This window comes from Schistocerca piceifrons, chromosome 11 (assembly GCF_021461385.2).
Source record: "Schistocerca piceifrons isolate TAMUIC-IGC-003096 chromosome 11, iqSchPice1.1, whole genome shotgun sequence".
NCBI lineage: Eukaryota > Metazoa > Arthropoda > Insecta > Orthoptera > Acrididae > Schistocerca > Schistocerca piceifrons.
This window is the reverse complement of record NC_060148.1, coordinates 49,565,981-49,638,069: the sequence shown is the minus strand read 5'-3', so window position 1 is coordinate 49,638,069 and position 72,089 is coordinate 49,565,981. Positions and strand designations below refer to the sequence as shown.

General features: G+C 37.2%; 1 protein-coding gene across 1 annotated transcript; it reads left to right on the top strand.

The window, feature by feature from the left end:
- Positions 1-71,036: 71,036 nt before the first annotated feature.
- On the top strand, positions 71,037-71,534 carry LOC124719662 (piggyBac transposable element-derived protein 4-like). The gene has a single exon (XM_047244874.1). The coding sequence runs from the start codon at positions 71,037-71,039 to the stop codon at positions 71,532-71,534; it is 498 nt and encodes a 165-aa protein (XP_047100830.1).
- Positions 71,535-72,089: the final 555 nt, after the last annotated feature.

Here is a 72,089-nt window from a genome sequence, read left to right as displayed (position 1 = left end):
CTGTTAGGGTCATTGCAAATTTTAGCAATATACATCTCAGTAAATCAGCTTACCAAGTCTATTTTCATTCTCTGCTTTCGTATGACGACATATTCTGGGGTAACTCATCATTTAGTAAAAGAGTGTTCATTGCACAAAAGCCTGTAATCAGAATAATTGCTGGAGCTCATCCAAGATCATCCTGCAGACTCTTACTTATAGAGCTAGAGATCTTCACTGTAGCCTCACAATATATATATTTATTTATGAAATTTGTTATTAACAATCCGAACGAACTTAAATGTAATAGCGGTGTACATGGCTACAACACTAGGAGAAAGGATGATCTTCACTACTCAAGGTTAAAGCTAGCTTTGGCTCAGAAGGGGGTAAATTATGCTGCCACAAAAGTCTTTGGTCACTTACCTAATAGCATCAAAAGTCTGACAGAGAGCCATATAGCATTTAAAAGAAGATTAAAAGAATTTCTTAATGGCAACTCCTACTCATTAGATGAATTTTTGGATATAGTAAGTGGGTAATTTCCCCAACCACCACAAAAAAATTATTAAAAATATTAAGTGTCATTAAGGTGGCCCAGTGTAATGTTAAGCTCTCTCTATACAGCTTAAGCGTTTTCGTAGATTTACTTGTTGAAGAATGCTGGTTCTGCTTTCTTGCAGCGCCGATGTCTTCTGCTAGCACCGGTCGCTTCTGCGAAGATTTCACTGCTAGGAAGGGGAAATTTTCACTCTCTCGCTCTCTCTCTTCTTATTTAAAAAATACGCTACTCTTGGAACATCATTCAATGCACCAGAACATAGTTATTTCCACTTTGTACAAAAAAACAACTAAACTTTATGACGTAAGCCCACATATTACCGCGCGCCCAGAATCAGTTAATTACATATTTTTATACACAGTTAATACATAAGCTTTTATCGTGGCTGACTATCCACGTCCAGTCCACGTACTCTCAACAGCAGTTTGACGTCTAATAAACAGTCACTATTTCGAGTCTCTTCATTTGTTTTTTAACAATACAATGCTACATTACTCTTTGCAGCCTGCCACGGAGCTTCCAGGCCATATTTGCTTATTCTTGGCAGTGCGCACTGAACACTTGCCGGCGCCGACGAATTATCTCCCTTCCAGTTTCACCTGCACAAACAATAAATGGGTGCAGTATCCCACGCTCATCCTTACGCCCTGCCTTAAAATAACATGTGTTCGAAATAGCTGGAACACAAGTGTCTCCAAACTTTCGTAAAATTCTGGGGGCACTGCATATCCCTCTCTTAGCTCGAACACTCGTTATTTTGCACACAACATATAATTTAATAATTTTTTTAACACTTATCTTGTTACTTTGTACTACATAAAAACATTGGGTACAAAAACTCTCTTCCATCTCTGGTATTTCATTAAGCTGTTGGTAATATCTTTCATAGACATAGTAGTATGATAAACTAATAGAACAAAAGGTATTAGCTATTTCCAATAGATTTATCTACTCTTGCTTCCAGGATTGAACCAAAATAAATCCCTCCCCTTATCCAGTTTCAAAGTTCAGGCGTTATTCTGAGTGTAGTCTTTACTTTCTTTTAAGAAGCTGTTGCATTGATAACCACCGGTTTTCTGGGTCTGAAAAAAATTAGTTGTACTGGGGGTTTTCTCTTTTTCCTATCTCCTCGCACAGGACTCGTCTTTTCTATTTAAAAAATTTTAGAATTCAAATGTACCAGGAGAAACTTTCGACTACAATCTCAGGTCACTATACCACCCTTTCCCTTTGGGTTCCAATCTGCCTAAGGGTTGATACTATGAAATCATCTTCTTCCTCATCCTTGGATAGGTGCGCCCCTTCCATTTATACTAAATTATGGTACAGGTAAATCCCCTTTTTGGTGCCCCTGCCCACATGGTATAGGTCAGCCTCCTCTGGGTCTGCCTACCTGCCTCTCTTTCTCTCATTTCATCTATATCGTATGCGCCCTCTCTATATTCTCTAACAATGATTCATAGTCTTGCCTCTTTCGTACTCCTCTGCACACTATTTTATTTAAAATTTCCTGGTAAAATTTCTATCGACCTCTCCTTTCCTCCTCCTGAGTCCTTCAGCCTACCTGCTTAAATTCTTCACTTGTTCATCGCCTACAGCTCACTTACATAGCCTTAATAACTAAATATGTTTCGTCCATGGTTGTAACTTTATTTCGTTTCTTCAGGCTATTCGGTCTGCACAATCCTATTATTCATCAGAAACTTATTTGACTCGATACCTTGGGCTTAATATCTATTTCTTTTTATCTCCATTCATATTACTTTGTACTACTGTTGCTATGAACACAGGTGGATATACACTTCGTCCCCCCTTATTCCTTTAGCTTGTTTGCTCGATACCTCTGGCTTAATATCTATTTCTTTTTATCACCATTCATATTACTTTGTACTACTATAGCTATGAACACAGGTGGATATACACTTCATCCCCCCTTGTTCCTTTAGCTTAAGCTTACTGTACCATTTCACTTGGGCTGTGCAACCGTCATTACTTAGCACATGTGCTCGAGCCTTTCCTGAGCACTACTTCCCCCCTTATCTGTGACGGTTGCTACTTCTTCCTGTGTATTACCTGTCTGCGTCTTTGTATTTAATTGTTTGAGTGTGGAACCGTGATCATGCATCCTGATTCTTCGGCCCACTAAGGTTCTTAGTTGAAGATTTATAGAAATCACTGGAAAGAGAAGGACTTCAGCAATAGAAGTATATGAGTGTGGACTCTTAAGAGAAGTAAGAAAGGAAATAAAAGAATTGGTTGCTAAGATCGAAGAAAGAAAGAAGACAGCCCCAAGTCAGGAAACCCTTCAGACCCCCCTTCCCTAGGATACCCAATTTGCCGGTGCTTAAGTGAGAAGCCGGAGGAGGTATGATGTTCGGCGTCTCCTGCAGAACGGATATTCTCACTGTCACCTTTGAAGTCCCCAAAGAAAACATTTTAGCAACTCCTATGGAACAGCAAATGATGAAGAACCAGTCAAACTTGTTTGCGAGGGTTGTATGAAGGGCGTGGTGTGTAGGTCGTGTCTGTGCCTATGCTACCCACCCCTTTCAAAATTAGACATAAACCCTCCCCAATCACATCACAATTTATAAAAAATATAAAACATTCTATAAAAATAGAAATTATATACACTATAATCAAATAGTTATTCAGTTAGTCACTTCACTCTATATTTCATACACATGTTCAGTTTATGTTATCTAAGTATCATTCTTCCTAAACAGTACCATCATATTATATCTCCTGTTAGAATATTACCCTGTTAGTGTTATCTCATGCTTAGAGGTTACTGTTTATTGTGACTCCTTAAATTAGTCATAATTGTGTAGTCATAATTGGGCTCTTTTAATACTAATATGATAGGATGGCTTAAGGGCTATAAATAGAATACAGGATAGTCGAATATCTGAAGGGAGTTCAGTATAGGAAAACTAATGTGGAAGTAACACCGAACCCAACTCGCGAACTGGCGGACGTCACTCTGCCCGTTGACACAGAACGCCAACGTCCCTGGGGGTTTTGTACATATCGTTTTATATCCTTAACATTATACATTCCCTTTTCCTATCCCATCACAGGCTCTACTAAATATAGGGTTTTTTGGTGTACTGTTGATTGAATACGATAAGGTCCTACATATTCCAGAAAAAATTTGTGCTAAACTTTGAACGTGTTTTTTACTAATACTAAGTCATCTACGTGGTATTCTGGGTCAGTTGCGGTTGCATTGTATTTATCTGCCCTTTGTTGGGCGCTCGTATGTAAGTTTCTACCAACTCTTTCCTGAGTTGCTTGATCAGTAGCTTTTTGCTCTGGCCACGTAAAACACTTAATTAGAGGTTTTCCTATAAATGGCTTGCCAATGGTTTCTACGGGCGTCATTCCTGTAGACAAATGCGGTAGTTCATTTAGAATAAGCTTAAAGTCTTTAATTCTTTCCGCCCATGAGGTATGAGTGTCGTAGCAATAAGTGCGGCATAAGCTACCAATCTCTTTCATTACTCTTTCACAAGGGTTCGATGATGGATTATAGTTGGCTGTTAAAATGTGTCGTATATTTTCCCAGGCTAAAAATTCCTTACCTTCAGGCTGGTAAACTGAGGTCCATTATCAGAAAGAAAACGCCTCGGATTACTTGTAGTTATAAAATATTCTTGCAAACACTTGATCAAGGTTTGTGCTTTAGCCTTCTTAATAGGATACCGTCTTACATATTTCGACCAATATTCTATAAGTACTAATATATAAGCCATACCTCCCTTCCCCTTGGGTATAGGTCCAAAAAAATCGGCAGCTGTGAGGTCATGTAATGCTTTAGGAATAATCGGATACATCTTATACTTTACATGGGTATTATTTCCTTAGCTTTCTGACAGATGCCACATGTGTTAATAGTTGCAGTTACCTTACATCCTAATCGCTTAAAATAATTAAACTTATTCATATGAACTATACACTTTTTCACGCCGAAGTGGCCATATCCACTATGAATGTACTGTGTTAATTTAGACTCTGCTATTTGTTATTTGTGGCATACACAGCCGCCAGTAGCTTGACTCTTTGCTGTTTCTCCAGAACAAGTGATTTGTTACCTTCCACTGTTCCCTTTTGTTTACTGGTAATGACTCTCTTATACACATAGCATAGGTCTCTGTAAAATAAGGGTCATGTTTAATATTTTCCGTTATTATTTGGGGTAACTCGTATACTTCCCTTGTTGGATATTCTGTTGTTATAAAATTGATTGCGAAAACTACCCCAGGTCCTTCTATATGTTGTAGATCTTTCATGTTTTGAAGGATTCGCGACAAAGTATCAGGTACTATATTCTCTGATCCTTTTATATATTGTATTTTAATATATTCTTGTGAAAACAACATCCACCTCATTAGCCTACTGTGTAATAATTTACTACTCTTTAGGAATCACAAAGCCTGGTGTTCGGTAAAAATGTAAATTTCCGAACCCCATATCAAAGTTTGAAACTTTTGTATACTCCACACTATCGCTAGAAATTCTTTCTCGGTAGCAGTATAATTTCGTTCATGCTTATTTAAGCTTCGACTAATAAACGCTATAGATCTATGATAATAGGTTTCTATCCTCCATTCCCCTAGGAATAATTCTGCTGCAATACCGTAATCTTAGGCATCAGTTGCTATCTTAAAAGGTTCATTCATTACAGGATGTTGTAAGATAGGCACATTTACTAAAGCTTGTTTCAGTTTGTCAAAGGCTTCTTGGGTCCCTTGGTCCCAATTCCATGATACGCCTTTACGTAATAATCTTAGTAGTCTAGGGTGGTTCATTTCTTGGCTTTGCACATAGCGTCGATAATAACTTGCCATTCGCAGAAACCCTTTTAGTTGTTTAACGTTTTGAGGAGGTGGACAGTTTTTAATAGCCTCGATTCTCTCGGGGTCTGATTTAATGCCTTTTACTCCCTCGATGTGTCCTAAAAACTTTAATTCCTGCCTTGTAAAGTGATATTTGGTTAACTTTAAGGTGATACCCTTTTCCTTGAATCGCTCTAAAGTTTTTTTCAATGTCATACAATGTTCTTCCCAAGTAGGTGAAATAATCAAGATGTCATCCACATAAATAACTAGTTCTTTCAATAACTCTCGTCCAATAGCTTTATCAAGTGCTCTTATAAATACCAATACTGATATATTTAGTCCAAAAGGTAATACATTAAAATGGTAAGATATTCCGTTGTACAAAAAAGCAGTATACTTTTTTGAATCGGGATGTAACCGGATTTGCCAATACCCAGCCGTCAGATCAACAGAGCTAAAATACTGGGCATCCTTAAATTTAGTTAATAATTCATCTATATTAACTGGGCGATCTCTTTTGGTTTCAATATGACGGTTGAGAGCGTGTGCATCTAGCACCAATCTCACTTCACCTGTAGCTTTTCTCACTGCTACTAAAGGATTATTATAGACACTCATACTCCTTTCTATTATATCTTGATCAATCGTTTTATTAATCTCCTCCCTAACCGCTTCTTTAAGACTTACAGGTATAGGGTATAGTTAGCAAAAACACGGAGTCTCGTCCTTAATCTTAAATTTGCAAACATAATCGCTAACGGTACCTGGATTCTCTGAAAATAATGAATGCTATTTCGACAAAATTCTCACTAAATCCGTTTGCTGTTCAATACTTAACACTTCAGATTCACTTACCTATTTGTTAAAGTCGTCTTATGGACATGCAGTATTAGTTAACTCTATCTCTGGAGACTACTGAGCTGACGCAGTTAATTGTAATCTTTGGTGTTCAGATGTTCGTTTATACATATCGCTGTCCGTCACAAACTTAATGCAATGTTTATTCTCGGGTTCCCCCGCATAAATACACTTCTCGTCGAAATTTAGTATAACATTAAAATCGGTTAACCAGTCTAAACCAAACAATATGTCTCTATTTATGTCTTCCACTACTAGCAAAGATTGTCGAAATGTCATATTACTTATATGGCAGTGTGCCAAGGTTTCGTATTTAACAACCTTACCCTTCTTTCCAGTTATATCAACTATGTATACCCCAGTTACTGGTAAAACAGGTAAATTACTTTTAGTTTTTAATGTATTAAAGTATTCCTTAGAAATAAGTGATACTTCACTACCAAAATCGATGAATATGTCTACTTTGTGGTTTTCTATCTCTCCTGTTATAATAGGTTGTGGTGGCGTAGTTATATTGTTCGTTTCCTCCAGCAGTAGCCACTCCTTGGTAGGTACTTTATGCATAAAGGAAACCTGTACCCTCTTATTTAGGCCTCTCAATGTATTTCGACGACCTGGTCCCTGGCCCTGGGTCCAGATCTCTCCACGTTTTCCTCATGGGTAGCAATCATGGGACGATTTCCAAACGATGGAACTCCGTTACCCCCTGTTCCACAGCTGTTGCTGGGCACAAATTCCTGCGTAGTTACCGGACCGAGGTTGGACGTTAATGGTCCTCGTGACCAACCCCCTCTATTTACATTCCTGCTAGGACGGTGGACTCGGGCAAGATAGGATTCATAATGCTTTGACTGATTATTATGATTCGTATTATTCCTCCTAAAATTCGGATTTTCTTGCACATGCAAGTTCTCGTTCCTGTCTTTATTGATTGCATCGAGTGCATCTACAAAGGATAACAGGTCCTCCACTGTTTTCCACCCACTGCATAGAATATCTTTTCTAGCATAAGTAGGTAGGCGTTTTATTAAAATTCTAACTAATCCCTCTTCTTCCATTGGTCGATCTAAATATTTCGCCCTTGTCAAATGCCAGTCAAAATACTTGCGCATTGTACGCCAGGCAACACTATAGTATTTAGGACCCCACAAATCTGAGATCAACTTCTCTTGTGCACTTGAAGACCAATATTTTTCCTTAAACTTTCTCTGAAAATCTTCCCAGGATGTGAAGTTTTCAATATTTATTGTGCCCCATTCTGAAGTTTCACCCTCCAAATAACCTACCGCAAACTCTATTTTCTTAGAATCTTCCGAACTTTTAGGTATGTCTTGGTTAAACCGTTTTAAGAAATGGGTGGGGTGTACCTCCCCATCTGGTTTGAATTTAGGAAACTGTCTCGACAAGCCTGAATTTGATCCCAATTGCAAATCAGTTATCATGTCCTTATTTAATATAATATTTTGGGAAACTGTGCCTTTCTCTAGTTTCTCCTGCATAAGCTTGAATTCTTTCCTCAAAGTTTCTAAGTCTTTCGTGGTGTTATCTAAATCGGAAGTTACTATAGGCAAAGAGATATCAACACTTAGTTTCTCTTCAAACTTTCGTCCTATTAATTCTTGTACTTAGAAGAATAAGCCATTCAAATGTATAAGCTCTCCAGTCATTAACTTTTCTTTGAAGTTCTGTTCTACAGTTTCCACCCATGATTTGACCCCTGAAATTTGCGCCTGCATGAGGGGGAGCAACTTATCTTGTTTCTGGACATTGGTTTTTAGCGTAGTTAATTCTCGTTCGACCACATCAAATGTAACATTACATACATTTTTCAAAGAGTCGTATTTTTCTTTAAATTGTGTTGCCAAATTACTACATTTACAGTCTACATCACTTTCTAATTTTTGAACTAACCCTTTTAGATAAGGTTCATTTCTTTGTTCTAAATCCTTAAATAAAATATTTGTCTGTTCACTCAAGGAATTGGACAATTCTTTTTTCAATTCTTTTTCCATTCTTGCATCTGATTACTCAGAATATTAACTGGAGCCTCTAGTTTTGTGTTTTGCAAATCTAACCTAGAGCTTAATTCTGCCTTCAGTTCGTCCTGTTTTGTGTTCTGTGATTCAAACTGTGCTTTGATAAACCTCATTAATTCGCCTAAATCTGGCCCTGTTTTTCAATTCCCATAGCCCCAACAGACTCTACGGATCGACGTTCTTTTTCCATTGTGTTTTGTTTTGCCTTTAATCTAGTTATCATTAAAAGTACACTCGCTTATTTCCACAACCCCCCACACTTCACAAACAATCAAAGGACAGTAGTAGTCACGCGGCGTCGGTGGAAGGCGGCGTCGGCACCGGTGTACGGCGGCGTCAGCGTCGATGGACGGCGGCGTCGGCGTAGGTGGACAACGGCGTCGGCTTTTGTGGACGGCTGCGTCGGCGTTGGTGTGATGCGCCGTCGCCGTTGGTGTACGGCGGCGTCGGCGTTGGTAGATGGCGGTGTCGGCGTAGGTAGACGGCGGCGTCGGCTTTTGTGGACGGCGCCGTCGCCATGAGGTGATGAGACGTCGGCGTTGGTATATGGCGGCGTCGGCGTTGGTGTGCAGCGGCGTCAGCGTTTGTAGACGGTGACGTCGACGATTTGAGAATAACTGCAGCGCTGTGCGATTTTCTTGATTCCCTTAATCATTTCACCATTTATGAATACTATATTTCTGGATAAGTATCGTGGAATCGCTCTCCAGCCTCGCTGTTATCGGTTGCTATGGCAATTCCCAACTGTTTTTCATTTTTTCTTATAGCTTCTTCTTTAATATTTCTCCTTCTTTCTCAGGTCCTTTCTTTACGGTCGCCACGTTCTTGCGGTGACCTGGTGTAATGTTAAGCTCTCTCTATACAGCTTAAGCGTTTTCGTGGACTTACTTGTTAAAGAATGCTGGTTCTGATTTCTTGCAGCATTGATGTCTTCTGCTAGCACTGGACGCTTCTCCAAAGATTTCCCTGCTAGGAAGGGGAAATTTTCACTCTCTCGCTCTCTCTCTTCTTATTTAAAAAAATACACTACTCTTGGAATATCATTCAATGCACCAGATCATATTTATTTCCACTTTGTACAAAAAACAACTAAACTTTATGATGTAAGCCCACACATTACCGGGCACCAAGAATCAGTTAATTACACATTTTTGAACACAATTAATTGTGGCTGACTATCCATGTCCAGTCCACGTACTCTCAACAGCAATTCTACGTCTAATAAACAGTCACTATTTCGAGTCTCTCCAATTGTTTTTTAACAATATAATGCTACATTACTCTTCGCAGCCAGCCTTGGAGCTTCTGGGCCATATTTTCTTATTCTTGGCAGGTCGCACTGAACACTTGCCGGGGCCGACGAATTATCTCCCTTCCAGTTTCACCTGCACAAACTAAATGGGTGCAGTATCCCACGCTCATCCTTACGCCCTCCTTTAAAATAACACTTGTTCGAAATGGCTGGAACACAAGTGTCTCCAGACTTTGGTAAAATTCTGGGGGCACTACATCATGTAATATCTTGTGTAATGTAATATCTTGTATAGACACCTTTTATTAACCTGACACGTTCCACATCGTTACAAAGTGTCGTATTAATGATCTATGGAACAAGTACTAATCTAATCTAATCCAAGAGAGGCGAGAAAGAATTGGAAGTACGAAAAACATAATTTAGCAAAGGAAGAGAAAGGAACAGGAGTAAAAAAATTGCAAAAAAATAATCTATATGTATTGTAGTGCAGTAAGTTATTTCGATATAGAAGAATTAGTTAAACAGTTAAAAATTAATCATTTTGGTTGTGTATTAATGACCAATGACTTATCAAATCGTCCTAGAGAATTCAAATGTGGAATAGTTAATTTAGACACATCTGATCATGTTGGTACTCAACTGACTTGTTATTACAAGAATAAAATATAAAATTTGTTTTGATACATTTGGTGGTAATACAGCAAAACAATTACTTAATTATTTCGAAATAGAGATCTACACAATACTGAAAGAATACAAAATTTTAACGAAATAATATGTGGTCATTTCTATATATTTCTGATAAAACTATTAACTGATAATTATAAGTTTAATGATATTTTCACTATAAGTTTAATGATATTTTCACTTTAATAAGTGGATGTTTTTGGAAGTTAGTTACATCCTAAAGACATTCGGGAATTTTAAAGGAATCAAACATTTTCAAACAGATATAGACCCAAAAATTAAGGAACAATTACCATCAGAATGAGAAAAAATTACAACTATCATTAGAGTTGTTACAAACCAAATTTAGAGATATTCGGTCATAAGTAGACACTAAAAGAGATAATGATTAAACAATTTCACGAAGATTTACATACCATTTTCAAAGTAACTAGAGGTTATATTGCTGTAACAGATGTTGTGAACAAACAATATTTACAGAATGAGTTATCGAATCTTGCTGCAAAACCAGAATAGACGAGTATTCTAACATATCTGAGTAATTATGTCAGAAAAACGGATTTTTGTGTGAAGATGAATCAACTCAATAAAACTAATCTATCAAATTACTTTACAAAGAAGGAAGTAAAAAGCTTTTTCTGATTATTTCTCAAAACCAGATTTAACACTATACTTAAATGAGTTAAATAATCTTAAAGATAAAGTATATGATAACCAAATAATTGAATTTATATGTATGCTGAAGGTGAGCAAAGAATGCACAATTTCGAATACGATTTTACACTTAAGTGAATTATTGTCGTTGGTAAGAATATTGACAAAGATCTGAAATTTGATGTTTTTGATATTACTCTAAGTGTATATGATAGGCAATATGAAATAAATAATTGTAATAAATCAATAGTTATAACTGTTTCTGCAGATGTTTGTTGAAATAATTTAAATCTTATTAAATTTTTATTCTATATATATGAACAATTACATCTACTGTTTGAAGTGTAAAAAGTTTACTAAAACATAAGATCATCACAGAATCATAGGATTGGAGATGTTGGTACACTGTGTAAAAGTAAAAACAGTAAATACCTTAAAAATTTTTAGATGAAGTGGTGAATGAAATGTTCACTCATGAAGAAATTATTTGTGAATTACATAAACTGAAGAGAAAAAATTTTAAAAGAAGAAATGTATTTGTCACGGTATTTGTGGTTTATTGCAAGCTGATTTAGACGAAATGAATTCAGGTAATTTGAAAGATATTTCAAAAATAAATAAAGGATATAAATATTTGCTAACTGCTATTGATCTACTTTCTGAATATGCTTGGGCTATTCCAGTTAAAGATAAAAAAGATAAGAATGTAACTGAACCTTTTGAAAAAATGTGTAGATGGAGATCACCAAAAAATTTACAAACGGATAATGGGAATGAATTCAATAATGAAGAATTTAAAGAAGTTATGAAGAAAATAATATTAATCATTCTTCAACTTTTACTGAATTAAATGCAAATGTTGTTGAAAGGTTCAACAGAACTCTGAAAGAGAAGATGTGAAAAATATTTGCTCTTAATAGTAAATATACACTCCTGGAAATGGAAAAAAGAACACATTGACACCGGTGTGTCAAACCCACCATACTTGCTCCGGACACTGCGAGAGGGCTGTACAAGCAATGATCACACGCACGGCACAGCGGACACACCAGGAACCGCGGTGTTGGCCGTCGAATGGCGCTAGCTGCGCAGCATTTGTGCACCGCCGCCGTCAGTGTCAGCCAGTTTGCCGTGGCATACGGAGCTCCGTCGCAGTCTTTAACACTGGTAGCATGCCGCGACAGCGTGGACGTGAACCATATATGCAGTTGACGGACTTTGAGCGAGGGCGTATAGTGGGCATGCGGGAGGCCGGGTGGACGTACCGCAGAATTGCTCAACACGTGGGGCGTGAGGTCTCCACAGTACATCGATGTTGTCGCCAGTGGTCGGCGGAAGGTGCACGTGCCCGTCGACCTGGGACCGGACCGCAGTGACGCACGGATGCACGCCAAGACCGTAGGATTCTACGCAGTGCCGTAGGGGACCGCACCGCCAATTCCCAGCAAATTAGGGACACTGTTGCTCCTGGGGTATCGGCGAGGACCATTCGCAACCGTCTCCATGAAGCTGGGCTACGGTCCCGCACACCGTTAGGCCGTATTCCGCTCACGCACCAACATCGTGCAGCCCGCCTCCAGTGGTGTCGCGACAGGCGTGAATGGAGGGACGAATGGAGACGTGTCGTCTTCAGCGATGAGAGTCGCTTCTGCCTTGGCGCCAATGATGGTCGTATGCGTGTTTGGCGCCGTGCAGGTGAGCGCCACAATCAGGACTGCATACGACCGAGGCACACAGGGTCAACACCCGGCATCATGGTGTGGGGAGCGATCTCCTACACTGGCCATACCCCACTGGTGATCGTCGAGGGGACACTGAATAGTGCACAGTACATCCAAACCGTCATCGAACCCATCGTTCTACCATTCCTAGACCGGCAAGGGAACTTGCTGTTCCAACAGGACAATGCATGTCCGCATGTATCCCGTGCCACCCAACGTGCTCTAGAAGGTGTAAGTCAACTACCCTGGCCAGCAAGATCTCCGGATCTGTCCCCCATTGAGCATGTTTGGGACTGGATGAAGCGTCGTCTCACGCGGTCTGCACGTCCAGCACGAACGCTGGTCCAACTGAGGCGCCAGGTGGAATTGGCATGGCAAGCCGTTCCACAGGACTACATGCAGCATCTCTACGATCGTCTCCATGGGAGAATAGCAGCCTGCATTGCTGCGAAAGGTGGATATACACTGTACTAGTGCCGACATTCTGCATGCTCTGTTGCCTGTGTCTATGTGCCTGTGGTTCTGTCAGTGTGATCATGTGATGTATCTGACCCCAGGAATGTGTCAATAAAGTTTCCCCTTCCTGGGACAATGAATTCACGGTGTTCTTATTTCAATTTCCAGGAGTGTAAATGTATAGACATGGTCTCCAGATTAGTTCATGAATATAGTAACACAAAACATTTGACAATAAAAATGTAGCCTGTAGAAATTAATGAAAGAAATGTTGTAGCTAATGAAAAGTCGAAATTTGAAAAAGGAAGATGAAGTTGTAATCAATAAACTTACAGCTATTTGGTCAACAGAATTTTTTAAAATTGAAGCTGTTATTCATTCTAAATCAATCACATAGAATTTAGAGAATTAAATGGTGAAGAAACAAAAGAAAATTTTTATGAACAAGTCTTGATGAAAACAAAATATCCAGATCCATATGTTTTTTTAAAAAAATTGAAAAAGAAGGGAAGTATATGTTAAATGTTAGGTTCTGGTAATTCACACAACAGATGGGTAAGAAAAATAATAATACCTTATAAAAATTTTACACATAAATGGAGCTCCTTACTTAACATAGTAACATATATAAAATTTATCTTGTTCATTGTGGAAGAATTAGAGTTTCTAACAGACAAATTGTTTATTTCTCCTACTTCAAAATTAATGACTCAAGAATATCTTTTTGAGGTAGCTTAAAAATAACCATTTTTAGTTTTAAACTTGTCAATAAAGAATATCATATTCATATTGAATTGTTCAAGCTTTGTATTTTCATTTTATAATTCTTCTTTTTCTTCTTCTTTGACTTTTAATAGATTTTAAAAATCTGTAACTAGTTATTCTTCATCTTTACCTTTATCCTTATCTTTATCTTCTTGCCATATAGTCATCTGTAGATTTGTATTCATCATGTTTTCTAACTGAAGGTAAAGCTTCAATAGCTACCTATTTTTAAACTTCTTAGCCTCTTCTTTCTTAGAATATAAAATGAAAATGTAAACTAGATTAATTTGAAAACTTGATAGCCTTTTACCTCCAGCATATAACTGCAGTTAAAAATATCTCTATATTTTATTTCATCATAAACATCAACATATAGTCTCTTTATAATCCATTATTTCAGCATTATCTTTACCTTTAAACAAGGGTTCATTATATTTATCAACCATAACACACACTTGCTTCTTGTTGCATGAAAGCTTATTGTTCTGATTTAATTCCAATATATTCATTTCAGTGTTATATGTTCTTACAATAGCTGCCATTTATTAAAAATAGCTATTATTAAATTAAAAATTATAAATATAAATGGTTACTTGCACTTTCATTCCTTCTAACCGGATGTTATCCTAACGAAGATATATCTTTATTTATCAATCAATTAACTGACGAATATGTGAATTATTTGTATTATCTAAAAGGTAATGAAATCTCTATTGTTTATGAATACTATAAAAAGTAATGTAGTGTGTAAAGTTTATTTTTGAATTACACTTTCTATTAATTTAATTACATCTACTTTTGTTTGTTTCTTCGGAAAATACTATAAACTCAGTGGCACGTAATCATTTCTTTAATGCAGCAAAAGAAAAAATTTTGAAAACAGTTAAAGAAAATTTCAAACTATTTAATGGTTTGAAAATAAATTTTAATTTATCTTGTGAGAAGAGATTGCAGACATGATAAAGTTCAGCAATTTGGACAACAAAAACAGACCTATACTATCATTATGAAGAAGGATATGATTAAAAAATTAGACCATGGAAAACGAGATTTTTAACCAAATTATCTAATATACAAGGAACAGGATGAAGATAGACATTAAATAAAATTATTGGACTTGGATTAGGAGTTTACAGATATGTCACACTGAGAGGTTCTTCTAACATCGAATTACCAGAAAAAATAAAAAATATACAAGTTTGTATTATTTAAAAAAAATGATCAAAAATGTTTTCTGTGGTCTATAAAATCTGCATTATATCCTGTAAATAAATTCCACAATAGGTTGTAAAGTAGAAAAGTGTTGGTCTTGATCTTGATCAGACACTACAAAATTTTGAATTTCCTGTGGTGTTTGACAACATTCCAAAAACTGAGAGTGGAATTAATGTATCTATTAACGTTTATTCATTTGATGGAAAAGATAAAGTGTTTCCATTAAACATTTAAAAAAGTAAAAAAGAAAAACATGTAAATTTATTATATTTTGAAAATAATAGAACGTTGGAAACTCATATTATTGTTGGGTTAAAATTTATCTCAACTCGTTTCAGCCCAAATCTCAAAACATAAGATCAAAATATATTTGTGATATGTGCTTACTCCACTTCAGTAGGAAAGAAAAGTTAGGTAGACTCACAAAAAACTACTTAGTTAAAAAACCATTAAATGTACAATTACCACAGAAAAGATCATATGTACTTTTTGGAAATTATCAGAATACACAGAAAGTTCCAGCTGTTATCGATGCCAATTATGAGAGTATATTAAAGAAGATGGACACCTATCAACCAAATCTATTATACAAACTGAATACTTCTATGAAGACACAAAATCAATGATTTATCGCTTTGATACAAGTTAACTATCCACCAGATAATATATGCAATATCCCCCAACTAAACAAGAGAGTTTTAGGAAGATGAATGCAATTGAAAAATAATAGAAGAATTTTGTCAACTGAAAGCAAAACTGTATGCATATGAAGTTGGTAATAAAGAGAAGCAAAAAACCTAAAGGAGTTAAGAAATATGTTGCTAAAATGAAATAAACTTAGAAGACTATAAAAAGTGTTTATTCAACAATAGAGAATAATGCAGAATGAGGAATTTGATTGGAACCAAAAATATGAAACCTACATGGTTGAGGTAAACAAAAACGCATTGTGTCCTTATGATGATAAAAGACATGTTCTGGAAAATAGGATAGATACATTACCATATTGACAATATTCAATATTATCATTTTCTGTAAAGTTTCCATATTCATAATCATTATCTTCTTTAATAAGTAATTCACTTAATTCAGGTTTATTACGTCTCATTTCTGCTAACTGTTCAACAATATAAACTCAAGTAGAATTATCGTTGCTGTCGCATGGGGTATCCATCCAGTCTAAGGCACCTTGGCGCAGTTCGCATGGCTCCTCTCGTCAGAGGCTCAAGTCCTCCCTTGGGCATGGGTGTGTGTGTTGTTCTTAGCGTAAGTTAGTTTAAGTTAGATGTCCCTATTTATAAAACTGCGCTCGTGTCCCAATATACATCTATTCACAGGCGTTAATAGCCAGTAACAAGTGTCATGAGCTCTCTTGTGAATGACCTTACAACAAAACGTCGCTGTAATCAATGGGAAGCATAAGTGTTTATACAAGCTCCTTTTTGAGGTCTTAGGAGGAGGAGAGAACACATGTAGATAGTGATGTCCTCTTGCACACTGCACCTTATATTTTTGTCTGTTATTGTTCCTAGAATTTTTGATGAGGGAGAGATGTTGATATTTATGACATTTGGGGTTAAAGATGTAAGAGATTTCCGATATCTCGGATAATGAGCCCAGAAGACAGACAGGACCACTTGGTTTTCAGAGGGGTTAAAGTTTCACCTCATATTATGTGTCCATTTTGAAACTGCACACATGTCGATATTTAAATTCTCCAAAACTGTTTCCTAGTTTACTAGTTTTGCGCTTAGATATAACTCGAGGTAACCACCACACATGTGGTATTTACAGCACAACAGAAGTGATGATACATCATTGTCATGCAATGAAAAGAATACAGGACCTAACGTCGAACTGGAGGGAATACTTGTTGTTACCTGTCTCCATTTTTGTTCCATTATGCTGCTGGCCATGATACTTTGGGTGTGCGAGAAATCACAGAACTGTACTGGGCCAGAAAATTAAGCATAGAGTTTGGCAAGTAAATTGTCGTTGACAATATCGTGAAAGGCTTTGCTCAAGTCTAATAAGCGCATGAGAGTCTTCTCTTGTCTATCTTTGGCAAGTTTCATGTCATCTGTTCTTTATTAAGTGAGTTGGCATGCTGCGATATTTATGGAAACATGATTATTATTCGACTAGAAGGTTGCCTGTAATTATCTAGAGAGTTAACTGGTCACGGACTATATGGTGTGAAGTCTTCAGCAGTGTTAGAAGGATTCAAATTGGTCAGTAATGAGAAGGTGCTGTGACAATGTACTTTTTAGATAATGGCTTTACTAGTCCATGTTACCAAGCCTCAGGGAAAACACATGTGGTTAAGGAGTGATTGAAAATACATACTAGGCAGTAGTGGATAGTCATTTGGCGCGATACCAATGTGCCCAGTGGATGCTCATCTGATGCATTTGATGGCTTTTTTGACAGTATTGCAAAGAACATGATTTAGACAAATTTTTGTATTGCTACTGTCATTTATCCTCATAAAGTAATCAGTAAGTAACATTTTCGTTTGTGATCAGGAAATCGTCACTCTCCTTTTCTTCAACGTAATTTTCGACTTCGGCATTAGTGACCAGGAGACAAGTACTATCTTCGCCAAAGCACTTAAAGCCAGTTGAGGTACTGCTGAGGTCCACATTGTCCTCAACGGTACAATTACTGGGACTTTCAATGCAGATATTTGAGGTTTCTCTAAAACTGAGATATACTTTTATTAACTGCCCACAATACTCTCATAGCGTACAGATTAGCTGAATTTCATGACAGTGCACTATAGAGATCTTTGCACTCAAATTTGATGCTTATTTGCAGTAGTGATTATAACATCTACATTTATGTGATTTCTCTGCTATTCAAAATAAAGTGCCTGGCAGAGGGTTCAGTGAACCACCTTCAAGCTGTCTCTCTACTGTTCCATTCTCGAACAGCGCACAGGCAAAACAAGCACTTACATTTTTCTGTGCGAGCCCTGATGTTTCTTATTTTATCGTAATGATCATTTCGCCCTATGTAGGTGGGTGCCAACAGAATGCTTTCGCAATCAGAGGAGAAAACTGGTGACTGAAATTTCATGAGAAGATCTCATCGCAAAGAAAAACGCCTTCGTTTTAATAATTGACACTATCATGTCTGTGGCTCTATCTTCCCTACTTCACAATCATACAAAACGAGCTGCCCTTCTTTGTACTTTTTCGATGTCATCCGTTAGTCCTGTCTGATGCGTATCCGACACCGCACAGCAATACTCCAGAATAGGCAATACAAGCATGAGGTAAGCAGTCTCTTTAGTAGACCTGTTGCACCTTCTAAGTGTTCTCCCAATGAATCGCAGTCTTTGGTTTGCTCTACCCACAACGTTTCCTACGTGATCATTCCAGATTATTTGTAATTAAAATCCCTAAGTATTTAGTTGAATTTACAGTCTTCAGATTTGTGTGACTTATCACGTAAACGAAATTTAGCGGATTTCTTTTAGTACTCATGTGAGTAACATCACACTTTTCTTTATTCAGGGTCAACTGCTACTTTTCACACCATACAGATATCTTATCTAAATCGTTTTGCAATATGTATTGGTTATATGATGACTTTACAATATGGTAAATGACAGCATCATCTGCAAACAATCTAAGACGGCTACTCAGATTATTTCCTATGTCGTTAATCTAGATCAGGAACAATACAGGGCCTATAACACTTCCTTGGGGATTGCTGGATACTTTTCTTTTACTTGATGACTTTGCATCTATTACTACAATTTGTGACCTATCTGACAGGAAATCATGCATCCAGTAGCACAACTGTGGCGATATTCCATAGGCACCAAGTTCAGTTAGAAGACGCTTGTGAGGAACGGTGTCGAAAGCCTTCTGGAAAACTAAAAATATGGATTAAATTTGACATCCCCCGTCGATAGCACTCATTACTTTATGAGTATAAAGAGCAAGTTGTGTTTCACAAGTACGATATTTTTTGAATCTGTGCTGACTACGTGTCAATAAATCGTTTTATTCGAGGTACTCCATAATGTTCAAATACAATATATGTTCCGAAACACTACTGCAAATCGACGTTATTGATATGGGCCTGCAAATCAATGGATTACTCCTACTTCCCTTTTTGGGTATTGGTGTGATTTGAGCAATTTTCCAGTCTTTAGGTACGGATCTTTCTGAGAACGGACAGTTGTACATAATAGCTAAATATGGAGCCATTGTATCAGCATACTCTCAGAGGAACCTGACTGATATATAATCTGGACCGGAAGCCTTGCCTTTGTTAAGTGATTTAAGCTGCTTTGCGACACTGAGGATATCTATTTCCATGTTTCTTATATTGGCAGTTGCTCTTGATTGGAATTCAGGAATATTTACTTCATCTTCTTTGGTGAAGGAGTTTCCTAAAAGCATGTTTAATAACTCTGCTTTAGTCACACTGTCATCAGTTACCTCACCATTGTTATCGTGCAGTGAAGGTATTGATTGCGTCTTGCGACTAGTGTGCTTTATGTATGACCAGAATCTCTTTGGGTTTTCTGCCAGATTTCGAGACAGAGTTTGTTATGGAAATTACTGAAAGCATCTCGCATTGAAGTACACACTATACTTCGAACTTCTACAAAACTTTGCCAGTCTTGGGGATATTGCATTCTTTTAAATTTGGCATGCTTTTTATGCTGCTTCAGCAACAGTGGTCTGGCCTGTATTTTATATCATGGGGACCACTACGATCACTTATTAATTTATGTGGTATATATCTCTCAACTGCTGTCAATGCTATCTCTTTGAAATCATTCCACAACTTTCCTATGCTTACATGATCAGATTGGAAGGAGTGCAGAGTGTCTCTTAAAACTATGATAAGAGAATTTTTATCAGCTTTTTAAAATATATATACTTCGTGTCCAAAATTCTATGCTGTGAATCATATGCCAAATTCTTTTTACCATACATTACCACATACATAAGTGTATCTTTCGGAATTTATCATTAAAATTTGTACACAGCTTCACTGTAATTTTCTGTGTAGCTAACACATTCATTCTTCTAGACATATATATGACATACACAGGCTAATGTTCAATAAAGTTCAATGGACCTACATTAATATCACGATACAGTTGCGTGGTTCTCTTAAAATTTAAGAAATCATCATATGCTTATAGATAATTATTTGCTGGATCTAGATTCCACATTTCTTGAGTATAAACTTCGTTTCTTCCATTTTTAATATAGGTATTCTGTAATTTAACATGATCGAATAAGGGATAGTCAATTAGCTGATTATTTTTCCTATTGTCTGGAAAACAACGAAGATGAAATAAGGCATATCAAAGTCTGCAGAGTTATAGAAATCTGTAATATCTAACTAAAAATTTCTCTTTTCATCTAAGCCAGCAATCTCTATAGTTTGTGGTTCAAACAAAGAAATGGGAATTTTTGCCATTTTAAGTCTATTTTGTTCTAATTCAAGCGAATATTCTGGTTCAAATTTAATTGCAGGAACACGAATTTCCATCGATTATACAACAATTTTTCCTCATTTTGGAAGTGTTGTCACATCTTCAACTCCTGCTTGGGTATGATCTCCCCAACAAAGAACAGAATCTCCAGCTCTCAATGCCCATGTAAAAATTACTGTTAAATCTCCTTCCCACATTGTTTCTTTATAATCTTTAAAAAATCCGCCACATTATTCTAATCGATAAAGCACTTCATTTTCCTTACTTTTTATCTTTCCATTATTAAGAATATGTCCTTCCATGGTTAGCTCATTGCTTAGAGTCTAAGTCAATCGAATAAGAGCTGGTGAAGAAATAAATGGAAATTCCACTCTAAGCAAAATATTGTTTCCTTTTTTATGGTAATAACATCAAACAGTTTTGATACATAATTATCGATTAATTTTTATTGGATTTTCCATCATAAGTTAGATAATCTGTATCATCGGTTTCAATATTAAGAATATGTCCTTCCATGGTTAGCTCATTGCCTAGAGTCTAAGTCAATCGAATAAGAGCTGATGAAGAAATAAATGGAAATTCCACTCTAAGCAAAACATTGTTTCCTTTTTTATGGTAATAACATCAAACAGTTTTGATACATAATTATCGATTAATTTTTATTGGATTTTCCATCATAAGTTAGATAATCTGTACCATCTATACCCAATGTATAATTGGGCATGCTTAGGATGAACCCAACCATCTCCAATATTTATGTTAGTCTCTGCGTTCTTGTTGGGGAGATTCAAATCATTTCTAGTCTTCTTATTCACAGGGAACGAGTAAAATTGATAACTCTCAGCTTTGTTCATGATTTATTTAAGAATAAAAAACATTAAGAAATTTCTAAAACAACTGTTACACTAGCACCGTTTAAGTCCATCAAATTATCATTTTCATTGGTTATAGTAATTTCTAAATCTTGAATTGGATCAAAAATTGGAATATTTATGGGGTAATGCACTTCGTGAATAATTGGCCCAGCAAATTCTGCATTAGGCTTGAATGAAGCAATAACATTAGTTTCTCTATGAAAATGCTTTATAAACATCCCATCAGCCAAATTAAAATTTATGTTTATTAATTCAAATGGAATAATTTTAGGAACATCTTTAGCAACAGACTTTTCATTAGCCTCAACAATTTGGCCACTACATCCAAGCACACTTCCAATACTATCTTTTACATCCGTATATAACTCAATAGTAAATCTGTTTAAAATTTCATATGCTTTAATGTGAATATTAGACTTTTTCGAATGAATAAATTTTTCCAAGTTTTTTAAGTTATACTGACCAACAGGAATTTCTATCATTTCTCCATTGCAGTAAAGTTTATTATTTCTCAATGTAGTATTTGGAGCTAGAAAAGCTGAATAAAAACCAACTAATACAACAATATTAAAGCCGTCTCATATGGGTACAGTCAATCTTTTTTTGACAGCGTATGACTTACCACTCAACTGAAATAATCTACTCATGTATTATTGAAAAATTATTTAATTAAGCGAAAACTGATTGGGAGCCAAAAGTAAGAATTCCTGAAAAGAAATAAAAAAATAAACACAGTGACCTTTTACCAAATTCAATTTGATGTGCAATAACTAGCCCTAGTGGATGTGGAAAAACAACATTAATATTGACAATTGTATTTTAACCCCTTGGTTGGCTGAACTGGATTACAATCAGTCACTTTACATTTATTCTAAAAGTTTAGACCAGCCAAATTACTTGGAATTTATAAAAGGATTTGAAAAAATTAAAGAGAAGGTCGTCACCCTTATTGCAAATAGTGAAGAATTTATTCCATTAGAACAACGTCAAGATAATTCTGTTTTAGTTTTTGATGAATTCATTCCACAAAATCAAGATATAGTTAGAGAATATTTCAGTAGAGAAAGACATAAAGGAGTAGATTGCTTTTGTTTGGCTCAAACTTACTCAAAGAGATCCAAACAGTTAGTAACACATAATCGAATTGTTTAAAATATCCTTAGACAAGATTGTACAAATTTAAATCACATTTACCATGAGTTTGTTGGACGTAATTTGAAGTTTGATGAATTTAAAAAATATGTAGTAAATGTTAGAATGGACAGGTTGGTTTTATTATGACAGATATGATAAGAAAACTGAATGATGGGAAGCTTAGAAATCAAATAAAGCATATATTAAATTTTTATTCTACATAAATGGACAGCTTAAAAATTATATTTCATATCTATTAGACCACAGAAATAATGTTTTACCACAACACATAGATGCATTTAAAAAAGGTGTTGATTATCTACCAGATTATGAAAATTTAGAAAAAGTTAATGAACATAGCACTAATTGCCCTTGGTCTCATGAAGAAACTACAGATGGTTCAGATTCATGCAGTTGCTACTATTTCAAAAAGTGTATAATAAGAATGTGTTAAATGGTGAAAAGACATACAAAGGAACCGATGGTTTAATGAATCTTTTAACTGAAAAGAATATTAGTATGGCTGATATGGATGAGAAATTCTGTTCAGTTCATATATCAAATTATATTGATATATTGCATAACTCAGGAGCTATATATTCTGAAAATAACACAAATAGAGTCATAACAAGTGGTGGAATCAAATATAAAGGTTTGATAAGAGAAATTGTTAATGACTATTTTCCTACTTAAGAAAATAGATTCTTCAGAAATAAATTCACCTGAGAAAAAGGTGAAGCCTTAATAAAAAAATATACAGAGAAACGTATTGAATATGTTTGGATGTATGATGTCCATCAATTATTTGATAGATCAACTGTGATACATGGGGAAGAATTAGCTGAAATAAAAGTTTTCACAGTGAAAAAGTTGGAATAATGCAAATGCTGACAAATAAATTTAGTGATTTTGTCGTCAAAAATCCAAAAGGAATTCCATATTTGAATGGAATTTTTAATAATCTTCCTCATTCTTTTTGGAAGGACGAGAAACATGGTGAACGGTTAGTCAGTGGGTTTTAAATAATATACCGAAGCCTGAGATGCATCTACCCAGCTATGAATACTGCAGGCCGTTCACTAAACTTGAGGAAAGACTAGTGCATGGTGAACCGGGAATTAATCCACTAGATGAAGCTTGTAAAAAACAATATATTGCTTATCATGATAATAAAAATTTAGAAAAAGGACATTAAGGGGATAAAGAACTTCAGTTAGTTGCAAAAGAAAGAATGCATGCAAGTGATGCTTCTTTAGGCGAAAAAGTTGCAGCAACGGCAGTTCGAGGTATAATGTGTGGAAGGAGAAAATTAGGAATGGGCGCAGATGGTGCTGGCCTAGGAGTGATGACAGTGGTTGGGGAGTTTAATCTTTATTAAATTTTTAATCTTTATTAAATTTTTAATCCAGATAAAATGAATAATTTTTCAATTGATTATACTTTGCTTCTGAGTGTCAAAACTAAGCAAAAATCAATTGAACTCAAGTACAATAATGAACAATTAATTGGGATTGAACCATTTATAACCGATGCACAAAAAAGAAGGAAAGATAAAAAAAGTTGGTGGAAATGTTCTTGTTACATTAACTATTCCCATTGTGAAAAGAATTGTCGAATATCTAACAAAAAAGAAACACAAAGGTGGATTTCTTCCTTTACTACCTTACCTTGCAACAATTGGCTCACTTGCTGGTGGATCTGTAGCAATCGCAAATGCTGTAATAAACAAGAAGAAAGCCAATAAGGAGCTACAACAAAAAAGACATAATTTGGAAATGGAAAAGAAAGCTGGAGCTGGGCTCATAAAAGCAAAAAAAATTACGAGAAAGTTATTAAAAAATTGAGCACTACTTTATCTAATTTCTAAATAGAAGAATTAGTTAAATAATTAAAAATTAAACACATTAGAGATATTTATATGAGTGATAAATTGCTAAATTAAGTGAACAATTTAGAATGAGGAATAGTTAATTTAGATACTTCTGATCATGTTGGCACGCATTGGATTTGCTACTATAAAAATAATGATAAAAATTCATTTTTGGCTCATATGGAGGAAATATTCCCAAACAGCTCATTAACTATTTGGGAAAAAATTATCTGTACTACAAAATCGAGGGAAGTCAAAATTTCGATGAAATAATTTGCATTCATTTGTGTTTGTTTGTTATAGAATTGTTTTGCAAAAATTATAAGTTTAGTGATATTTTAGATTAACTAAATGTATATTTTTGGGATCAAATTCGTTTTTTTCAGTCATCATAAGGTTTAATCAAACAGTTTCATAAAGAACTGGCTTCAGCACCATTTTTAAAGTAGCTAAAGGATATATTGATTTTAAAGGCAGAACTAGTGTAGATATAAAACGTCTGGTAACTGGTTATGTTGCAGTTACCACACAATACTTAGAAAAAGAATATGTTACAAAACCTGAATACACAAGCATTTTAAGACATTTCAATAACTATGTCACTGCTGCACAGCTTAATGAAAAAATTTATCAGTTTCATCAAGATAACTATAACTCTATAAAAAATTTCTTTACAAAAAAGGAAGTGGAGATAGCTTTTAAAGATTATTTTTCATAGGCAGATTTAACACCATACCTAAATCAAATAAGTGATCTTCAGAAAAGAATGTATAACAACAATAAACTGAAATTTTATTTTAATACTGGTACAGTAATATTGAAATACATATTTGGGTATGATGTAAAAATCAAGAGAACTATTTTATTTGGAGCCAATGTAAATCGTAACCTGTCACCTACTGATTTTAAAATAGAGATAAAAAGATTCAATGCTGATGAACTGTAAATTTTATATCCAACACAATTCACTGAAACGTCCCCTTAGAAAAATTATACAGGACTGTGCTTAACCTGACACACAATATTTTTAGCGTAACGCAATCTGACTTTCAGAATTCCCTACAAAAGAATGGCCCCGACTAACATTGACCTATGCCTTTCAAAAATCACTTACCTCACAAAAATCTTCGTTACTGGATCTACTGCAATACAGCGAGCGCCACTACTGCCAGCTAAATAAAAGATTCAAACTACGGAAGGCACTAACTACTCATAGGCATAGTTAGCAAATGAAAGATTTTAATAGAGAACAAACAATGTATTTACCTTAATAATGTTGAAAACTCATAATATAAGTAGCAGTTCATGACATCCAGTTTTAAAAATTTCAAAACTGCGCCACCTCCAACTGCGCAATGCTACGCGCTGTTCACATCCAGCTGCCGCTGCCCAACACTACAATGACGAGTATTACAACAATGCAAAGCAGCCACAGACTGCACACAGCACAGTTAGTGATTTTCATACAGAGGTGGCGTTACCAATAAAAAAACCTAAACAGCCTACTTACATAGCCCCCATGCTCCCCACAAAAAATTTTACAAATTGTTTTGGACAGTGGCCAATAATGCTTTGATAAATTTTTTTTTATAATTACAATAACAAAGAAATCAAATGCACACACTTATTGATGCAATGTTGGTCAAAAGCTAAAATTTTCTCACAGTCCATAAAGATAGTCCTGATCATTCGTCATAATAGTAATTACAGTTTTTTTTTCAGTCTCATTAGTAAAAGAAATTGCACACAGAAGTAGTGGATTTCCATGCAGTCTTGAAGAAGTAGTGCTGTCCTTCTGACGGATAGACAGTGCTGACTCTTGACATGCAGACAGGTAATGGACCACAACAGAGCAAACCCACAGCGGAGTCAGTCGAAGTTTTGAAGAGTATTGGTGGGTAGGTCATCACAGAGCAGACCCACTGTAGTCCTGGTAGAGATTAGGGTATTGGTGGGCCACCAGAGGTGCAGACCCACTGCAGTCCTTGTACAAATAATGGTACTGATGGATCATCAAACATGTAGACCCACTGTAGTCCTTGTAGAGATAATGGTACTGGTGGGTCATCAAAGACGCAGACCCACTGTAGTCCTTGTAGAGATGATGGTATTGGTGTGTCATCAAAGATGCAGACCCACTGTAGTCCTTGTAGAGATGGCCAGCAGCCATCTGTTGTGACTATGCAGGTGCACAATCACCATTGAAGAGTCTTGCGGATAATATAGCAAGTCCATAAACCACCACTTGTGCACTTACAAAGTTTTTGGAATTGTCCTTAGAACCAGCAATGCTGTTATCCAGTCCCTTGCTGAATTATTAACACACGTGCAAACACTATCAGTCCCTACTTCTCACATATTGTCCATATACTATGACCAACAGAAATGTGTGCAGTGAAATGAATGCTTACAAGTTACTTAGTTTGATAAACTGGTGTCAATTACAATTTTATAACATGAGAATACAATTACAAAGGTACAAAATACATCATTAAAAACATAATAATACAGATAACATTTGTAGTAATATGGGCTTTACAAAAGAATCGAAATAACATATACATCAGTGTTACAGGAATTATGACGTAAGTACATACATAAAAGATCAGAATAATTATTGAAACATCGACTTCACACATGAGCATTAAAACAAAACAGAATAAATAATGTCTAAGCATCTTTACAAAGTAAATAACGTATTATCAATGCAAATTATATTTGAGGATAACAGTATTCATCATCATAGTTCATATAGCTGAGTATTAGAAACATTCTACAACATAAGTCTTATCAGATAAACATATAAATACAGGAAAAACATAAATACCGAAGGGTACACAAACATATAGCGGAATAATACAAGGAAAGGACAGGGTTTGTTTTACTGCAGTATTTTGCAAACAAAACTTTCTTTACTTCTCGGAGATCTCCCTTCGTTCTTCATTATTTCCAAAAGTCCTATCTATACCTGATTTCTGTACTTTTCTCGTATAGCCTCTCAGTGCATTTCTTCAAATTCATCGCAATTCATTCTCTTATAGGCTACCCCCTCTTAAGCTAACTTATATCTACTGAGCTCAGATGCTAAACTAAGGGACGAGGCAATGCAGCAGTACAAAACAATTAACACAAACAGCAATGACAAAATATTCAAAGTGGCCAAGCAAGCAGCAATATTACAGCTAATATTACGCAATGAGCAGCAAACAAGAAAAATCAATCAGTTGTAAAACTGGCTTAACAGAGTAATGTAAAGTGAAATTTAGTAGCACTATGCATGGCAAACAGCAGAAGCAAAGGTAATAAATTAAATCTAAACATGACGAAGCTCAAGCAGAAAAATATTACTGTAAAGACAACAATGCAGACAAGGAAAATGTCTATTCACATCTTAATGTCTATGTAATTAAAGTGGTGCACCACAACAACTTATTGTAAAAAAAATATTAACATGTACTTGAAAAGAATATTATGTATGCAGTTACTGTTACTAGTCCCTTCTTATTGTTCTTTCCTTTCCAAGTGCTCCTTTTTTTGAAGAATGTGGATCACAAAATTATTATTTAATAGATCTGTTGACAGAAAGTGTTCACATTAGCAAATGCATTTAATTTTATTTTATGAAACCAATGCTGCAAGACAGCTGGAAACCAGATATCAAATGAAATAAGCAACTATGTACAAAGTAAAGCATAAAATAATCATTCAGTAGTCATGAGGCATTTCATAAGTTAGTAGAAATTCTCTCAATTCTCATAGATAGACACTTGTCCTAATCAGGTGTGCAGATGTAAGAATGTTTCCAAATTATGAGCGTGTCGTATTTGCGATGCTTTCTACAAAGGAATGTCAATAGCGAGGTTATTGGCCTCCCTTTTTTTTTCTCCACCTGTACCTCTGAAAGGCACACACTAATGGCTTTTTTTTTTTCAGGCGACTGTCGCCCAGCTGGTTGCCCACAATGCATTACGTGCAGGTGGTCTCTTAACTTTCTTACCAAAATATTTACGACACCAGTTTCCGCTACAGTGACAGTCTCATATAAAAATATTTCACAGGTCAAGAATTTGCGTTACAAATCTGTAGAAACAACATCCTATAAATATAACAGCGTCCAAAAAATTTTCGCCAGCATTGTGATACATTCACGCATATACACACATTTCATAACTCTTAAAGTACGATTCTTGGTTTCCAACAACCTTTTTCACAAACCAGATTCCCTAACCACTACTCATTATTCCTTACCTTATGCGTTGACACTTCTTCAATATTTCGTCATTACAGATATGTAGCATAATCAAATAACTCATATAGCAACAGCTTATTGATCATAAACATACCGCAACAGCATAAAACACATAATCATCGTAATAATTACATCATAACACCTCAGTCAACTCTCAAAATCGTCGTAGCTTCCTCCAATAATTTCAAAACCTAAAAAAAATTCTCTGCTCATGTCAGTAGTGTCATTTACCTCAAACGTACTTTAAAAATCATGCTCCCTTACCAAATACATCATTCAAAGCTCTCATAGTATCACAATGGTTCCGGAAAAATATGAGCATTTCACAAAGTACAGACAAAATACAATTTCATAAGTGTGAAGTTATCCAACTGTGTAATTACGTAAACATCTGTCACTGATGTAGTAAAAAAAGTTTCTTTCTCTGTTAAATGATCAGATAGCTGTGTAATTTATGTGTTAGAGGAATATGGTACCGATGTGTAAAATTGTGTAAGCAAATACCACATTAGCTAGGGCTCCTTGCGCTTGCCATACACATGGTAAACAAAGTAGGCGTGTACCCCCCTCAGGATTAATGTAATTATACCCTCAGGTGTTACAGATTACAGCAATGGAATGAAATATATCACGGAAAACCCTTGTATCATTGTAATTCAAAAATCTGTAAAAATAAATGTTTTAAGTACAAAATTAATCACTCAAATACATGTACTGTAGCGCTAAACTGTGCGTCTTGTTGTAAGATAATCTCTGTGGAAGTGTCGTAGTTATCGTCCTCTGTAAGCAAAGTTCTGCTGAAGTCAATGTGCTTACCTCATGATAAGCAAAAGTGAAATGTTTGCGTACAAATATCTTAGTTATTACGCTTATTGGCGTGATGAAGAAAGTACTGTACAATAATGTGTTGTTGTTCCACGAAAAAGGCTGTTTCATTGTTGCTATACCACAAAAGTTACTACTAAAACATGTTTTACTTTCCAGAATAATACAGAAAAACTGTGCAGACATAAAACAGAAACACTGCAAAAGCAACATTGTAAATTGTCACTCACTAGTAGCGTCGTGATAAAATCATGTAGCTGTCACATAAACTAACCACTGTGTCATCTGGTATATCACTGAAAGTACTTTAAATCCAGAATTTATTTTCAAGTAAACCAAAATGTTGCATTAAAATCTCATTAGCAGTACCAGTATATGTTCTAAGTATGTCCGGCTTATAGTCGTTATGTAATAGTGCAACTAACAAGCAAGAATGTACAAATAACAACACTGTGTCGTCTGTTCACTATAACAATGCATTCTTAATTTCTGTTGAAATAAGTTCTCTTGGTTCTTGACTGGATATTTAACTTCAAACATTGTTGTATGGTAACAGTTTCTAAGTCTTACAATGCATACTAGAAATGTGAAGTGAAAAGTTTTATGGCAAAGACAAAGTTTAAAAAGCAGATTATCTTTCAATAAACGGTTTTACATGTGAAATGTGGTGCAATCCCTTACTCTTCATAGTACTCAGATTATCAACTTGAACGCAATTATCATGCGGTATACGTCGGTAAAGAATACTGGAATTTTTCTCAAGGTTAGCGTCTATGTTAGTTTTCTCTGAGCCAGACGGCGCACGCCACTGCCTATGGTGCGAGTCATTGTCTGTCTGTTTGTTGGCGCGCGTCGTTATTGGGATTAGGAGACCTAACTTCTACAAATTCACCTTGACGAGAGGGCCCTGCCCATTTTAAATCCCGCCAGTTCTGATGCAATTCAGGTCTTTTGTTACGATCATATCGTCTGTCGTCATGTCGGTAGATTCGATAGTTTCTTTCTTTTCGGTCATGTGGTGGAGAATTTCTCCCGGAATCGTAACTGCGCACTGAACTGTTGCATCTGAAGTTATTCTGTCTCCCTTGATAATAATCGTTTTGGTACCCATATTGTCTGTTTCTGTGGTAATCTCTGTCATAGTCATTACCACGGAGAGGTGATCTTTCCCTGTAATTATTACTACTCTGCCAAAGGTTGTCATACGGGTGGTGTCTGTTTTGGTCACGATTTGTGTTGTGAGAATAGCCTTGTCGTGTCCAGTTATCATCGCGGAATTGTGACGGATGTGACCTGTAATTGTTGTGTTCCTGTTTCCGCATTCCGCGATTGTCAGTGTCAATTTCCAATTCTTGTAACAGTCCCTGAAAAGCTTCAATGTCGTCTTTGCAACGTCCTGCCAAAATAATGTATCGTAAATGTTCTGGCAATTTCATTAAGCAAATGTGGATGAGTTCTGAGGGGCTGTATGGGTTTGACAGGTACTGATTCTTGTGCAACATGTCTTCAAAATATTTGACAAGACTGGAGAATTCAGATTGTTCGAAATGTTTCATCATTATGATGCCATGTTTTACTCAGTCTTGTGTGGCTTGAGACCAATATGCTGAGAGGAAGGCATGGTAAAATTCTCCTTCACTGTGACGATCGTGAATGACCGATCGCATTCTTACAGCTGGTTCATTCTCTAAATAGCCACACATAAATTCTAATCTGTGTTCTAACGACCAGTTGGGAGGAAAACAATGAGAGAATTGATGGAGCCATGCTTGTGGATGAATGTCGTTGCCAGAATTCTTAAACGTTTTGAATTTACGTGTAGTAATGAACAGCTTATAGTCAAAATCATCATGTCGGCGAGTCGCATATCGGTCATTGTCACGTCGTTTCGGCGGTTCCATTTCAAAATTCGGTGCACCTTGCCAATTTCTTTCATAATTTCCGAAATGCGATGTGTTATTATTTTGTGGCTTTTCCGTATTTCTATGTCCCTCTTCCCGTATTGGGGCGCGAATGTCCTCTGAAATACGTAATTCTCGTATTACCTGTGTCAGCTGATCTTGTACTTCGCGGATTTCTCTTTGGTGTTGCGTATTAATTTGATTCTGATTTTGTTTGAATTTCCTAATTTGTTCGCACTCTTCTGTGTCATTAAAGACTAACGGTTTTGTGTCATTCAGATTATCATCTACCTTCGTAGATAAATTATTTAGCTGATCCGAAAGTTCAACTACTTTATCTGATAATGAACTAATTTCCTCCATGTGTCTTTCTGAACCAATTTTCAGAATATCTACTGTGTCCTTCAAGTTTTCCTGAGTTTTTGCAAGTTGTGTAACCGAATCGGTAGATGCAACTGAGTCAATTTTAGCTTGCAAGGTCTCATGATTTTCATGAACAATAATTTGCAGTTCTTTTATGGCTGTTTCGTGATTCTGTAATGCATTTTCATGCCGCGAAAAAATAGGTTGAAAATGCTCACAAATTTGTGTTTTTACGTCGTTACAGACTTTTTGACATTTCGATTCGATTTTATGTAACTCAGTAGTCAAATCTTCACGTGTTTGTTCAAGCGTGGTGTGAAGATTTTGTTCCATTGCGTCTATCTGTTGCTGTGTTTGTTTCTGGTGTTGTTTCATTGTGTCTAACTTTTGTAGCTTTTGCTGTGTTTGACTCTGATTTTGTTCCATTGTGTCTAACTATTGCTGTGTTTGCCTCTGATTTTGTTTCATTTGCTGCATTAATTGCAGTAATAATGTATTAGTGTCTGGAATCTATTCCTCTATGCATTTCGGCAGTGCATTTGCACCGGCAGCATTCACATTTTGACAAGCAGAAAACGTGTTTTGACTTATTTGAGAAAACGGTGAGGCCCCAAAACCTGAATCTACAGTATTTGCAAGACTGTGTCCTGTCATTTCGAGTTCCTGAGGCGAGCTGTTGCCGACCGATCGATCGATAATGCTTCCCTGTTCACTACCTGTTTCACTGCCTACGCCATTGTTTGCCGCCCACTTCTTTTCCCTATGCACAATTACCGAATTACTACTTTGAACATTAGTTAATTCATTACACGGTGGCGCTAACACACTGCTTTCGTCTTCACTGTCATTTCTCAGTTTACTTTGGAGCCTAGTATTACGTTTTTCACACGCCATAATTGTCACAATATTTCACACGATAACACAGAAAAGCACATTTTAAGAGCAAAATAAAATAACATAGCAATGGAAATAACGTCTACTTAATTGCAAGCGCAGCTGTGAAATACTTGGTGCAAATCTACATGCATGCCAAAACTGTTTTACTGTACAAGAATGAAAAACTACAACTACAAAGGGAATTCTCTCTACAATTACGCGCTAGCAATAAACAAAGGCTGCACTAATTGCACAAACTACAAGAAGAAATCAGAAGATTCCAGTGAGGTATCCTCGGCTAAGGGTCGACATATGATTCGTCCCCTTAGAAAAATTATACAGGACTGTGCTTAACCTGACACACAATATTTTTAGCGCAACGCAATCTGACTTTCAGAATTCCCTACAAAAGAATGGCCCCGACTAACATTGACCTATGCCTTTCACAAATCACTTACCTCACAAAAATCTTCGTTACTGGAACTACTGCAATACAGCGAGCGCCACTACTGCCAGCTAAATAAAAGATTCAAACTACGGAAGGCACTAACTACTCATAGGCATAGTTAGCAAATGAAAGATTTTAATAGAGAACAAACAATGTATTTACCTTAATAATGTTGAAAACTCATAATATACGTAGCAGTTCATGACATCCAGTTTTAAAAATTTCAAAACTGCGCCATCTCTCTCCCCACATCCACCACTGCTGGCGGCTCACGTCCAACTGCGCAATGCTACACGCTGTTCACATCCAGCTGCCGCTGCCCAACACTACAATGGCGAGTATTACAACAATGCAAAGCAGCCACAGACTGCACACAGCACAGCCAGTGATTTTCATACAGAGGTGGCGTTACCAATAAAAAAACCTAAACAGCCTACTTACATCACTAATCCATCATTTGAAACGCAAAAGGAAGCTGAAATGTAAATTACATTATATTTTTTAATCTATTTAAATGGACAATCACGTTTCGCACTCAGCTGTTCAGAGTGATCACATTTATTGTTGGATGTGTAAAAAATTTAGTGAAACACGTAATCCTCACAGAGTAACAACTAAAAATGGCAGACAGAGGATTGAAAGTATTTAAATAGTAGTTTGTAGGGGAATGTGGCGGCAGCTGAAGCAGTCTTTCTGGCTGTGCCAGTCTTCAGACTGCATCTGCTTCAGCAGGCGGTGAAGGGGTGAACAAATCGATCCATCAAGAAACCATTAATGAGTTACATAAACTGATGAGAAAAAATTTTAAATGACGAAATGTAATTTATTTCGGTATTGATGATCTATGCAAGCCAATCTTGTCGAAATGGACTCTGGACCGTTGAAATTAATTTCGAAAATAAATCGAGGATACAAGTATTTATTATCTGTTACCGACATCTTTTCTAAATTTGGTGGGCCTATCCCAGTTAAAGATAAAACAGCTAAGAATGTAGTTGATGCATTTGATACAATATTCATCGCCCAACGTCTTACAGACAGATAATGGCAAAGAATTGTACAATAAAGAGTTTCATGAGCACATAAAAAATATAGCATTAATCATTATTCAACTTTTACAGAATTAAAAGCATCTGTTGTTGAACGATTTAACAGAACATGAAAATGAAGTATGTGGAAGAAATTTGCTGTTCAAGGAAATTATAAATGGGTCGATCTAGTTTTGAAATTAGTTGATGAATGCACAGTTCATCGAACTATAAAAATGAAGATTATAGAGAGACCCACAAGACAGGAATCATTGTGCCTAGTGATAAGGCTAAATTTGAAAAAGGAGATAAAGTGAGGATCGTTGAACTTAAAGGGCTTTTTGAAAAAGGATATACTACCAACTGGCCAACAGAAACTTTCGAAATTGAGGATGTTATTCATTCCAATCCAACCATGTATAAACTTAAAGACGTCGAAGGTAATGTTTATGAGCAAGAGCAGCAGAATACGAAATATACAGATGTGTATCTTGTGGAAAAGTTTTGAGAAAGAAAAGACTTAGGTTTGTGTTAAATAGCTGGCCTTCGATAATTCACACAACAGTAATGTGAATGAAGATATAGTAATACTTGGTGATTGACTGATACTTAATTCAGTATATATTTTTGATTTCATGATTAAAGAATTGAGATCGGCCTAATTGATAAAAACAGTATTTGGCTGTATGTTTGAAGGGGTGAACAAATCGTTCACCCCTAGTTTTCCAAATATTTTTTGCAAATCTACTACAAATTTTTCTATATAAAGTACCAAACAGTATGAATGAGGACACTGGCACTTTCATTCTTTCTATCTGTAGGCTATCCTGATGATGAAGAAGATATAATCTCTACATTCATAAATCAATTAACTGTTGAAAGTGTTAATTATTTATACAATCTCAATGGAGATGAAATTTGTGTTGTTAACGAATATTTTAGAAAACAATTGTGAGTTATTGTTTTCAGCCATCAAATAACTAACCGCTGGATTGACATCTGTAAAAGTTGGGGAATAATAAGATTCCTGTGAAATTCCTGTTTCTGCATTTGCTTCAGCCGGGATTCAAAAAATGAAAGAAACACGAAATTCTTTATATCTACAGTAGATCCGCTAGAATTCTTTCTTTTTCTTGAAAAAGCGGGGGCTAAAAAACTATTCTCTGTAATTCTATATAGAAAGTTAAATTTTTGTGAGGGGGATAAACAGATGTGGTTCAGAGCATTACAGTAGCAAACATTGCCATACCGACTTTTATTAGTTTAAGACATGCAGAGAGGGAATAATCCCGTCTGGAATTCCATGAAAAATTGACAATCTGAAAAATCGACCATTATAAAAGTTGGTGACTGGGTGAATCACCCAGTATATGTTTTTCAAGATTAGAGACTGGCCTCATTGATAAAAATAGTATGCAGTTGTGTATTTAAATGGAGGAACGAATCTTCAGACTGCGTCTGTGTTTGGGCACTGGATTTCGAGGAATAATTAGATTCCTGGTAAATCTTTACCACCTGGAATTCCATAACCTCTTTTATATTGTGTTAACTTTTCTGGCAGGAATTCTTTCCTGTCTGGAATTCCATAAAGAACTAAAATACAACAGCATGAACTGTCTAAATTTCGTCATAAATATTTTTTCACTCCTCATTTACTTTATCAACAATATCATTGGATTGGTCACATAATTTCTCAACAAAGTAAGATAGACTGTTGAAGAGCATATTGTATATTTCTTTTCTTTTGTCTACTCTGTCTACACCAAAATAAATATTAAGCATTTGCTCTATTAATTATAATCAGTACATTTATATCTTCTGACATAACATATTTTATCGTCTTTAGGTCTTCTGCTACTACAGCTTGATAATCTTTTTCGGAGATGATTTTCAGGTAATATGGCACTGACTTAAAATTAATTTTTATTGGCATACTGTTCTGATATTGCAGTGCATATAATTTGTTCTTTATTCATCTCTACTACATCAGATATTACATCTTTTAATTGGAAATATTCTTGATCTTATGTTTGTATTTCTATTGCCGGTTGTTCAATAATTTTTTGAGATTTCTCTTTTGTTGTGTATTTTAAGTAATCTACAAAGATTTTCTCGATGGTCAAGTAGTACTTTCTCACTTGTTTGCACTGTTTTGTGTTGAACATTATCACAGATTCTTTAAAATTAATGGCAATTAAAGGAATCCATTTCTTTTGGGCTAAGTTACTTGGCCTTAAGATTTTTTTCTCATTTTGGATGTATTCGTATTCTAAGGCGAGAGGATCATTGTGTTGAATTTCTATGAAAGGAATGTAATTTTCTTTAAGAAATTGGACATAATGTCTTTTATTTCTCGGCAAAATTCCCAGCGTCAAATATTTGATGGCAGGAATTCCGTACAAAAACGCTACAATATCGTTAGTGATCAAAACGTTTTTCTCTTTGAATAATGGATCACAAATGTCGCCAAACCAAGACCGCGCATTTAATTCACATTTTCTGTCTTCAATTAATTCTAAGATATTCAGCATAGATGATTCGACCTCCATTTATATAGAATGAAAATACTTTAGTGAAATGAAATTTGTTTCCCAGCGGTCAGCGTTATGGTCACTGAAATGCTGTTAATTATTAAGGGACCTGGAATTCCATCTGTAATTTCCTTAAGAGTGTGTTATTATACATCACAAATTTTCATGAAATGTGTATGTGAAATAAAAAATACATAGTAGGAATGCTAGTGACAATGAAAAAATTAAGAGTGTAAATATTTTATCTACACAACTATCTAGTGCACAGCAACAAGAAAGTGGATTCATTTATGCATGAAACTTTTTATTAATAAATGGAAGAGTTGAAGAAGTGTAAGGAATGCGAAGTGGAGAAGTCAATTGATACTTTCATTTACACAAATACTCAGAGGATAAGATTTCATATATTTGTGAAAAATGTGGTAGAATCTGTGATAGAAATATATATAATAATAAAAAAGAGCGCTTTAAACAGAATATATCTAATCATGAGAATTTTTTAAAACAAATTTCTAGTGAAGAGTGTACTAAAATGTTGCAAAAGTAACTGATGCAATCGCTGCTGAAAGAGATGAAACTGATGCTTATTCTAAAAAAATGTATTGTTTGTCAAGAAATTAAAGATTTTGATAGTTTTTCTCGAATCACACATCTAGAGACAAGCTCGCAAGTAAATGCAAGTTTTTCAAGTAAAAGATAATCGAAAAAAGAAAATAGTGTGTTGTGGCAAAGAAATAGTTAAAAGTGGTCTCAAAAGACATTTATGGTCAAACAAGCACAAGAAATTAACTGAAGCTTAATTTTCTGAAGGCTTGGTCTTACTTAAATTTATGCATCTGTTGACGAAGTTTACAGTTGCCCAACTTCGCGATTATCGCAGAAGGAATAATTTACCAGTTTGTAGTGGAATTAAAAAAGCTGATTTAATTAACTTAATCGTTTCAAATAATCTGCCTTCTCCTACAAGAACTGTCGCTGATTTGATAGTAAAGGAACTCAAAGCTCTAGCTAAAAATTTTGACATTAGAGGAAGCAGTAGATTAAAGAAATCAGAGTTAATTAATGCCATTGGATTACAAGAGTTTACATATCATCCAGAAGTATTCCAAGCAGCAAGATCGAAACCACAACATGGACCCACTAGAAATTATTTCTACAGATTTGATGATGACTTTTTTTGAAAAGCCTCATCCACCAAGTGAGGGAAAATTATTGAGACTAGATCAAATTTACCCTTTCAGTAGCAAAATATTTGTGCAAGAAAAAAAGACTGAGCCATCTAAAAAGCATTTATGTGAGATTGAAGAAATTAGATGTTGACTACAAAATTGTCTTTAATGATGGTAGTATTGGCAACCTTGATACCATTAGTGAGAAAACAGATTGTATAACGAAAGCGCACATTTCCATGGTAAAAGTAGCTATAAAGATAACTAATTTTAGAAAAGGGGATAAGTTGAATTTAACAATCAACAACCCAAAAATGTTTTCTCCAATTTCCACAGGATATAAAGCATCAAATAATACTCGACAGTCTGCTCAAGTTTTGTACAATAAAATGAGAGATATCTTAACATCTAATGAGACTATTGATACAGCAGATGCCTCGTGATTCATAGAGATGGTAAGGATAAAAAAATATAGCTGAAGACAAAAAGACTAAAAGATGTATCACAAGGATTAATAACATTTTTGGAAGAGAGCTAAGTACAGGCGAAATTAAGAAAATCAGCGAAGGAGATAAATAGAAATTGCAAAGAGAGCTAACTGACATATTATGTGAACAGTTGGCTAAATACAATGAAGAAGGATTTACTCTGGATGACATTAAAAATATTGAAGAATTATTAAATATCCCAATAAATATAGTATGTGCTGAAAATTTCAATTTGGTAATCTATAGTGGCACTGAGAAAGAAATCAACATATGTCTGTATAAAGATCACAACCATTTCGATGTAATTAACAGTATGACAGCGTCGTTAGGATCAGTGTATTTCTGTGACAAATGTAATAAGCCATATAACATCAAGGATGCTCACAGATGTAAAGTAGAGAGAAAATGCGCATATTATGCTAAAGTCCAGAACATCAAAGTGAACAAAATGAGATTTATTATGAGAAATGCAACAGATACTGTTATAATGACGAATGCTTGAACAATCACCTAGAAGTTTGTGTTACAGCTTTCAATTTTGAAACATGCAAAAAGATTTGTTTTAGATTTAAAGAACATAAATGTGGCTTTGAACTTCGCAGAAACTGTAAATAAGTAGTAATAATTACAAGTCATAAATGTTATATGGTCTACAACTTTACTTCTGACGATTTTTCTCGATGTTCGTGACTTCATTGTGAAAAACTTACAAAAACTTTACGATTCGAAGTGTTGGCAGTCGCTGACCACTGCTTTCTCCTAGCTTTATGGCACCATACGAATCCCACAGTGTAGAGACTGGGCATCTTTTGAGGAGAGCTATGAATCGATCCAATTTTGCACTTGTTCATACGACTGCAAGTGCTAGTCAGCTAGGTCGTGTGCCATAGATCGAGAACGGTGGTAATCAGAGGGAAGAATATTCGGAGAATACAGCAGGTGGGGTAGAACTTCCCATTTCAACGTTTCCAAGTATGTTTTGACTGGATTTTCGACTTATGGTCGTGCACTGTCATGCCGCAAAAACATCCTTTCATGTTTATCGCTGTATTGGGGCCGTTTTTCTTTCAGTGCTCTGCTGAAACACATCAATTGCTTTCGATAATGATCTCCTGTGATTGTTCCCATTGGTTCAGTAGCACCGAAAGCTTTATCTCTTTCTCAACCATACCGGTCTTCAACCTCAAAATCACCTTTCTTGAAGCATGGAAACCATTTTCTGCAAAGTTCTGTCACTAACAGGCGTCTCATCATCGTCCTTGCCCGGCTTTTATGAGTCTCAGCCGCAGATTTCTTCATATCAAATCAGAAAATTAAAACCTCCCGCAGAGGACTAGAATTGGGCTTGTAAGTTGACATATTCAGCTCAGAATAACTTTAAGATGCAATTAAAAAATCGACTAATATATTGATGGCGTTATGTTCTCAAATGTCTAAGGTTACTGTATGACACTTACAACCTACAACTTGCACCACTACTTTCCATTAATGCTGTCTACTGCAAAACAGCGAATAGATCTAATATACATCTATTATAGATCTAATATATGCAACCTGTATTGCAAAAAGGTGGTACCTGTGAAAGAGAATTTGGTGAGGATTTTATAGTCCAAGGTTGTCCAAATTCTAATAAGGATGGTTGTTATACTAATGGGGAATTCAAAAATTTTTATGTTTACCAGTGCTTTGAATGCAATAAAATAATTACAGGTAAAGGTTTTAAATGTTGCAAAGGTGGATTCCCTATTAGAGTGAATTGTACTTATACAGAGAGGTATATGTGATTTGATAATGAAGCAACTCAAGAAACTGGAACAACATTCCAAATCTCATAACTGTTCAAAATTCTGAAAGTTAAACTGCTTATAAATTTAAGACAAATGATGAATTCTGTCGTTGGATGATATCGGAAAGAAACAGTTATCACACATTTGTAGTTCACTATGCAGAAGGTTACAATTTCCAATTCATTTTGAAGTACTGTGTTGAAAATACAATAAAGCCATACACCATCTACACAGGAACTAAACTGATGTTATTGGATATCAAACAGCTGAGCTATAGATAGGATTAATTTTATTTAAGGACTACTCAGTAGCTTTCCAAAAACTTTTGATTTGAAAGAATTGAAGAAAAGCTGATTCCCACATTTGTTCAATGCAAGAGAAAATGAAAATTATATTGGCCTGATTCTTGACACTGAATATTACTGTGTTGACACTATCAGGCCAAAAGGCAGAGAAGCATCTCTCAAATGGCACAGCTCAAGAGTTAAAGAAAATTATGTGTTCAATATGAAGAAAGAAATTAACGATTACTGTAATTCTGATGTCGATATATTAAGAAGAGGCTGTTTGGAACTAAGAAAACAGTTTCTAGACGTTGCCAACATTGATCCATTCTGTTATTTAGCCATCGCTGGAGTTTGCATGGCTATTTACAGATCTAAATATTTAGCGAAAGATACGATTGCTGTATTGGATAAAGAACATAAAGAGAATTGTAGTAAAGAGTCTATAACTTGATTAAACAGATATAAAATTCAACATGCTCTTGATGGTGGAGAAGTAAGAATAACTGGTGCAAACGTAGATGGATTTGATAAAGAAGCTAATACTGTTTATCAATATCATGGCTGCTACTGGCATGGATGTAAAAAAATGTTTCAAAAGTGAGACGATTAACAATAAAAATAAGGAGACAATGGATGACCTTTATGAAAAGACTTTGAGAAGAAGTGCAGAAATACCAAATGCTGGATACTGTCTGGTAGAGATGTGGGAATGTGATTGACAGAACTCAGCAGATTATAAAAAGCTTAAGAAATTAAAGGAGTTACCTAAAATTGTCAAACCATTCAATCCAAGAGATGCTTTTTATGGTGGTCAAACAAATGCAGTAAAATTAAGATCTAAAGCAGATGGTATTAGCACAAAAATAAGATATATTGATGGATGTAGTCTTTATCCTACTGTGCTTTTTCATGACTTTTATCCTGAACAACATCCTAGAAAACTATATAGACCAAGATATTATTCTAAAATTTAGTATGGCTTAATAAAATGTAATTTATTGGCTCCAGAGGATTGTATTACCCTGTTTTGCCTGTACATATACGAATCAATAAAAATGAAAAACTGTTGTTTCTATTGTGTATGAAATGTGCTCAAGAAAAAATAGATAAATGCAATCACAATGATGATGAAAGAAATTTTATTGGAATTTGGACGACTGCTAAAGTGAAGAAATCTGTAGAAAAGGGATTTGAAGTTTTAAATGTGCATAAGTTTGTGATTTTCAAAATAAAAGCAATAGGCTGTTTAAAAATTATGTGAGAGATTTTTGGAAGATAAAATTAGAGACCAGTGTACGTAATTTTGAGAATGATGAAGAATATATCTAAACAGTTAAAGAGAATATGGATATTGACTTAGATCCTGACAGGATAAAGGAAAATCCAGGAAAACGAGCTGTTGCTAAGATATGTCTTAATTCATTATGGAAGAAATTTGGGCAAATGTAAAATATGAGTCGAACAGAATATGTAACAAATTTACAGCATTCTTATGAGATACTGCTGGATGACCGATTAGATAATAAAGGTATCAATTTTATTACAGAGCATATGATTCAGATGAGATATAATTTCAAGGATTATTATGTGTAAAATAATACAACTACAAATATTTTCATAGCTGCATTTAGTACATCAAATGCAAGACTTAGATCATGTGATATGTTAGATAAACTAGCAGAATCTGGTATATATTTTGATACCGATTCTGTAGTATATATCGATGACAGTGAAAATACTATGGAAACAGGCTGTATGTTAGGCGAATGGACTAATGAATTGGGAAATAACTGTATTACGGATTGGGCTTCAACTGGACCGAGAAGCTACTATTATGAGAAAAACGATAAAAAACAGAGATGAAAGTAAAGGGATTCACTCTAAATTACAAGAATATTCAAAAGTCGAATGGAAAATAGAGTATAAGGCTAATAGACAGTGTAGTGAAAGAAAAGATAGAGCTAGAAGACAATCAGATACCTAGAGATGTTGATACTAAAAATCTGGTCAACAAAAAGGTTAAAAAAGAATTCTCATTTCGGTATTTTATGTTATTAAATTTTTAATCTATATAAATAGCGGTTCTAATGTAGAAGTTAAACAATTCAAGCAATTCTAATTTGTTATAAAGATTAGTGAGCTTGAAGTGAATGAGTGGTATTACTTTAGTGATTGTGAACGTTTAAAAACTAGATATGGCGAGAAAATTTCTATCGAGCTCCATAATAAATTTAAAGTTATATTGCGAGAAAAGTGTAATAAAATAATAACTGACTGGGACTTTCAATTTTTTAAAGACGGTGACATTAAACTAAAATATAAATGAATGCAGAAAACTAAAAGTAATGAGAACGAATTTCACGATCTGGAATTCGTTGTGTGGTTTTGAAGTAGCTTTTCAGAGGGCTTTTCAGGACTCATCGTGTCTTTTTTGAATTTTCATTTGGAAGTGCACTGGGTTTGCTCGCAGACAATCTTCCATCGGAAGATTGTCTGCGACTGCACTCAACATACCCACTTACTACTTCAGGAGGTGGGTAAAACGATCCAGTTAATAGTTTAGTCAGACTATCAAGTGTAGCTTCTACCTACACTATTTTGCAGGAACTATCTACTTCAGTTCCACTACAAGGCAAACTACTTTTGACAGCAATAAATACTCCATGACCAATTGTAGTTAATATATCCTTTCTGTAGACTGCTAGATTGTTTGAAAAAGTTTCTGCTATACGTATTTCCGGCTTTAGTCAGATTTCTGTAACTATAACTATTTGAGCTTCAGTGCTTTCTATTAAGGCTTGGGTTCTGGTTCCCAACACAGCTACGATAATTTACAACTACAATACCGATCGTTTCTACAACTAACTTACTGTGTTTTATCTGCCCCCTTTTAGATGGACACCCTTTCGGTGGTTCCCTGAGACCCTCTAACCTAAAAAACCACCCAGTCCCACACAGACCCACTACCCATGTAACAACTTCGTGTGTGTAGTAGACTCCTGACCTATTAAGTGGAACCTGGAAACCCACCACCTGATGGCGCAAGTCAAGGAATCTGCAGCCTACACGGTCACAGAACCGCCTGAGCCTCTGATTCAGACCCTTCACTCAGCTCTGCACCAAAGGACCACAGTCGGTTCCATCGACAATACTGCAGATAGTGAGCTCAGCCTTAATCTCTCAAGCAAGGCTGGCAGTCCTTACTAATTCCGCTAGCCGCCCGAAACCAGAGAGTATCTCCTCCAATCAAAAGCGACATACATCATTGGTACCGACGTGAGCCACCACCTGCAGTTGGCTGCACCCTGTACTCATGGCATCCGGAAGCAGCCTTTCCACATCCAGAATGACTCCCTCTGGTATGCACATTGAGTGCACACTGTCTTCCTTCCTCTCCTTGGCAGCCATGTTCCTAAAGCGTACCATAAAATTAAGTAAATGGAGACAGCTGTAGAATAATTACTGAATAAGTGTAACCTCCATTAGATCACATCGATTGGTCGTAGTTTGAACAATGATGTCTTTCTACTTCTACTGAAAAGTACTCATGAACTGCCACACAGTACAAATGAAGACCTCTTCAACAGGTGAAAAGAAATGTGACACAATATGCTACTTTAAAGGAGCTCTTAACAGTTGTGGGCATTATTTGAATTTTGTAGAAGTAAGCTTTTGTCGAGTATGTTTTCTTGTGCAACTGCGTTATTCGATAAATATCCACTTGAGATTTATAAATATGTGCATTGCAAGTGACATAGAAACTGAGAGGGTGACTTTTTCACTCCATAGACAGACGTTTCCGAGACGGGGCTCTCACCGCTGATATCTTTTTCAGTTGGATGGTGTACGCATATAGTCTAGTAGTTTCATCATTCAGTCGATCAGTAAGTTCATCTCACTGCATTATGGCTTACTAGTGTTGCCCAGTGTTTGTTCACTTGTAATGTTCCCTTCCCTGCGAGCAACACATTGTTCATAAGCACTAAAATCTCGAATATTCTGGTCACAAAATACAAATTTAATTTTCCATTTTTCATCTTACAAGCAAGTTCTACACTTCAACTAATTTTTCAAAGACCTTGTCATTATGAAGATATTTCTTCATTTTTTACATATTTGTGCTTAACATCCGTTTACAATACAAGAATTCATTCTATTAATGCTGGCGAGAACGAACGAACAATGCATATGCCTTGAGGGAAACCGCAAGACTGCATCAGTACATGTTGCAAACAAATTCATGGTTCATCTGCTTAGCTCCATTATAGCGTCACTTGATGTTGTTAACTAGTACCTGTTATGGGACCTGAAATGAACATATCGATATTGTACCAAATGGAACGTTTATTTCTGAAATATCATGTCCTGATTTTTTGAATTCGTTTTTGAAACTAAAAGAAAATATTAAAGTGCAAACGCCAATTGTTTCAACAAATGCTAAAATATTTCGTAAGTACTAGCATCCACTCACCTTCAAGAACCTCTGAATCCTGCCATCCACTGTAATAGCTCTAAGATGGTTATCCAACAGTTCTCTTAAACAATGTGAAGGACAATTTAAAATCAGAGATGGTGGCATAGTCTATATTAAACTAAGGGAAAGCCCAAATCCACAGTAGCTGTTTATTGTGTTTTCACTGTATGACGACCGTTTTCATACCATGAAGGTGTACCTTCAGGTCATATCTGCATATAGAATGAAACTACGTAAGTAAAAGCGCTAATAGCAAACATAACCTACCGAACAAGGTACACAGTAAAGAGATGTACTCACAAAACTAATAGTTCATGTGCCACAGTGTGCAAGTGCACATAAAAACATGTCACTCATCAGTAAAACCTTGGATGAAACAGCAGATGGGCATCCGACCCAAACCATGGAAGATCAGTAATACACTCCAAAGCACAGTCAAAAGACGAACCCGGTCAGCACATGACGATCTTCATATGATAGGATGAAACCTATGAGCACAAAACATTGCAGAATGAACTTAATGTAAATTAAAACACAGCTCGCAGTGTCGGTAGAGCATAAAAGGGGAGAAATCTACCATCGTCAAAATCTGTGGGGGGAAACAAAGAATTAAAAGACAGGCAATCCTTGGGAGTCGTCAACTGCACGTACGTTTAATGTCCAACGTAGCCAACCTTGTTCCTGCTAAAACATTCAAACCTAAAAGCACAGAAACTACGTGGGTACTATTACATAACGATAAATCAGTATGGTGAACATAATATTTGTTTAAATACTCTACAGTCAACTTCCCTGAGTGGTAGCCTACTCAATTCCTAGTGTTCACTGTGGGACGTGCCAGGAAGTTATCCTTATGGACCTTTATAGTAGCATTGAGCCACGGTACCTCCAGTTTCATAGGTATCAACGACTTTCATTGATAGGGACTTGTAAAAATAGATTTGTAATTCAGATGTTTCTTTAGATGTGTGACATATTTCTCTGTCAGATCGTATCTACAACGCTTGAGGTTGTTGCCATCGTAGAAATCATGGACTTTAGCCACATATTTTCTTCCCTTGATAACAACAACAGCCTTCCCCTTATGAGAGCTGAGAATAGCACAATCAAACTCATCAACTTTCTTACCTATATTCTGAAGCACTACGTTTTCACCATCCGATGGTGATTTAGTACCCAGTCTCGTATTCTGGCTACCTTGGCCCTTGATGACTTTACTAATATCGATGATCACCTTGGTACGCTGAGCCATGGTAAGCGAACCACTATTTAACGCAGAATTAGAATGAGCAACAGAGAAATCCAAATGTTCTTGAGATGGTCGCTGACAAGTATTATAAGTTAGACTTTTAACTAGAAGATGCTCCTCTACACTGTTAAAATCAAGTTAACTATACTCAGAGTAAACTGAAAGGCAGGGCTAGGAGATGGGGGAAGACGACGTCTGACAGAGTGTGATAATAGGTAACCTACTTTCTTAGCATGGTTGTGATGCAAACATTACCCTCAACGTATTGATGCACTCATTTATATGTTTGTTTACTGAATCAAAAGCCAATGGACATACATAACCAGTTAAATCAAAATAAGCCATGTATAAGGCTTTGTTAATCCTGGCCATCATCTCAAACTAACTACAAACTTACTCCTGTAAGCAGAACATCATAATGTGTCTGCTTGCTTTTTGGGGAAAAAGAGCTCAAAAATTAACAGTACTTCTTATATACTTAGAAAGGACACATTTAGTGAGGCAAGTCTTATTCAACTAAATATTCATGAAAATTCTAAGCGTAGCTTTTCCAAGAGTTAAAAATTTATAAAATGTTCTTTTAGCCATGTTAGGCAGTGTACTACAAATAACCTTATAGTTTGAGCAACAACAGGCAGAAAACTGAAACATAATGTAAAGGACAATCAAACAATTTAAAATTAGAGATGGAGAAATAATCTATATTAAACTGAGTGAAAGTCAAATCAGTAATAGCTGTTCATTTTGTTTTCACTGTATCACGACCAGTTTCGTATCATAGGGGTATATCATCAGGTCATATCTGCATATAGAATGAAACTACATAAGTAAAAGCGCTAATAGCCAACATAAACCACCAGACAAAATACACAGTAAAGTGATGTACTCACAAAACAAATAGTTCATATGCCATGAATTCTAAGATGCAAACGTGCATAAAAACATGCCACTCCTCAGTAAAACCTTGGATGAAACAGCGGATGATCATCCAATCCAAACTATGCAAGATCAGTAATACACTCCAAACACATTCAAAAGAGGAACCTGGGCAGCACATGACAATCTTCATATGATAGGATGAGACCAATGAGCACAAAACATTGCAGAATGAACGTAACGTAAATCAAAACACAGCTCGCAGTGGCTGTAGAGTATAAGAGAGGAGGGACTTGCCATCGTCAAAATCCATGGGAGAAAGAAAGAATTAAAAGACAAACAATCATTGGAACTTGTCAATATACTAAAATATGTTGGCAAGTGTCAAATAGAAATACACGTCACAGGACTAGGCACACACTGAATACTGTGAAGCCAAAACACATCATCCCATTGTAGCTTGAAGATTGCGATATCCAGCAGTAGAATCCAAAATTAAAAGGACGCACGGACTGGACCTTGGAAATCACAATAACAAAATGGATATCAATTTTAAATAACAATCCTCTATAAGAGACAGAAAATAATAAGCATTACACTTTTGAGAAGTGAGATACGCTTAAAATTGATTACATATAAGGAAACTGAACTACCTTGTTAGAGCCACAACAAGAAAACGGAACCCAACTGAAGTCCTAGTCCTTGATAGCAAAATATATTAAACCAGTAAAAATATAAAAATATGTATAAAATACATAAAAATATAAGAGATATAAAAATATGAAAAACATAATATCTAAAATGGTGCTAAGTAATGTTAGACCAGGTTAACATAAATATTGACCCCTACCCTTTTTTAATTTACGGACGCTGTAAGAATGGGTGATTTTTGACATAGATGAGGTTAGTCTACCAGAGACCTAATGGCTGTCAGTTTGAGTATCTTAAAATAAAATAACACTGACAGGCCAAGTGACACCCACAGCCACAAGTGTAAGGTTAACAGTTCTGCACTACATACGAGATTTAAACACTTGTGCTGGAAAAATAGGGAAGACATGGAAGCCTAATTAACGTTCACGGATTTGTCCCAGTGTGATGAATCCATTACTAGCGATACCTATAACGCAACATAGGATACCAACAGGACGGAATATTCCAGAGTATACGAAGTCATACAGCATCACAAAGCATTTACAACCATTGATGGAAGAATCCATCTGCCAGCAATTAGCCGATGTAATCACTGAACACAATGATATCTCTGAGGTGTGAGCGTTGTCATCACGCTCAAATACCATGTGATGGTACCAAGAACTATAGATTCTGTTGTGATTGTGACTACCTAAATAGAAGGACTATCCCTGATGCATAACTGTCCCTAAAATTAGGAAACATTCGACAATTTAGGTCAATGTAGACACTTTTCAACCATGAGTATGAAGAGTGGCTACCACCAACCTAAAGTAGTTGGAAAATATTAGCCAAAAACAGCCTTTTCATGGGGAAATTACCAGTACAGTATCATAGGATGCCATGGCTGACTGCATCAAGCCAGTCAGAAGACTAATGAAAAAAAAGTTTCCATTTGACTTGAAGAATGCGCTGGCTAAATTCCATAGATCCTTGGATGGAGTGTTTCAGGAACTGAAACCCAAAAAGAAGTATGGTCTTCCTTGATGACGTAACTGTATTTTTAAAAGATATGGAAGAACGCGAGTCAATTACAAAAAGTTTTTAATAGACTGCAGGAGCACATCTGACACTGAGTGCTCATAAGAGCCATGTCACTAGAATGAAAGTAAACTATCTCAGCTATTTAATTAATTAAGAAGGAGTAAAACCTGATCCATAGCTAATATCAGCAGTTTGAGACTTTCTGGCACTGCAGACTATGAAACAAATAGTCATTTTAAGGTCTCTTGAATTATTATAGAAATTTTTGACAAATTTTGCACAAACTTCCAAGCCATTGGCTCGTTTATTGAGAAAGAAAGGAGTCAAATTCGAATGGTCAGCAGAGTGTCAAGCTGCATTTGAGAAATTAAAACATGCATTGGTATAAGTCTCATGTCGGTATTTCCTGACTTTGAGCAAGAGTTCATCCTATCATGTGATGTGATCAGTATAGCAGTTGGTTTTGTTTGGAGTCAAATTGTGGATACCAGGGAACTTCTAGTGGCTTCTGTGTCAAGGCAGTAGAACAAGAAGAATGTAACTATTCCACTACAGAGAAAGAAATACTAGCTGTTGTTTATGGCGTTATCTACTTTCAGTGTTATTTATGTGGACAAACGTTTAAGGTTGTTATGGATCATACTTGCCTTAAGTGACTGTTGAGAGTGACAGACCCTTCCAGTATGTTGACACAATGGGTGATGAAGCCAAGTGGATTCAGTTATGAAGTGTACATATACATGGGAAAAAGCACACAAATCCAGACCCACCGAGTAGGAAGACTGGAGCTCTGCAAACACTAGATGAAAGTCTGTTACAATAGCAGAAGGCACAAGCACCTGAAGCAGACTATCAGTCATTTAGGTCACAACCATAGTTTGTGACGCCTGAAGGTTTGTTATGCGGAAGAAGTACGAAATGCAGCCTACACATGGTGGTCCGTGCATCATTTAGAAATAAAGTATTATGACAGGCACATTATCATGACCATCGTGGTGGACATATGACACCAGACAGGTGTGAAACTGACAAGTTTTGGTGGACCACCAGTAAACAAGATGTTGAACAGTATATGAAAGACAGTGTGACATGTGCACAAAGAGCAGATCTTTGTCATCAGTGTGTTCCATTGCACAGATTGTTGGAAGTGTTAAACCTTTTGAAATGCTTGGTTTTGATTCGTGTGGATCATTTAATAGGACAGCAGTAAGAAATAAATATGTTCTGACAATACTAGCCACCTTTCCTGGTAGCAATGGTAGTGATTCTGGACCAGTGAGCAAGCACATAAGGAAACGGATAGTTCCCAATTGGATATAAACATTTGGTATTCTCAACACTATAATTAAAGATCAGTGTACAAATTTCGTGTCAGATCTGCTGAAGCAGCTGAGTTGCCAGCTTCATATCAGAAAACTGTGCACAAGCTCTTTCCATCCACAACAAGTGATCATACTGGGACAGTTAATCACATAGTTTTTAAAATTTTGAGTCATTATGCAAATAATCACCGAGATAATTGGGACATGTGTCTTCAATACAGGTCTTTTACCACTCGAGGTGGTATGTGGTAGGAAGATGCCATCTCCTTGTGAGCTTAGGAAACCTTAATTAGGTTCTGATGAGGAATCTGTGAACAAGGTCGTGAAACAGTTAAGAGAGGTTCGGTAGAAGATCAAATGAACGAAAAGAAAGGCACTTGAACATCAAGAGTGGATGGGACCACTTACTGGAAAATTGCTGCTATATTGAATGGGCCAGTGGGTTTTAGTGACAAACCCTTACACACCAAAGTGCAGAACAGAGAAGGTTTTAGTCTGTATCAAGAGAGAGCTGATAATAAATGGTAAATGTGAAGATGCAGCTTCCAATGAATATATCTATTATTCATGCCACCCAAGTCAACCCCTGAGTGGAACAACAGATGATTTGCTGCAGATTTCATCACTGCAGGGGGTGCAAAATAAAATGTCAATGACGGCAAAGAAGTGAGTATTTTAGAACGATCAGGTTACACACAGAATACCAGATACACTGATACTGCATGATAGGTAAAGAGTATTTAATTCTTTTAGTCTCTATATGTATTTTTATCATGTTGTTAATGAAAAACGATAACTTATCTCTACATCAAGTTCCAGCTGAATAGCTGCAGAAATCCAGAGCATACACTGTACTGCTAAAATGTGTGTAGAGATAATGGTTGCTTGCTACTTCATTGTGTTGTTACTGATCGTCATTCTACCATATTTCTAACATTACTTTCCGAAGATTTCTTAATACTGTTCTATTTCAAGCTATTACAGAATTACAGTATTATATATATAATTTTCCTGATGGACTAAGGTTTCCGCTTTGTTTTTGTTTCTTGTTTGTCAGTCATTTGTACATGAACATAGGAGAAAATTCGAGGACAAATTTTCCTGGCCGGTTTAGGAATGTAGGGTATACAATAATTATGTGTTATTTGAGGTTGTGTATAATAATTATGTATTATTTACGGTTGTTCAAAGCAGAGATCCGGCAGAAAAATACGTTAAGACTTATTGTAGTTTGTGTGAACATTTTTTGGCTTTGACGCATTCAACCACAATATTCGGAATCTGCAGTGGAATAAGGAGGACGATGACCAGCAGAGTTTGCGCAACAGCAGTCAGTACTTCGACAGATCAACGACCAAGCAGATGGATAATGCTTCCAAGGGGAAAAACAACCAGCAAAATTCGCACAACAGCGGTCAATGCTCCAGGAACTTTCAACATACTGAACTCACATGCTTTACATATCTGGTGATGCAGAGGACAACAGGGCAATGACCGACCACGCTAGCATAGAGGTAAAACAAAGAAAGACGGCATGTGTGTCGACATTGGTCACGTTACTGCCCAATGTGAGAAACATAGATCAATGACCAAAGAGTCAGTCGCCAACCTAGAAACTTTGCGACATTGGCAAAAACACCAAATAAATAGCACCGACAAACGGGCATGAGGGATTGTTTGAGGGGAGAGAGAAGAGACGAAGGAACAGCGCCTGGATAGATGAACTGGTGGTTAGTCAGCAGACGTCATGCTTCGCTGCTCGACAGAAGAACATGTTGGTACTGCACCAATAGGTCAGCGTAGAAGGTGCCATCCAACATATTACCAGAAAGAAGTTCACATGGTACTTACCCAGGTGAGGACGAAGGGACTATGGCCTCACTAAATGGGTCACATGTGAATCTAGACGCTGATGATCTCTGCCAGAAGGCACTGACCCTGAGGGTCGTTGGTTCGATTCCGGGATGGAGCGTGCCTCACCATGTGGTAGCCGCTTGTTACGAACGCAGTGAGCGAATTCACAAGGAGAAAACCACGCCGCGCTGCAGCGTGTCCCGGGCATGGCACCGATGGACGAATACGCCACCTGGTGCTCTGCTGCAACACGAGCCGTCGCCGTATCAGTGGTCACTGGAATCTGCATGCCACGACCCAGTGCCGCTCTGCTGTTGCAAGGAATTGGGCGAGTCAGAACACATTGTATTACTCTGTTTGTTTGAAGGATCTTATGTCTCAATAAATGACTGATAGTGGAACCACCAATATTTTACTCACACCCACTGGCGCCCAGGAAAGAGCCCATTCACTGCCCACAAAGCACCGCTTTACGTCCAGCCATCCCTGATAAAATAACGACCTTTGCTCCGCTCTGTCACTAACGCTTAATATCTAGTGTCACAAAACCTCGACAGGCTACAGTTGTAATGTCACGTAGTTCAGCAGGCATGTCCAGCCACTCATAATAAAAGATGATAAAAGTACACTATATATATGAATATAATAGTTGTCACATGTTCATTATAACTGCTTATGTATCATGAAGAAAAACGGCTGGAAGGGACCATAGGCAGGGAAGGCAGAGTATGTGTGTGGGAGAACCATTTGTCTGAAGAAATTAGCGTTTCATCTGAGCAGAGAACTGTAAATACTGCAGTCAGCTGCCTGGTGCATTCTACACAAAAGTCTGCATGTAAAGGGGTATTATAAGATGATTGGCCACAGACAGCACACATGACAGTCATCGGGCGGTAGAAAGGATGGGATTGAGAGAATTAGCAGACACATTATCTGCACTCAGAAAGAGAGTGCAGTTCTTTACTCCTGTGAATTGTGCATGCACAAATTTGGACATGTGCATTAGATGACAACAACTTGCACGTACTCAGAAGGGAGTACTCCGAGTATCAGTACGATTTCTGTTTTTTGTTGTTTGTGGTCTGCTGTTGTTGACATATGAGGCCAGCAGCTATAGTGTGTTTAAAATTAGTTGCGACTTTAGATCTTTGGCTGACTGGAGGCAACTTGACATCCTTGCCCAGTGCCCAGGTGACACCAATGGCGGGCTGGCTTTCCCTACCACGCCGCCAAGCGGTTTGGCTGGTAAAGTGACTCTGTTGCCACACTATGAGTAAACAATACTACATGATGTCACGCATTAGATATATCAATGTACGTCAGCTCTCCTTCTAAAGTCTAATTTCCTGGCGTTGAAGTGTTCTGTAGTGGTGAGGTACTGTGAACAAGTGTTTAGTGTTGGCTCTGCATTAATAACAACAATGGATTATTTCTGAGCACGAGATTCGAAGTAAAAGTATCACCCAAAAACACGTTTACTGGCTGGGAAGATAACGTTCTGCTGCAAAACATTCCTCGGAATTCGACAACAGAAATGGATGAAATGCCACACCGCTCTGTTGTGATGCATAAAGCTTCAATAGTGCAATGGAGACAAGTGGATATTTGGCTCTGGGTACAAAGAACTGTTCCTTGAGATAAAGCTGAACCTAGCATGTACAGGGCGGAGTTAGTGTAACTTGTAGTGCTGTACAAGCCAAAACTTCACACTATGAGGTCGACAAACTGGCTGATGGTAAACGGAGTAGTTTAATCAGACTTCTTCCTTATCATGCACATTTAAATCCGACAGATAATATGGGCTTACATGAAAAGTAATGCGGCAAAAAAGAACAAGAAGTTTATATTCACTGAGGATGAAATACTGACAAAAGTACCCAATTCAAATGGTACATGGCAGGACGGGTCTTGAGATATCCGCCATACCAAGAAGATAGTTGAGGAGACATTGATTCATGAAGAACTGGGATGAATTTTGAGAAACATGTAACTTTCTTGTTGCCATGTTAAAATATGTTTCTTTTGTCAAAACACAGCAGAGTTTAGAAATATTCATCTCACTAACGTTCTAATGTAGTCCGATAATGGCGTCACACAAAAAGGCTCTTTGCTTGCAAAAATTGAGGTAGAAGATTATTTATGTTGTAAATATAGTTGAGAATATGTAGAATCCAAGTTTTCCAAAATTATGCATCCTACTGAAAATTTTATCATTACAAAAAAGAAAGATCATTACATTTTTTGTCGAATGACTGCTTAAATGTCAAAATCTGTGCAGCCGTTTGGTCGCAATCAGTTGTCAAATTTCGGTCATTTTTTACCAACTTGGTTCAAAAGGCAGCTCCAGCACCTGTATCTCAAAAACAGCTACGCCAAATTAAAACTAGTTATTAAAGTTGTAGAGCATGAAATTTCATGTTACAAAAGCATCGAGTTTTTCAGTTTTCGACACTATTAATCATCTTGGGGTTCAAACAGAGCAGTAGCATCCATTTTATTTGGGTTAAATGCGCCTGGGACCTCAGTTTGGTAGCAGTGTGTAGTCATTCGAGTCCAGTATCTTTTAATTCAAGTTTCATTTCATTATGGCCAATATTTCGCTTTGCATAGGGAAGTCTGCTAAGGTTCTTCCAGTGAGCATCAATTTCCTCACAACAACAAAAGCAGTGCTTATTAAAATCAAATACCTTCTTGAATGATCGAAGATTAGAAGCTGGCTGAAGTTGAAGTGCACAGCGCTTGTCAGAAGAAGCACAAGAACCCAAACATTATTATGTCGCCTTCGACAATATAAATAAACAAAAGGCCCTGCAACTTTACTCCCAAGAGATGCTCACACACTGGAAGACCGAATGGATGCTGCTGAATTGAGAAAACTTACATCTGAAGACTACTTCACCTTTAGGCGAAGTGTTAAATTTTGGTGTGGCATATGGTCTGACATGACGATGGTGCAAACTTTAATGAGGACAGCGAAATCGAAAGGTGGTTCAACTCACGGATGTGGGTTTTCAGATTCTTTGCTCAGAAAGTGGACCTCAGGGATGGAATCCTTACAGGAGATTTGTAAAAAGTAGGAAAATTCTGTGGTATATCATCAGGAACAAGCGAGCAACATGTAGATTTAAGAGCTTCATCCACAGATGTAAATGTAGCAGACAGTGACAAACTGAATGATTGGCTGTTAAAACATCCATCTTTTCTAAAATGTAATGTGATTATGTCAATAAACAGTGGAGTAATTGGTGATGAATCGGTAAACTTTCATCAGTCATTAGTAGAAGGAATTAAAAGGATCACCTGAATTAAAAGAGAGAACTTTAAAAACGTCTCATTTCAACGCAAAACCAAGGTTATAACACTTGCACCCTGCACTATGGCTCCCAAGATACGGAAGAAGAGGATTTCTACCGTAAACCCATTAACATTGTTTCACAGAGTGTGTATTATCAAGCAATCTGATAAATACGTGAAGTTCTGTTCCTCATTGAACTTTCCCCAAACCTCCTGTCGTTGTTCAACAAGGATGAGGAAGAGGTCGGAGATATCTTACAGGACAAGGAAATGATGAAGGTGCCGTAATGGATCCTGAAGATCGGACACTGGACTGGGACCTGCTGCAGTCTCAAAAACGATCTCGATAGAATCGAAATTTGACAAAATGTGAATCTCTGTTATTTAAATTGTATTTTTTTAATACACTAGTACCCTTTTATTTGTTCACTTGTACACATTTTTGTATTACTCGTACATAAACACATACTGGTCATTACTACGTACTTGGTTTTCATTTTACCAACCCACTGTTACCAATAAAGTGATGGATAAAAATGAATGAAAATACATATGAATGGAGGAAAACGAAAAGATACACATGGAAACACATATGTGCTCATTAGAGAGCCGTCTTCCCACTGGAAATTCATTTCATTGAATATCTTGGAATTGTGAAAAAAAAACATTGCCTTTCAATAGTACGAACGCTTTAAAGCGCCTAAAACTGAAAAACTGGATGCTTTTGTAACATGAAATTTCATGCTCTGCAACTTTGATAGCTTGACGTTTTCGATTTGCAGTAGGCATTTTTGAGTTACAGGCGTTGAAGACATCTTTTTAGACAAGTTTCTGAAAATGAACGAACTTTGACAACTTACTGCTGCCAGACGGCTACGCCGATTTTGGCATTTACATAATCATTCGATGCAAAATTTAATGCTCTTTCATTTTGGAAATAGTAACATTATGAGTAGGATGCACACCAAAAGTGCCACCATTTTGTGGTTTTTTGGCCACAAAAAGTTGTCCTGAGGGCTTTGGAGGTCGAAAACTTCGAGTCTGCGTACTCAACTACATGCGCAAGATGAAAAAATTAAATCTCCTACCTCGGCTTTTACAAGCAAAAGCACCGCATTACCGGACTAATACAGTTGAAATTGCGGCAGAATAATGAAATAGTAGATTATTAAATTAACAACTAAGTGCAAGTCAGGTCAATAGTTTGTGAAACAGCTGAATCACAGTATAGAAATAAACTTGTAACTTTTTTCCTTATACTATTACAAAACCTACAGCAGTTCTCATTTCACAAGTTATCCATGGTTCTCAAGAACTACAATATTTAATTGAAAAAATCTGGAGTCCCTTGAATATCGAGGTAGAAATGGAAGTTTCACATATTAATCATCTACATCTACATTTATAATCCACAAGCCACCCATCGGTATGTGGCGGAGGGCCTTTACGTGCCAATGTCATTACCTCCCTTTCCTGTTCCAGTCGCGTATGGTTCGCGGGAAGAACGACTGCCGGAAAGCCTCCGTGCGCGCTCGAATCTCTCTAATTTTACATTCGTGATCTCCTCGGGTGGTATAGGTAGGGGGAAGCAATATATTCGATACCTCATCCAGAAACGCACCCTCTCGAAACCTGGACAGCAAGCTACAGCGCGATGCTGAGCGCCTCTCTTGCAGAGTCTGCCACTTGAGTTTGCTAAACATCTCTGTAATGCTATCACGCTTACCAAATAACCCTGTGACGAAACGCGCCGCTCTTCTTTGGATCTTCTCTATCTCCTCTGTCAACCTGATCTGGTATGGATCCCACACTAATGAGCAATACTCAAGCATAGGTCGAACGAGTGTTTTGTAAGCTACCTCCTTTGTTGACGGACTACATTCTCTAAGGACTCGCCCAATGAATCTAAACATGGCACCCGCCTTACCGACAATTACTTTTATATGATCATTCCACTTCAAATCGTTCCGTACGCATACTCCCAGATATTTTACAGAAGTAACTGCTACCAGTGTTTGTTCCACTATCATATAATCGTACAATAAAGAATCCTTCTTTCTATGTATTCGCAATAGATTACAATTTTCTATGTTAAGGGGCAGTTGCCGCTCCCTGCACCAAGTGCCTATTCGCTGCAGATCTTCCTGCATTTCGTTGCAATTTTCTAATGCTGCAACTTCTCTGTATACTACAGTATAATCTGCGAAAAGTCGCATGGAACTTCCGACACTATCAACTATGTCATTTATATATTTTGTGAAAAGCAGTGGTCCCATAACTCTCCCCTGTGGCACGCCAGAGGTTACTTTAACGCCTGTAGACGTCTCTCCATTGAGAACAACATGCTGTGATCTGTTTGCTAAAAACTCTTCAATCCAGCCACACAGCTGGTCTGATATTCCGTAGGCTCTTACCTTGTTTATCAGGCGACAGTGCGGAACTGTATCGAACGCCTTCCGGAAGTCAAGGAAAATGGCATCTACCTGGGAGCCTGTATCTAATATTTTCTGGGTCTCATGAACAAATAAAGCGAGTTGCGTCTCACACGATCGCTGTTTCCAGAACCCATGTTCATTCCTATAGAGTAGATTCTTGGTTTCCAGAAATGGCATAATACACGAGCAAAAAACCTGTTCTAAAATTCTACAACAAATCGATGTCAGGGATATAGGCCTATAGTTTTGCACATCTGCTGAACGACCCTTCTTGAAAACTAGAACTACCTGCGCTCTTTTTCAATCGTTTGGAACCTTCCGTTCCTCTAGAGACTTGCGGTACATGGCTGTTAGAAAGGGGGCAAGTTCTTTCCCATACTCTGTGTGGAATCGAATTGGTATCCCGTCAGGTCCAGTGGACTTTCCTCTGTTGACTGATTCCAGTTGCTTTTCTATTCTTTGGACACTTATTTCGATGTCAGCCATTCTTTCGTTCGTGCGAGGATTTAGAGAAGGAACTGCAGTGCGGTCTTCCTCTGTGAAACAGCTTTGGTAAAAGGTGTTTGGTATTTCAGCTTTACCCGTGTCATCCTCTGTTTCAATGCCATTATCGTCCCAGAGTGTCTGGATATGTTGTTTCGATCCACTTACTGATTTAACGTAAGACCAGAACTTCCTAGGATTTTCTGTTAAGTCGGTACATAGAATTTTACTTTCGAATTCACTAGCCCTCCTTACGCTACTTTGACATAGTTTGGCTTCTGTTTAACCAAGAGGTTTTGGCTGCGTTGAAATTTGCAGTGAAGCCCTCTTTGCTTTCGCAGTAGTTTCCTAACTTTGTTGTTGAACGACAGTCGGTTTTTCCCGTCCCTCACAGTTTTACTCGGCACATACCTGTCTAAAACGCATTTTACGATTGTCTTGAACTTTTTCCATGAGCACTCAATATTGTCAGTCTCGGAACAGAAATTTTCGTTTTAATCTGTTAGGTAGTCTGAAATCTGCCTTCTACTACTCTTGCTAAACAGATAAATCTTCCTTCATTTTCTTATATTCCTATTTACTTCCATATTCAGGGATGCTGCAACGGCCTTATGATCACTGATTCCCTGTTCTGCGCTTACAGAGTCGAAAAATTCTGGTCTGTTTGTTATCAGTAGGGTAAAAAAGTGGCTCTGAGCACTATGTGACTTAACTTCTGAGGTCATCAGTCCCCTAGAACTTAGAACTATTAAACCTAACTAACTTAAGGACATCACACACAACCATGCCCGATGCAGGATTCGAACCTGCGACTGTAGCGGTCACGCGGTTCCAGACTGTAGTGCCTAGAACCGCTCGGCTAGTACGGCTGGCTCATCAGTAGCTCCAAGATGTTATCTCCACGAGTCAGTTCTCTGTTTAATTGCTCGAGGTAATTTTCGGATAGTGCACTCAGTATAATGTCACTCGATGCTCTGTCCCTAGCACCCATTCTAAACATCTGAGTGTCCCAGTCTATATCTGGTAAATTTAAATCTCCACCTAAGACTATAACATGCTGAGGAAATTTATGTGAAATATATTCCAGATTTTCTCTCAGTCATTCTGCCACTAATGCTGCTGAGTCGGGAGGGCGGTAATAGGAGTCAATTATTAACCTAGCTCGGTTGTTAAGTATAACCTCCAGCCATAATAATTCACAGGAACTATCCACTTCTATTTCTCTACAGGATAAACTTCTACTAACAGCGACAAACACGCCACCACCGGTTGCATGCAATCCATCCTTTCTAAACACCGTCTGTCCCTTTGTAAAAATTTCGGCAGAATTTATCTCTGGCTTCAGCCAGCTTTCTGCACCTATAACGATTTCAGCTTCGGTGCTTTCTATCAGCGTTTGAAGTTCCGGTACTTTACCAACGCAGCTTCGACAGTTTACAATTACACCCTTTCAGGCTGTTACCCTTTCTGTACTTGCCCAAGACCATCTAACCTAAAAAACCGCCCAGTCCACGCCACACAACCCCTGCAACCCGTGTAGCCACCTGCTGTGTGTAGCGGACTCCTGACCTATCCAGCGAAACCCGAAGCCCCACCATCCTATGGCGCAAGTCGAGGAATCTGCAGCCCACACAGTCATAGAACCGTCTCAGCCTCTGATTCAGACCCTGCACTTGGCTGTGTACCAAAGGTCCACAGTCAGTCCTGTCGACAATGCTGCAAATGGTGAGCTCTGCTTTCATCCTGCTAGCGAGACTGGCAGTCTTCACCAAATCAGATAACCGCCAGAAGCCAGAGAGGATTTCCTCCGATACATAGCGACACACATCATTGGTGCCGACATGAGCAACCACCTGCAGATGGGTGCACCCTGTACCCTTCATGGAATCCGGAAGGACCCTTTCCACATCTGGAATGACTCCACCCGGTATGCACAAGGAGTAACCATTGGTTTTCTTCCCCTCCCTAGCAGACATATCCCTAAAGGGCCCCATTACGGGCCTGACGTTGGAGCTCCCAACTACCAGTAAGCCCACCCTCTGCGACCGCCTGGATCTTGCAGACTGAGGGGCAACCTCTGGAACAGGACAAGCAGCCATGTCCGGCTGAAGATCAGTATCAGCTGGAGACAGAGCCTGAAACCAGTTCGTCAGACAAACTGGAGAGGCCCTCTGTTCAGCCCTCCGGAATGTCTTTCGCCCCCTGCCACACCTCGAGACGACCTCCCACTCTACCATGGGTGAGGGGTCAGCCTCAATGTGGGCATTATCCCAGGCAGCCACAGCCGTAATCCAATCGGGTGTGTGTGGGACGAGCTGACCGTCCCTGACAAACCCCCGTCCTTACATCCACAGTGATGCCCATTGGCAACAGCCTCTAGATGTGTGACTGAAGCCAACACTGCCTGAAGCTGGGAGCAAAGGGATGCCAACTGATCCCGCATCCAAGCACAGCAGCCGCAGTCCCTATCCATGCTAACTATTGTTGTGCAAGAATGTCTGATCTAATCTACAGAGAACACAAACAATTCGACACAAAATTTAATTGTTTATTAAAATACAAGACTGCCTATCAAATACAGTAATGTTGCTACTTGCGCACTGCTGACACACTGCTCAACGGCAGAAGGCTGACTGTACCGTCAGTAACGTACAAAGACTATTTGAAAGAAAAAAAATGCCAAAACATTCTCGTGCTATCATTTGCCAAAATGTTGATTCGATATCTCAAAGCATTTATGAGATACAAGGAAATTTCGAATATTTCGTTCTAGTTATTTCACTGGCGCTTTACATACATTCTATTTTCTCGAGATTGGAAACAGGGTGCTATATCGTTTCCAGTTTAAAGAGTGAGTGAATATATTATCTACATTTAATACGCAGCAGCATGCAATCTAACATGAACCAAACACAGATTCATAGCGGCACCTATTTTGCACTACAAAGTAAGAATTTCTTAAATTGTTTACCTACTATCGAAATATCAAAATAAATATGACCATTAACGAAATGATAAGAGGTTCATCATGAAGCTGGTGAATTAATTTATAAGATGCGCGAGAATGAGCATTTACTACCGAATAGTTTCTTTAAAATCGTTTCAGAAAGATCGCAGATTGGCCGGCTTGCTGTTCATGCAGTTAAACGAGCCTGACTGGTTATGCGCCGAGTAGGTCTGTACTGGCATTACACTGTGGTCACCTGCTCACCCACCCAGCACACACTGGCAAACTGCACTTCCCTCCACTCGCTCCATACTGAAGTGTCGACAGTCGCAACTTATTTTAAACGCACTTAAACTTCAGGTTTCCATAGTGTAAATTTTCCACATTCTTCAGTGATAAAATTTTCATAAATGTAATAATTAAACAAAAGCGATATTTTTGCCAACAAACTTATTTTTTTACACAAACTGTTACCAGAATTCATTCTTTATACTTATTGTTTCGTATCCTACAAATTGAAAGGAATAAACAAGCATTAAGCGGCCTATCTCATGCATTTGGTGAGGAAAGGCGTCTGTATGGTCATCACAACCAACTGTATCATAATAAAGTACGTCGGCAAACGTTTAGTTCTGAGTAATTACGTCTATAACATTGTATCTGTACTTTCGATTTCTATATTTAGTGCTGTAATTGACGAAAGGTCACGTTTGATTTGATTTTATCATTTTCTATATTCCAACATGCCAGGAAGAAGAAACTGGCAATAGCAGGCGAGAGTGCTCGATCACAAAATGAGTAAACAAATGGCTTGGGTCTTACTTCTGACTAGATGAAAGTGTCTCTAACATAACTGTATCACTTGAGTGAATTACTTTCTGTATCATCGACAGCAGCTTGTCGAAATAAGCCGCCCCCATTCTCACGAAGTTCCAGAATTCTTGCAGATCTGCAACAATTCCTTCACTAATAGGGAATATATTGTAAGTAGGCTGTTTAGATTTTTATATAGGTAATGCCACGTAGCGCTCTATATGAAAATCACTGGCTGTGCTGTGTGCAGTATGTGGCTAGTTTGCATTGTTGTCTGCCGTTGTTGTCATGAACTGCTATAGCTGGATGTGAACAGCGCGTAGCGTTGCGCAGTTGGAGGTGAGCCGCTAGCAGTGGTGGATGTAGGGAGAGAGATGGCAGAGTTTTGATAATCTGTAAGACTGGATGTCAATTATGAATATTAAGGTAAATACATTGTTTGTTCTCTATTAATATCTTTCATTTGCTAACTATCTCTATCAGTAGTTAGTGCCTGTAGTTTGAATCTTTTATTTAGCTGGCAGTAGTGGCGCTCTCTGTATTGCAGTAGTTCGAGTAACGAAGATTTTTGTGAGGTAAGTGATTTCTGAAAGGTATAGTTTAATGTTACTCAGGGCCATTCTTTTGCAGGGATTTTTAATAGTCAGATTGCGTTGCGCTAAAATTATTGTGTGTCAGGTTAAGCACAGTCTTGTATAAATTCTTCTAAGGGGACGTTTCATATGTCGACCCTTAGCCTAGGATACCTCACTGGAATCTTCTGATTTTTTCTTGTAGTTTGTGTATTTAGTGTAGCTTTTGTTTATTGCTAGCGCGTAATTGTAGAGAGAATCTCCTTTGTAGTTGCAGTCTTTCATTGTTGTACTGTAAAACAGTTGTGGCATGCATGTAGATTTGCACCAAGTATTTCGCAGCTGCGCTTGTAATTAACTAGATATTATTTTCAGTGCTATGTTAATGTGTTCTCTTATTTTTGCTATTCAAATTGTGCTTTTCTGTGTTATCGTGTGAAATATTGTGACAATAATGGCGTGTGAAAAACGTAACACTCGGCTCCAAAGTAAAATGAGAAATGACAGTGAAGACGAAAGCAGTGTGTTGGCCCCACCATGTAATGAATTAAGTAATATTCAAAGTAGTAATTTGGTAACTGTGCATAGCGAAATGGAGCGGGCGTCAAACAATGGCATAGACAGTCAAACAGGTAGTGAACAGGGAAGCATTATCGATCGATCGGTCGGCAACAGCTCGCCTCAGGAATCCGAAATGATAGGACACAATTTTGCAAATACTGTAGATTCAGGTTTTGCGTCCTCACCGTTTTCTCAAATAAGTCAAGACACATTTTCAGCTTGTCAAAATGTGAATGTTGCTGGTGCAAATTCACTGCCAAAAAGAGTAGAGGAACAGATTCCAGACACTAATGCATTGTTATTACAACTAATACAACAAATGGAACAAAATCAGAGACAAACACAGCAAAAGCTGCAAAAGTTAGACACAATGGAACAAAATCAGAGACAAACACAGCAAAAGCTTCAGAAGTTAGACACAATGGAACAAAATCAGAGACAAACACAGCAAAAGCTTCAGAAGTTAGACACAATGGAACAAAATCTTCGGAAGTTAGACACCACACTTGAACAAACACGTGAAGATTTAACTACTGAGTTACATAACATTGAATCGAAATGTCAAAAAGTCTGTAATGACGTAAAAACACAAATTTGTGAGCATTTTCAGCCTATTTTTTCGCGGCATGAAAATGCATTACAGAATCATGAAGCAGCCATAAAAGAACTGCAAACTATTGTTCATGAAAATCATGAGACCTTGCAAGCTAAAATGGACTCAGTTGCATCTACCGATTCGGTTACGCAACTTGCAAAAACTCAGGAAAACTTAAAGGACACAGTAGAAAGACACATGGGGGAAATTAGTTCATTATCAGAGAAAGTAGCCGAACTTTCGGATCAGGTCACTAACTTATCTACAAAGGTAGATGATGATCTGAATGACACAAGACCCGTAGCCTTCACTGACACAGAAGAGTATGAACAAATTAGAAAATTCAAACAAAATCAAAATCAAATCAATACACAGTACAAAAGAGAAATCCGGGAAGTACAAGATCAGCTGACACAGGTAATACAAGAATTACATATTTCAGAGGATACTCGCGCTCCAACACGGGAAGAGGAACTTAGAAATACGGAAAAGCCACAAAATAATAGCACAGGGCATTTCGGTAATTATGAAAGAAATTGGCAAGGTACACCGAATTTTGAGATGGAACCGCCGAAACGACGTGACAATGACCGACATGCTACTCGCCGACACGATGATTTTAACTATAAGCTGTTCATTACTACACGTAAATTCAAAACATTTAAGAATTCTGGCAACGACATTCATCCACAAGCGTGGCTCCATCAATTCTCTCATTGTTTCCCTCCCAACTGGTCATTGGAGCACAGGTTAGAATTTATGTGTGGCTACTTAGAGAATGAACCAGCTGTAAGAATGCGATCGGTCATTCACGATTGCCACAGTGAAGGAGAATTTTACCATGCCTTCCTCTCAGCATATTGGTCTCAAGCCACACAAGACCGCGTAAAACATAGCATCATGATGATGAAACACTTTGAACAATCTGAATTTTCCAGTCTTGTCAAATATTTTGAAGACATGTTGCACAAGAATCAGTACCTGTCAAACCCATACAGCCCCTCAGAACTCATCCGCATTTGCTTAATCAAATTACCTGAACATTTACGGCATATTATTTTTGCATGACGTTGCAAAGACGACATTGAAACTTTTCAGGGACTCTTACAAGAATTAGAAATTGACACAGACAGTCGCGGGATGCGAAAACAGGAAAACAATCACTACAGGTCACATCCGTCACAATTCCGTGACGACAGAAACGATAACTGGACGCGACAAGGCTATTCTCATCACACAAATCGTGACCAAAATAGACACCACCCGTATGACAACCACTGGCAGAGTAATAGTTACAGGGAAAGATCACCTTTCCGCGGTAATGACTATCACAGAGACAATCAGAGAAACAGACAATATGGGAACCAAAATAATTATTATCAAGGGAGACAGAATAACTTTAGACACAACGGTCCAGCACGCAGTTACGACTCAGGGAGAAATTCTCCACCACGTGACAGACAAGAAAGAAACTATGTAAACTACCGACAAAATGACAGACGTGAATTTCATCAGAACTGGCGGGTTTCTAACAGAGCTGGGCCCTCTCAGCAAGGCGAATTTGTGGAAGTTAGGCCTCCAAATCCCAATAACGGCGCGCGCCAACAAAGAGGTAGCAGACAATGACTCGCACCGCAGGCACCCGCGTGTGCCGGCTGGCTCAGAGAAAAATAACATTGACGCTAACTTTGAGAAAAACTCCGGTATTCTTTACGGACGAATACCGCATGATAATTGCGTTGAAGTTGAAACTCTGCATACTAGGAAGAGCAAAGGGCTACACCACATTTCACATGTAAAACCATTTATTGACAGATAATCTGCTTTTTAACTTAGTCTTTGCAATTTTCACTTCACGCTACTTGTACAATTTGTCACACTGAGAAACTGTTAACATGCAACTATGTTTTAAAGCTAACTAACTATCCAGTCAAGAACATAGGTAACTTAGACAAGTAATTGCGAATGCATTGTTATTGCGAACAGACGACACAGTGTTCTTATTTTTACATTCCTCCTTGTTAGTTGCACGATTACATAACAAATATACGGCTTACATACTTAGAACATATACCAGCACTGCTAATGAAATTTTCATGCAACATTTTGGTTTGCTTGAAAATACATTCCGGATTTAAAGTACTTTCTGTGAGATATCAGATGAGACAATGGTTAGTTTATGTGACAGCTACACGATTTTATCACGACGCTACTAATGAGTGACAATTTACAATGTTGCTTTTGCGGTGTTTCTGTTTTATATCTGCACAGTTTTTCTGAATTCTTCTGGAAAGTAAAACATGTTTTAGTAGTAACTTTTGTGGTGTAGCTACAATGAGACAGCCTTTTCCGTAGTACAACAATACGTTACAGCACAGTAATTTCTTCATCACAACAATAAGCGTAATAACTAAGAAATCTATACGCAAAGCATTTCACTTTTGTTTATCATGAGGTAAGTACATTGACTTCTGCAGAACTTAGCTTTTGGAGGACGATAACTACGACACTTCCACAGAGATTAGCTTATGGCAAGACGCACATTTAGCGCTACAGGACACGTATTTGAGTGATTAATTTTGTACTTAAAACATTTATTTTTAAAGATTTTTGAATTACAACGAAAGTTTTCCGTGATAAATTTCATTCCATTGCTGTAATCTGTAACACCTGAGGGTATAATTACATTAAACCTCAGGGGGGTACACGTCTACTTTGTGTACCATGTGTTTGGCAAGCACAAGGAGCCCTAGCTAATATGGTATTTGCTTATACAATTTAACACATCGGTACCATATTTCTCTAACACATAAATTACACAGCTATCTGATCATTTAACAGAGAAACAAACTTTTTTATTACGTCAGTGACACATGTTTACGCAATTACAGAGTTGGATAACTTCACACTTACGAAATTGTATTTTGTCTGTACTGTGTGAACTGTTCATATTTTTTTGGTACCATTGTGATACTATGAGAGCTTTGAATGATGTATTTGGTAAGGGAGCATGATTTTACAGTACGTTTGAGGTAGATGACACTATTGACATGAGCAGAGAATTTTCTTTAGGTTTTGAAATTATTGCAGAAAGCTACGACGATTTTGAGATTTGACTGAGGTGTTATGATGTTATTTTTACGACGACGATGTGTATTATGCTGTTGAGGTATGTTTATGTCAATAAGATGATGCTACCATATATGAGGAATGTCATTACGTGTTTATATGTATATGAATAATGAAAGAAGTTAAGGACTCTTGACTTGTGAAAAAGGATGTTGGAAACCGAGAATCGTACTTTAAGAGTTATGAAATGTGCGTGTAAATGCGTGAATGTATCACAATGGCGGCGAAAATTTTTTTGGACAATGTTATATTGATAGGATTTTGTTTCTACACATTTGCAACGTAAATTCTCGACCTGTGAAATTTTTATATGAGACTGTCACTGTAGCGGAAACTGCTGTCGTAAATATTTCCGTAAGAAAGTTAAGTGACCACCTGCACATAATGTGTCGTGGGCACCCAGGTGTGTCAGACGCCTGGAGAACAAGCCATTAGTGTGAGTGCCTGGTCAGAAGCACAGGTAGAAAAAAAAGAAAGGGAAGGCCATTGTCCGCGCTACTGACATCTCCTTGCTGAAAGCATACTGTGGAGCTCGTAATTTATGATATTTACTGAAATGCCTAATGAAACGATGAGAAACATTTCACAGCTATTGTCTTGCTAGTTAAGAAAAATGCCATATGGCTTGCTTTATGTATTTATTTACACATTTTGTTTAATATCAAGTTTCTAGCTGCACTGCAGCATTGGTTAAAATAAAATTTAATACATGTACTAATATAAATATTTTATGCCTACAGATCCAGTAAATAAATTTATGATCTATCCAAAAAAAATGAGGGAGCACAAAATGACATTTCCCTTCACAGGAATTGCATAAATAATTTTTTTACGATTTGGTAACTTATCTACTAGCGTAAGTTTTTGTGATGCATCACGCAATGTTAAGATGTGACATAGGTATTAGACATGGCCATTTTAGTGTAATATTTTTCTGCTTGCGCTATGTAATGTTTAGGTATAAGTTGCTGCTGTTTGCCAGGCATAGTGTTATTGAATTTGACTTTTGCTAATTTATGCTGCTAGCTTTGCCAATTTGCATTTTTTGTCATTGCTGTTTGTGTTAATTTGTTATGTGATGCTGCATTGCCTCATCCCTTGGTATATATATCTCTGAGCTCAGTAGATTTAAGTTAGCTTAAGAGGGGGTAGACTATATAAGAAACTGACTATGGAGAATAGGTAAAGAATGCATTGCGAAGTTATATGAAAAAGATTTGGACCCCAATGAGTATTGTACAATCAGACATAATTATTTTGAAAGAAATATGAATAGAATACAGGAAGGAGGTATAGATAGGACTTTTTGGGAATAATGATGAATGAAGGGAGATCTCCGAGAAGTAAAGAAAGTTTTGTTTGCAAAATACTGCAGTAAAACAAACCCTGTCCTTTCCTTCTATTATTCCGCTATATGTTTGTGTACCCTTGTGTATTTGTGTTTTTCCTGTCTTTATGTGTTTAGCTGATGAGAGCTATGTTGTAGAATTTTTCTAATACTCTGTTATTTTCTTTGTAAAGATGCTTAGACTTTATTTATTCTGTTTTGTTTTAATGCTCATGTGTGAAGTTGATGTTTCGAAAGTGATTCTGATCTTTTATTTTTGTACTCATGTCATAATTCCTGTAACACTGATGTATATGTTTATTTCTATTCTTTTGTACAGCCTGTACTACAAATGTTATCTGTATTGTTATGTTTTTAATGATGTATTTTGTACCTTTGTAATTGTATTCTCATGTTATATAATTGTAATTGACGCCAGTTAATCAAATTAAGTAACTTGTAAGCATTCATTTCACTGCACACATTTCTGTTGGTCATAGTATATGGACAATATGTGAGAAGTAGGGACTGATAGTGTTTGCACGTGTGTTAATAATTCAGCAAGGGACTGGATAACAGCATAGCTGGTTCTAAGGACAATTCCAAAAAACTTTGTGAGTGCACAAGTGGTGGTTCATGGACTTGCTATATTGTCCGCAAGACTCTTCGATGGTGATTGTGCACCTGCACAACAGATGGCTGCTGGCCATCTCTACAAGGACTGCAGTGGGTCTACACCTTTGCTGACTCACCAATACCATTGTTTCTACAAGGACTGCAGTGGGTCTACACCTCTGGTGGCCCACCAATACCGTAATCTCTACCAGGACTACAGTGGGTCTGTTCTGTGATGACCTACCTACCAATATTCGTCAGAACGTCGAATGCCTCTGCTGTGGGTTTGCTCCATTGTGGCCCATTACCTGTCAGCATGTCAAGAGTCAGCACTGTCTTTCCGTTGGAAGGACAACACTACTTCTTCAAGACTGCATGGAAATCCACTACTTCTGTGTGCAATTTTTTTTACTAATGAGACTTTGTGAAAAAAAAACTGTAATTACTATTGTGATGAACAATCTGGACTGTCTTTATGGACTGTGAGAAAATTTTAGCTTTTGACCAACATTGTATTAATCAGTGTAGGCATTTGATATCTTTGTGATTGTAATTATGAAAAATTTTTTCAAATCTGTATTGGCCAGTGCCCAACACCATTTGTAAAATTTTTTGTGGGGAGCATGGGGGCTATGTAAGTAGGCTGTTTAGATTTTTATATAGGTAATGCCACGTAGCGCTCTATATGAAAATCACTGGCTGTGCTGTGTGCAGTATGTGGCTAGTTTGCATTGTTGTCTGCCGTTGTTGTCATGAACTGCTATAGCTGGATGTGAACAGCGCGTAGCGTTGCGCAGTTGGAGGTGAGCCGCTAGCAGTGGTGGATGTAGGGAGAGAGATGGCAGAGTTTTGATAATCTGTAAGACTGGATGTCAATTATGAATATTAAGGTAAATACATTGTTTGTTCTCTATTAATATCTTTCATTTGCTAACTATCTCTATCAGTAGTTAGTGCCTTACGTAGTTTGAATCTTTTATTTAGCTGGCAGTAGTGGCGCTCGCTGTATTGCAGTAGTTCGAGTAACGAAGATTTTTGTGAGGTAAGTGATTTCTGAAAGGTATAGTTTAATGTTACTCAGGGCCATTCTTTTGCAGGGATTTTTAATAGTCAGATTGCGTTGCGCTAAAATTATTGTGTGTCAGGTTAAGCACAGTCTTGTATAAATTCTTCTAAGGGGACGTTTCAATATTCCATCACCTTCCTCCCTTTTTCGCAGCCTGGTTGGAACCCAACATCATCTAGCTTGTGCTCGTCATTATACTGCCCTAATCCTAAGAGTGACGAACACTGCCTGTCCAATAGCTCCAAAAACAACTGCATCATCTATGTGCACAACGCTGTAACAGCGCATTTCAGATGAACATATTCTTGTGATGCCATATCTCATAGCTTAAAACAAACAGTTGATCCCATAATTCAGAACAGAAATAAGAGAACTCCGTGATAGTTACATGAGAGAACAAATAACACTTAATAAATGATAAGAACAAGAAATAAGAACAATTACTTAATAAATAGAAACTTCAAGTTCTCAGATGTTTTTAATTTGAATGAACACCTTTACAAGAAATCATACAGCCCACTTCAAGATTTGCTCAGAATTACCATCTAGTGTGAATGCCTGGACTTACACCAGGACTATTCCGTCTGCATCGTGTAATCAGGTGTCGTTAACCAATGTGCAGTTTCAAACATGTACGCTTGGGGCACTGCTGCATAGGCCTAGGACTACCATATTAGGTACGTCATGTAATACGGGCTTAAAACCATACCAGCGACGACTGACTTCAAGCGACTACTAGTGGAAGACATTTTTTGATAATGTTGGTTTTCAGTAACGAAGTCACGTTTTGTGTATCTCGAAAGGTGAATCATCATATTGTGCGTTTGGAGCATAGACCATCCACACGAAATTATAGAACAAATTCATGGTTCACCTAACATTAACGTCTTTTGTGCCATGTCCTCTTCAAAAGTTTACAGACTACTTCTCTTCCTGGAGAAAACTGTGACTGGTTTCGTGTACCTACACACACTGCAGCTGTGGCTCATGCCAGAAGTACAGCAAGCAAGTGAAGTCCTCATTTTGCAACAAGACTATGCTCCACCTTACTTTCTTTCAGACATTTACGGTTATCTCGATGCTGAACTGCCTCAGCGTCGAAATGTACATGCTTCCCATCGTGACCCTCTTCTCCAGTAGCCCCCACGGTCACCTGTCTTAGCTTTATATGATTTCTTCTTATGGGGTTAAGTCAAAGATCACCGCGTTCCTGCTCCCATTGGCACTTAATTTGGAAAAGGTGAAAGATAGGAGTAATATGGTCGCTGACAGTGTAATTGGTCATATACAGAGAAACTGCCTTGAACATATTTAGAAGCATAGAGAACATAATATTATGGCATAAAATTGAAAAATCAGTTTCCAATTATTCAGAAGGATGAGAAATGCACTAAACTCTTCCTGAGACTGACATAAAAAAATGTGGGAAACGAATTTAAAAGAATGGATTGGGCTTGTATGCTACACATGGCTTCTCATGGCTCGTGTTCAAAAGTTGAGAGTAAAGGAATATTGGTACAGAGATATACTTCTGAGCAATCCAATTTTTGACGCAGTTAAGTCCCGTGACTATTTTATGTTACTTTTGAGAATGTTGCATTTTAGTGACAACTCGGCCAATCGTACAGATGACAGTTTGTTTAAAATTAGGAAAATAATTGATACAGTTCGTGTGGCGTTCCGCAGTGCATTTAATCCATACAGAAAACTCTGTGTCAATGAAAGCCTATTATTGTTCGAAGGTCGCTTATCTTTTAAACAATACATTCCTTCGAAACGAAGTAGATTAGGAATCAAAAAATTCGTGTTGTGCGACTGCAAAACTAGATACATCTTGGATTTCATTGTATACACAGGTACAACAAGAGAAATTGAAGTCCATAATTGGGGAAATCTGGTGATATTGTGGCAACACTAATGAAGCCATACCTCGAATGTGGACATACTCTATATATCGACAATTGGTATACAAGTCCAGCCTTGTTCCTCTGGCGTCACAATCAGAGAACAGCAGCATGTGATACCGTACACAGGAACAGGCGCAACTTTCTGAAGCTATAAAAGAAACTGAAACGAGGAGAAGTTGAGTTTATGACAACTGACGCAATGCTTGCCATCAAGTGGTGCGACAAAAGAGAAGTGTTCATGCTGACTACCTGCTACACTACAGATATGCGTGACACGGGAAAGACAAACAGGACGACTGGCGAAAAAGTAATGAAGCCGCAATGTGTTGTTGATTACAATGCAAATATGGGAGCAGTAGACCACTCCCATATACTATTAAGCTCTGTTGCATCTGTGCGTAAATCTGTTAAATGGTACAAAAAGTTTTTTTTTCATGTTGTGGGCCTTTGTGTGTTTTGAATGCTCACACTCTTCACAGCTCGGTGATAGGGAGCAAAATATCATTAGCAGATTTTGATGTATGTCTGGTGCGAGAATTTGTGGAAAAATTTGCTACAGAACGGAG

Coding starts and splice junctions, on each gene's coding strand:
- LOC124719662 (XM_047244874.1), top strand. CDS start 71,037: ATGTGGGAAACGAATTTAAAAGAATGGATTGGGCTTGTATGCTACACA.